We start from the raw sequence: 72,089 nt of genomic DNA on the forward strand, positions 1-72,089 counted from the left end.
ATGGATTCTAGGAAGTTGAGTAAAGAGGTCGTAGCCTTTTAGGATCGGACAAAGATAGAAAGAAAGAGAAGTCAGATTACGAAAAAATATTCATAAAAAATATTGGCAACACAATGAAATTAAAGGATATTTCCATAAATTAGCAGTTTGTTAAAAATATACAACCATATCATGTCTGCGGCCGACATGCGGAAGGCTTAGGGGACAACGTCATGTACAGTCGCACTTCCAGCGCTGATGGAAATTCTTGGCCATGAAATTGTATCAGCCTCATGCCGGAAAATTGTGCTCCTCTCCACCAAGACATAAAATCTGCAGCTATTGGCTCAATGGTGGAGCAAAAGTTAATGAAAACGTCCACTGAGAAGAAACGGTCCTAACAATGTGCTCCAATTGCAGGTCTACGACTAGATCTGAAGGTTTGACTTCATAGGGGACATCAATTTTCCGAGGTTCAGAGAAGAACTGTGAAGAGCACTGCAGAAAAATTCATTTCATGTATGTGATGTATGTCATGTATGTATTTCATATGCCATAACGTAACTTCATGTCCCCACCCAAAAAAAAACAAAGCCTGAAATAAGAACAGTCCACGAAATACAGACCACATAATATCCCATAGTGCAACCTCAGGTACAAACTCAGACCATTCAATAAATACAAACCAGAGACCAGATTATTTCAATAAATACAGAGCCCAAACTAGATCCTCTCAATACATATGAACCCTGGAACAGAACTCCTCAATAAATACAGACCCTAGACCAGAACCCATCAATAAATACAGACCCTAGACCAGAACCCATCAATAAATACAGACCCTAGACCAGAACCCATCAATAAATACAGACCCTGGACCAGATCCCCCATCAATAAATACTGTACATATCCAAGACTAGATCCCGTCATGAAGTACTAAACCTCAGTTGAGACCCCATTAATAAACACAGACCCTCTAGATAAATATTCATATTAAACTTGCCTAAAATTCCCCAGATCACACACTAGAAAGTATCAATTATTAAAATACCATTGGACCAGAGAATAAAAAACTGAGAGTACAGAGCCAGATCCTTACAAAGAACAGCTCCCTCGCTCGTAATTTGCGGGTATATGCAGCTCTCCTCACTGGGCTTAGACTTCAGATCATCCACAGATTCTATGTTTTCCATGTTATAGGGAGCATCTGGCTGATTAGGGGTAGGGTTTTGGTTCCACCTATCAATCACAATGCAAGACCATTCACTGTCTATGGACCTCGGGTATCTCCATCACTGCCGTGGTGAATTATAGTAGGGTCTGGGCACCTTTCTACCCTAACCCCATTCTCTAGAAATTGGTTGTGCTACAGTTTCGGCACCACCCGGGGGGTTAGTTTTATGTGCTGACAGATAAAAGTAAAGACTATGACTACTGTGTACAAGATGGGCTGAGTAATCCTTGGTACAATGGTGGTCGTCTTCCACTCTGAGATCCTTTTTGTGCTTCACTCTTGTTGTAGACATGTTCCCCGATTCCCGACATGTAGAAGAACAGATGAATGTATAGAACAATTCAGCTCTAATACAATCATCAAAAAACCGTGACATTGTGTGCTGTAATCCCCTACACTTGTCACCATACACCCGTAATCCTACTTTCTACAAACAGGTCATTGATACGTTCTTACTCCAACCTGTAATCATCACAGGAACATCATTTTAGGATGAAGATAACAAAGCTCTAAGAGACCAGAGGAGGGGCTCCGGAGAGCGCTGAGGGTTCAGCATCCACCTATATATAGGTGCCAACATCGTGGACCTAAATCACTGCTGACGTATCCTCCATGAAGATGTATCTCTGCCTCTTGACCTTAGCCCTGCTCCATGGTGCCACCGGATTTGTGAGTATTTGGATTCTTTTCTTTTTATCAGAACCTTGAAGGGCAATGATGGGCACCAGTCAACCAGCAGGTCCCACCCCCAAGAGCATTAGTAGAGGAACAGAAAATTTCAGACTTTCAAAAACAGATGATTTAGATTTCGAGATTTTCGAGAGTCTTTGACCAGGTTTACGGAAAGTCCCATCTGTTCTGATGAAGTTAAAAAGTTCTAACATGTAGAAAGTGGCGACAGACGGGTCAACAGATTCGGGGCCATCAAACCCAGTGGTACAAGGACTTGTTGGTGGTTTGGGGGCTTCAAAGTCTGTTGATAAGTTCCCTCTATAGTTGACGTCTTGTATGTGGCCAGGTTGGTTGGTTCTTGGACCCACCACATGTCTGAGATGATCGGCTTCATAGAAGCTTCACCAAATTTTTCAAAAATTCCTATTAGAGTTTAAGGACAGAAGGAAGTATATATAAGTGGTTGGTCGCCCACTATTCCAAATAAGGTTCCAAATCCCGAAAACCTATGTCTATTTCTACTAACTACCTTGCTGAGATGATAGAAATTGAGTATTTATATACCGATGCATGGAGTCTCCACCAAACCTGTATAATATTACTGGGGGAGATTTATCAAAGTGTCTGCGAGCAGAAATGTTCTAGTTGCCCATTGCAACCAATCAGAGCTCAGCTTTCCCACAGTTGTTTATAAAATGTAAGCTGAGCTCTGATTGGTTTCCATGGGCAACTAGAACAGTTTTCCCTCTGATAACGTCTTATAAATCTCCCCCTCTGACTCTATCTGACGAATCTATGGGTTACCCACAAAAATATGTCGTTTTTAACTATGTTGGGTGTCCTGGAGTGTGCTGACATACTCAGTACTGCTGTATATTGTGCCATGTTCATGTATTGTGGGGGGAATTTACACACATGGGGATTTTGCATTGTCGGATGTAATTTGTGACCTATAAAATATTGTAAAAGTTATTGATTCTCTGTAGATGTTTTTGGTTGGAATAGATCATATTGTGTCATTGTAACTGTATGTAATATACACACTAAATTTATGAAAGCAAAGTGGCTGCTCATAATGGAAAAAGTCTTCCTTCTCCTCATGCCTGGCTGCTCTCCTGCTCCCCCTTCCTGACTTTCATACTGAAATCTCTGCTGAATTCTGTTTTGCTAGCAAGATGTACAAGATGCACAGAGATGTCAGTCTACAGATAAGTCTATGGAAAGGAAAGGGGCAGGAGCTGAGTCACAGCAGCTGGATCCAAAATTGTTAAAAATCCAATTTCTTCATCAGGTTAAAACATTACACAGCATATCTGTAGTCCACATATAGCAGTTACGTCTTTCGAGTATTTCTGTTCTTCGTCATGGCTACTGTTCACACTTAAACCCTCCCAATTTAAAACAAATTAGAAACCAATCAGAAAATGCTACTTTTGCACAATACGTCCCAAACACATTTATCCAAGGAGACTATAAAATGTATAAGCAAATACTGTAGATGCAGAATAAATGATAAAAAATTACTTCTTTTACTAGATGTCTCCCGTTTTTGTCAGTCCCCCAAGTAACATACTCAGGGCCAGCTCCAGGTGTAAGTGGCCCCCATTGTAGTGAACTCACTTGGCAGAACTAACTAAAAAAAGTCTCCTGTTACCTAAAATATTCTTAAACAGCCCCCCTCATGGGTATTTTATATACAGCTCCTCATGGGTATTTTATATACAGCCCCTCATGGGTATTTTATATACAGCCTCCTCATGGGTATTTTATATACAGCCTCCTCATGGGTATTTTATATACAGCCCCCTCATGGTTATTTTATATACAGCCCCTCATGGGTATTTTATATACAGCCCCTCATGGTTATTTTATATACAGCCCCTCATGGGTATTTTATGTACAGCCTCCTCATGGTTATTTTATATACAGCCCCTCATGGTTATTTTATATACAGCCCCCTCATGGTTATTTTATATACAGCCCCTCATGGTTATTTTATATACAGCCTCCTCATGGTTATTTTATATACAGCCCCCTCATGGTTATTTTATATACAGCCCCTCATGGTTATTTTATATACAGCCCCTCATGGGTATTTTATGTACAGCCTCCCTCATGAGTATTTTATATACAGCCCCCTCATGGTTATTTTATATACAGCCCTCTCATGTTTATATTATATACAGCCTCCTCATGGGTATTTTATATACAGCCCCCTCATGGTTATTTTATATACAGCCCCCTCATGGGTATTTTATGTACAGCCTCCCTCATGGTTATTTTATATACAGCCCCCTCATGGGTATTTTATGTACAGCCCCCTCATGGGTATTTTATATACAGCTCCTCATGGTTATTTTATATACAGCCTCCTCATGGGTATTTTATATACAGCCCCCCCCTCATGGGTATTTTATATACAGCCCCCTCATGGGTATTTTATATACAGCCCCCTCATGGGTATTTTATATACAGCTCCTCATGGTTATTTTATATACAGCCTCCTCATGGGTATTTTATATACAGCCTCCTCTTGGTTATTTTATATACAGCCCCCTCATGGGTATTTTATATACAGCCCCCCTCATGGGTATTTTATATACAGCCTCCTCATGGGTATTTTATATACAGCCTCCTCTTGGTTATTTTATATACAGCCCCCTCATGGGTATTTTATATACAGCCCCCTCATGGTTATTTTATATACAGCCTCCTCATGGGTATTTTATATACAGCCTCCTCTTGGTTATTTTATATACAGCCTCCTCATGGGTATTTTATATACAGCCCCCTCATGGTTATTTTATATACAGCCCCCTCATGGGTATTTTATGTACAGCCTCCCTCATGGTTATTTTATATACAGCCCCCTCATGGGTATTTTATGTACAGCCTCCCTCATGGTTATTTTATATACAGCCCCCTCATGGGTATTTTATATACAGCCCCCTCATGGGTATTTTATATACAGCCCCCTCATGGGTATTTTATGTACAGCCTCCCTCATGGTTATTTTATATACAGACCCTCATGGTTATTTTATATACAGCCCCCTCATGGGTATTTTATATACAGCCCCCTCATGGGTATTTTATATACAGCCCCCTCATGGGTATTTTATATACAGCTCCTCATGGGTATTTTATATACAGCCCCCCCCCTCATGGGTATTTTATATACAGCCCCCTCATGGGTATTTTATATACAGCCCCCTCATGGTTATTTTATATACAGCCTCCTCATGGGTATTTTATATACAGCCTCCTCTTGGTTATTTTATATACAGCCCCCTCATGGGTATTTTATATACAGCCTCCTCATGGGTATTTTATATACAGCCCCCTCATGGTTATTTTATATACAGCCCCCTCATGGTTATTTTATATACAGCCTCCCTCATGGTTATTTTATATACAGCCCCCTCATGGGTATTTTATATACAGCCCCCTCATGGGTATTTTATATACAGCCCCTTCATGGGTATTTTATATACAGCCCCCTCATGGGTATTTTATATACAGCCCCCTCATGGGTATTTTATATACAGCCCCCTCATGGTTATTTTATATACAGCCTCCTCATGGGTATTTTATATACAGCCTCCTCTTGGTTATTTTATATACAGCCCCCTCATGGGTATTTTATATACAGCCTCCTCATGGGTATTTTATATACAGCCCCCTCATGGTTATTTTATATACAGCCCCCTCATGGTTATTTTATATACAGCCTCCCGCATGGTTATTTTATATACAGCCTCCTTCATGGGTATTTTATATACAGCCCCCTCATGGTTATTTTATATACAGCCCCCTCATGGGTATTTTATATACAGTCCCTCATGGTTATTTTATATACAGCCCCCTCATGGGTATTTTATATACAGCCTCCTCTTGGTTATTTTATATACAGCCTCCTCTTGGTTATTTTATATACAGCCCCTCATGGGTATTTTATATACAGCCCCCGCATGGGTATTTTATATCCAGCCCCCCTCATGGCTTTTGTATGTACAGTCCCCTTATGGTTATATTATATACATCCCCCTCACACCCTATGAATTCATTATATAAAGTCCCATTTACCCCATATGGATTCCTCATGTGCAACCTTATAAGGACCCCAGCCCTGCAGCTCTGGGACTCGGCACTTGCCCAGGTATGCCCAGTGCTGGCACTGACTCTGAATATACGTATACATTGGGTATAATTCGCCCCATAACGACTTGCCTGACATACTTTGGGCTACATTTTTGAGTGTTTTGGATTTTTTAGATGCTTTCACAACTTGTGCAGGTAAGGGGGTGTGGCTATGCAGATAGTGGGAACGGCCTAAATTGTGACACCATACACCTTAAAATTGCACCAAAATCTATGAAAGCTTAACTGGTATGAGCTACAACATGTAGTGGTGGTGTCCAAATGTTAGGGCCACTCAGGTTACTTTTATGGGACCATTGAAGTCCCATTGAAGACTATTATAGGCACCATTATATTCGTGATCACTACAGGTCCCAGCTATCGAGTCCTCAACAATAATAAACTGATCACCTATTCTGTGGATAAGAGAAAAGTATTGGTGTAGGACAGGAGATGAGTAGTGGGTAAAAACATCTACATCTACCAGGACTGACTCAAAGTTGAACCAAATATGGGCAGAAGCCCAAATATCTTCTCTACATGGCTACATGGCTGGATTAGGACTACAATAAAATACACAGCAAGACATATTCCAAGACAAGGACCTTGTGATTCGTTTTTTTTACTGGAAGCATCAACTAACCCGAGAAGCAGGGAATCGCCACAAGCTCGTCTCCAAAAGTGACTACAACAAAATGGCGGCCTTCAAGAAGAAAAATTGGAAATTCTCTGGTACGTTCCTTTGTCTTCTTCTCTTCTTATGACATGTTGCAATGCACAGTGATACTGAGTATTTCTGCACACTTCCAGCCATGTGACGATATATAAAATCTTACTTTCATGAAAATGCTACATATAATGGATTCGGAAAAGTATAATCTAGGATAAGATTTAGCGAAAATAAAAAACTTCACCAACTTGGACGTGGTTGGAAGTGTCAGGAAATACTCAGAATGACTTCATTCATCGTCTTAAATGGGCAACACAGTGCAAAAACTTTCTTATTAATTGACAATGCTTAAAGGGAATGTGTCAGCGGTGTTGGCCAACAGTGTTAGGTAGGGGCAGCCCTTTAACCAAATCTGAGTGTATGTAGCTAAGCTCCTCATGACTGCAAAAACTGGACTTATGTCCCAGGATTTTAGCTTCTTTATGAGCACTGGGAGCATGTTGTCACACTGCTGTGCTCTTTTCACTGAGTCTCTACAAAGAACCTCCCCTCTGCTCTGAGTGACTGCTTTAAGACTGTGCACTGAGCTTCTACACAGAACCTCCCCTCTGCTCCGAGTGAAAGCTTTAAGACTGTGCACTAAGCTTCTACAAAGAACATCCCCTCTGCTCTGAGTGATGGCTGTAAGACTGTGCACTGAGCTTCTACATAGACCCTCCACTCTGCTCCGAGTGAAAGCTGTAAGACTGTGCACTAAGTTTCTACAAAGAACCTCCCCTCTGCTCTGAGTGATGGCTGTAAGACTGTGCGCTGAGCTTCTACATAGACCCTCCACTCTGCTCTGAGTGAAAGCTGTAAGACTGTGCACTAAGCTTCTACAAAGAACCTCCCCTCTGCTCCGAGTGACTGCTGTAATATTTAACGATAAGTCTGGTACAGCTTTTATTCAGATCATTGGGGAGTGTTGTGGAGCAGGCCAATGCAGAGATTTAAGAGCACAGAAGTGTGAGGACTCAAACTCACGTATTGGGTTAGAGCCTGGGCCCACCGAAGGATCCTCCGATTCTCTGTTGGGCCCCTCCTACATTGACTACACATAATACTACTTAGGTTAAACCACACCAAATTACTTTAGCATATGTTAATTTTAATAAATGAACTTATTTTACATGAGATAATCAAAACTTATTCTTTATCTCCTTCCCTTCTGTAGAGAGTCGGCCATCATGATGCCAACAACACGCAGCAGTCGGTGGCCTGGAATATACCTGTCGAGAAACTCCCAGAGAAAACAAGACAAAAGGCTTTAATGTGAACTGCAATGATAAGACTTGTATCCCTCTCACTTTCTAATCTCTTCCTGTAGAGAATGTAAATTCTATCAAATAAGGAGGCATCTAAGACATAATTACAGATGTAGTGGCGTAAAACAGGAAGTGCAGCCATAAAACAGGAAGTGCGGCCATAAAACAGGAAGTGCGGCCATAAAACAGGAAGTGCGGCCATAAAACAGGAAGTGTGGCCATATTAGGTGTCTTTTCCCTGAGATCAATGGTCAAGCTGTACATTTTGATTGATAAAGGTTCGGAAACAATATGGCTTAGCTTCCTGTGGTAGGTTTTGGAAAAATGGAAGCCACAACAAAACAAAAATAGTTTAACTTTGGCTGCTGTAATATATATATATATATGGATGTTTAGAAAGTCCATCCTGAAATATGGGCACTTTAGGTCTTTGGGACAGACTTGCCAAATCTTGCAACTTCTTTATTTATTTTCAGCCTATACATTAATGATGGATCCATTGGATAGGTCATCAGTATCGGATCAATGGTGGTCCAATCCCTTGGATCCCCCAATGATCAGCTGATTCCATCTGTCTCAGGCATAAAAACAATGGGGGAGATTTACCAGAAGTGTCTGAGGTAAAACTGTTCTGGTTACCCATGGAAACTAATCAGAGCTCAGCTTTGTTTTTATAAACAGCTAAGAGAAAATGAAAGCTGAGCGCTGATTGGTTACCATCTCCCCCAGTCATGGCCAGATAATTGCATCGAGTCAAAGGGAGCCGACCTACAACCAAACTACTTGGCTACTCCTGAGGTTATCCCATATCCACAGTATAGGGTATAATAATTGATTGATGGGGGGTCGACAGGGACCTCCACCGATCTTGAGAACCGACCACCACTGACCACCAGGTCAATTGCAAATCTTGCTACTCATTCATTACTATATTACTATAATTTCCACTCTAGTACAATTCCCACTATTTCACATTAACCCATTGGATCCCTGAATCCTATGTCCTCCATGTTACGTCCTTTCCTCTACAGACGTTACCTGATGAAAAGGTGGCATATGAGCCACCCCACTGCTCCGAGCGTAACGGAATCGGCACCGGACGGGGAGATCATCTCGGAACACACAGAACTAAAGATAAAGGAATGCTATTGGCTGGTGAGATGTGACAGATACAATATCAATCACATTCAATTAGATGGTGATATAGATATATACCCCTAGTTACAGACAGTCCCCTCTGCCCCCTGTGACCTCTGGTGACCTCTCTGGATGTTACTATAGTCCCAGGCTGCAATGATCAGCTGTAAGGTGTCTCTAATGAAGCTTTATTGATAATCCTTGTTACCATGGCAGCATAAAATGTTGAAAATTCAATGGTGACAGGGACCAAAAAAATTTAGTCTGGAGTTACAATTATAAAATATACAGTTTCGACTTACATACAAATTCAACTTAAGTACAAACCTATGGACCCTATCCTGTACGTAAGCAGGGAATTGTCTGTATATATTAATCCTGTGTTGCATTTTGCATTCTACATCATTCACAATTCTGCAGGATGTGCACTAAAATCTTTATCACTATGTAACATCTTGTGAATAAATAATGCAGAGAATTATATATATATCGTGTAGTAGTGTCATCCAGTGCCAGTGATGCAGTAACATCATTGTGTTGCCGGCGCATCTCGTATGTCCAGTGCGGTGCTGTGCATAGTAGCAGTATAGGGAGTCCAACAGGGCAACCTCAAAATTTGAGGCTATCCCCCACTTTAAGTTATGATAATAGCTGCCACAGAACCTCCTAATACACACCTGCTGCAGAACTTTTATAACGGGCTACATACGCATAGATACATGCAGATACACAGTACACATACATACAGCTATATGCATGCACAAACACATGCATGTGCAAGCAGAGACACATACACACACACATACGCTTACAGACACATACACACACACATATATATATATATGCAACCAAATGCGCACATGTATACATACGCATACATACATGCAGCCATATGCACACACATGTATATAAATATGCATATAAACATACATACATACATGCAGCTATATGCACACATATGCATCCCAGACTCACACAGGCACATACATTTAGACACCCACATGCACCAAAAGGAACCAATAAGGTGGGCAATAACTGTAGACAACCTCTTAGATACCCAGTCTCTATTGTTGGTGGCATCTAAGGGGTTAAGCACTTTGCTCACAGGTTTTGCAGCAGGGTATTAGCTGTACCTATACTAAGCACTTTCTTACTGTATGGCACAAAGAAACAACAGCTCTTGCTCTGGGGGACTCAAACCATCCAGTTTCCCCACTTCCCTACATGTCACTCCCCTTACACTAACATAGTTGGAAGTTTCTTTGTAGCCCCTACTGTTCCCCTACTGTTCCTGAGGAATGTCATTGAATTGGCTGAATTAAATGGCTGCATGTCATACTACATTCCTCCTGTAGTGGCCACTGCAGGGAAAAAAGCCGGCCACAGCAGCCTCTCTTGTTTGCTGGTGATTAGTGGTGGTCACTGCAGCAACTATCATTATCTATCATTAGACAACTCCTTTAGCAAGAGATGCTTCAGGGGTGCTGAAAAATTTAGAAATGTGTATATTTACAAAAGGAAGACAAAGAATAACATTAGTAGGTGTCCATTTTTTCCTCCTGGACAAATCCTTTAAGAATTTTTTTATTTTATAATTCTCTTGTGTTGTGATATTACAATATATTATTGACAGTTTTTCATACAAATTTTACATAACAAAGCCCGTTTTTATGTTTGGAATTTAGACTGTGTTATATATTACACCTATGTATAGTGTATGACGTGTTACTAAATATGAATAAAATGACAATGTGCAGTACAATGGGTGTGGTATCATGTATTTTCATCTACGTATCACGTGACCCCCTAACCAGTAGCGCTGATGAAGGAACGACCTCCACAGGGCTGGAACAAGGATGAAGCAGGGTAAGTATATCTTATTTTAGTTTATTTTTTGGTTCCAGGATTTTTAGGTTTTTCAGGATTCCTGGAAAACCCCTTTAAAGAGGAACTTTCCTCCCTTCCATCCACTCAAACTCGTTACATCCTTTAATAAGTGCTTCCCCCAACGTTCCACAGTAATGTCATTGTTTTTGGATATCAATTAGTTAGATGGGCGGGGCCAGCACAGATGACTCCAGCCCAGGGCCTCCCACATGACTGTAGACAGACGATATTGACAATGGATACTCTGGAACATTGGGGACTACAGAAATAACTCCAGTTCCTCCAGCCTCAGCGGAACAATAAAAGACACAAAAATTTGGGGAAGGTGATAAAAGGTATTTTTAACCTATTTCCTTCTGTGTCCAATGAAGATACTAGAAAACACTAAAACGGTAAAGTAGTCTTTATGACCGGTAGCCAATTATCTAGCACGGACGTGTAAATCAGAGATAACGTAAAGCAAATCTACAACAATGAGATACTGGAGATTGGCCCCATGGATGTCCAGTTGGGAGATAATTTGACGTTGTTGTAAATTATAATAATTTATCCATTTCAACCCCCCAGGTTAACCGAAGCTTTACAGGGAAGATGAATGAAGTGAACCACTGCGTTTGTGACGTCCTCTTACCAGATAGCTCCTTCCCGGCACAACGAGTAGGTGCCCTAGAGGATGAAACCGTACGCCTGACCAACCGCGTGGAGGATGAAATGCAGAAGGTAAGCAAAACCATTCACTGGGAACCTTCATCAGACCCAAGATCTCCTGTCATTTGTTAGTTATGAAGAGTAATAAAATGGGGTCATTTAGGGTCTAGTTGGGGTGGAAAGAGGTATTTGGCTTAGGATTAAGAGAGAGTTGTAGGTAAAGATTTGGCTTCTGGGACTGCAATACAGATGTTACCCTGGAGTAAGAATAGGAGGAGAACCTCAAGAGGAAGCCACCACCATTGGGCCACCACACTGAGATGACTTGGGATAAACTGTACCTCTGCGGAGAACCAACAAGTACCTCGTCTGTAAGTGAAGTCACTGCAACCCAACCTAGGCTACAAGTACAGTTCATCCCATTACCATAGACTAGACCACAAATAATCAAACTCAGATGGCCTACAAGAAGAAAAGACCTTCAAATTCACAGTCTCCCTATAATTATATTCCATTTCCACTCCATTTCATGTTTGTGTAGATAGAAGAGCAGGACATCAGACTAGACGCCTACGTGGAGAAACTCATTAACTTAACCAAGAGATTGGAAAAGCTGGAGAAGATGCGTCCTGAAGGTCTAGTCGAAATAAACTTTGACACCCTCAAGAAGGAGATCAAGGAGATGGAGATAATTATCATCCAAATAAGAGGCAAAGTCAACGGAAGCAACGCTCACGTGGAGAGTCTGTATAACGAGGTATTTGTTTTCCTCTTGCAGTAGACCTTATGGTGAAGACATCCCCTATCAGGACCTAAGTTCTGTAATATTGAGTAATAAGGACATCATGAACTTTTTATCTCTAGGTGAAGAATATTTCGAAGACTGTTGGCCAGCTGGAGAGCCTCGACAAGAATAATGTCCTCAAAGCAAAGAGAGATATGGAAATTCTCAAGAAACGTCTTGTAGATTGTGAGAAGAACATGAAGTTCAAAGGACCAGGAATTGTACCACTTGGTGAGTTGGCTACCTCATAATTGTGGGACATGTGCTCAAGGATCTGAAGGCACAAATTTCACTGCTGACAGATTGTAAGTGTAGCAAAATAGGACAACCAAACATGGGCCCCAGCTAGAATAACCCACTTCAGAGATAATAGGGCACAGGTACTAAGGGTCCGCGGACCGCATTTCCGTTGGGTTTCCCGACGATTTTGGCACAACCGCGCTGACTTTCATGCAACACAAATTGAGGAGACGTGGCCGTCGGACAACCCAACTGATTCAGACTGAGCGCAGGATTTAAAATTCAAATTGTGTCGCAAGACAATGCACTTACATGCACCGGGAAGAAGATGGTGAACTCCGGGGACCTGAGCGGGGAAGCGACACATGCAGGATATCGGGCGCACGATCTTGTTGAATTGCGGCAGACTTCATCCTCGTCGGACAACGCACCTCAGGGATTGCGCAGGGCCCGGGTAAGTAAATGTGCCCCAATATCTCACCGCTGATTGACTGATTGATATAGACACCAGCTGCACATTTCTTCTGCAGTGGCCACTGCAGGAGAAAAGTGGTATTACCGAAACCCATTCAAGCTCAGTGGGGCACATTTACTTACCCGGTCCCTGCGCGATCCCCGAGGTGCGTTGTCTGACGAGGATGGAGTCTGCCGTGATTCAACAAGATTGAGCACCCAATATCCTCCATGTGTTGCTTCCCCGCTCAGGTCCGCCGGAGTTCACCTTCTTCTTCCCGGTGCATGTGAGTGCATGTCTTGCAACACAATTTGAATTTTAAATCCCGCACTCAGTCTGAATCAGTCGGTTTGTCCGACGGCCATGGCCCCCAATTTGTGTTGCATGAAAGTCGGCAAAAATCCGATCACGTGCGCCAAAAGCCCCTGTTAAATGCGGAACAAAACGGAAATAGTCGGGAAACCCAGCGGAAATGCGGTCCGCGGACCCTTTGTAAAGATGCCCCAATATCTTGTAACCCTTCAAATAGTCCTCCAAACTGCTCTCAACCCTAGATAATAGGCAGGACTATGACCTGCATGATGTGTAAATGCCCTGGTAGGGTTTCCTAGTTTTCCTAATTTTTTTGGAATTCTAAAAACTTTTTCTTCCGAAGGATCGTGTCAGCACAACGGCTTATCTTCTATCAGCAAACCCAACTTTATGGAACTCAACTGGAAGGGTGTGGCATACAAGACTGGTGCATGGGGCAAGGATGCGGCTTGGAACACCACAAAGAAATCATTGTATTGGGTCGGCCCGCTCAATCCTGAAGGCCGACTTCTAGAATCCATACGTATCTACCCAACCTTGAATGACATACTGCTGTACAAGAACGCCATCGACCTGCCCCTCTCGGTGTTCAATAAGAACAAGTGGAACCACACTCTTGCCGGTCAGGGTGCAGGCGCCATCGTCTACAATAATAATCTGTACTACAACTGCTTCAACACTCCTGAAATCTGTAAAGTAAGCTTGACCAGTGGGGTCTACCAGAGGAAGCCTCTGCCCAATGCCGCATTCAACAACCGCTTCTCCTACTCCGGAGTGACCTTCCAAGACATGGACTTTGCGTCAGATGAGAAGGGTCTCTGGGTGATTTATTCCACCGAAGAAAGTGCCGGGAAAATGGTGGTCGGTAAAATCAACGTTGCCACCATGACAGTGGATAAGGTGTGGACCACCACCATGATGAAGACTGGTGTGACCAATGCCTTCATGATGTGCGGAGTGCTCTACGCCACCCGCTCTGTAAGCAAACAGAATGAGGAAATCTTCTACAAGTTCGACACCAAGACCGGGAAAGGAGGTCCAATCAGCTTCATGATGGAGAAGATGTCCGAGAAGATCCACAGTCTGAGCTATAACGCCAACGAGCGCAAACTTTACGTGTATAACGATGGATTCCTGGTGCATTATGATGTCCTCCTCAAGCCCTGAGCCCTCTGCTAGGTCCAGTATCTCTCCTCATAGATCGTATGTTACTATTCACTATATGTTACTTGTAATAAATATCCCTCAAAGATCAAGGATTACGATGGCGTCTGTGATACAACCTCTCATGTAATATACAGCAATATAGTATCATGTGTCCTATCACCATGATAATACCAGCATCATACACACTATCAGCATCATACATACTACCAGCATCATACATACCATCAGCATCATACATACTACCAGCATCACACATACTATCAGCATCATACATGATATCAGCATCATACATGATATCAGCATCATACATACTATCAGCATCACACATACTATCAGCATCACACATACTATCAGCATCATACACACTATCAGCATCACACATACTATCAGCATCACACATACTATCAGCATCATACATACTACCAGCATCATACACACTACCAGCATCATACATACTACCAGCATCATACACACTATCAGCATCATACATACTATCAGCATCATACATACTATCAGCATCACACATGATATCAGCATCATACATACTATCAGCATCACACATACTATCAGCATCATACATACTATCAGCATCATACATGATATCAGCATCACACATACTATCAGTATCATACATACTATCAGCATCATACACACTCAGCATCATACATACTATCAGCATCATACATACTATCAGCATCATACATACTATCAGCATCATACATGATATCAGCATCATACATGATATCAGCATCATACATACTATCAGCATCATACATACTATCAGCATCATACATGATATCAGCATCACACATACTATCAGTATCATACATACTATCAGCATCATACACACTCAGCATCATACATGCTATCAGCATCATACATGCTATCAGCATCATACATACTATCAGCATCATACATACTATCAGCATCACACATAATATCAGCATCATACATACTATCAGCATCATACATACTATCAGCATCACACATGATATCAGCATCATACATACTATCAGCATCATACATGATATCAGCATCATACATACTATCAGCATCACACATGATATCAGTATCATACATACTATCAGCATCACACATGATATCAGCATCATACATACTATCAGCATCATACACACTATCAGCATCATACATACTACCAGCATCATACATACTATCAGCATCATACACACTATCAGCATCATACATACTACCAGCATCATACATGATATCAGTATCATACATACTATCAGCATCATACACACTATCAGCATCATACATACTATCAGCATCATACATACTACCAGCATCATACATGATATCAGTATCATACATACTATCAGCATCATACACACTATCAGCATCATACATACTATCAGCATCATACATGATATCAGCATCATACACACTATCAGCATCATACATGATATCAGCATCATACACACTATCAGCATCATACATGATATCAGCATCATACATGATATCAGCATCATACATACTATCAGTATCATACATACCATCAGCATCATACATACTATCAGCATCATACATACTATCAGCATCATACATGATATCAGTATCATACATACTATCAGTATCATACATACCATCAGCATCATACATACTACCAGCATCATACACACTCAGCATCATACATGCTATCAGCATCATACATGCTATCAGCATCATACATACTATCAGCATCATACATGCTATCAGCATCATACATGATATCAGCATCATACATGATATCAGCATCATACATACTATCAGTATCATACATACTATCAGCATCATACACACTCAGCATCATACATGCTATCAGCATCATACATGCTATCAGCATCATACATACTATCAGCATCATACATGCTATCAGCATCATACATGATATCAGCATCATACATGATATCAGCATCATACATACTATCAGTATCATACATACTATCAGCATCATACATGATATCAGCATCATACATACTATCAGCATCACACATACTATCAGCATCATACATGATATCAGTATCATACATGATATCAGCATCATACATACTATCAGTATCATACATACCATCAGCATCATACATACTATCAGCATCATACATGATATCAGCATCATACACACTATCAGCATCACACATGATATCAGCATCATACATACTATCAGCATCATACATGATATCAGTATCATACATGATATCAGCATCATACATACTATCAGTATCATACATACCATCAGCATCATACATACTATCAGCATCATACATGATATCAGCATCATACACACTATCAGCATCACACATGATATCAGCATCATACATACTATCAGCATCATACATACCATCAGCATCATACATACTATCAGCATCATACATGATATCAGCATCATACACACTATCAGTATCATACATACCATCAGCATCATACATACTATCAGCATCATACATGATATCAGCATCATACATACTATCAGCATCATACATGATATCAGTATCATACATGATATCAGCATCATACATACTATCAGTATCATACATACCATCAGCATCATACATACTATCAGTATCATACATACCATCAGCATCATACATACTATCAGCATCACACATACTACCATATTCTTATTCTCGTTCTTGTCCTATGTCTCTCCACATTGTCTTACTATTAGGGGATCATATGGAATGAATGCAAAATAAATCTGTCACCTTGATATTTGTTCCAATGCAAATGATTTATAAGCGAATATGAAATCATAAACTGAGGATTTTCTCATGATTGTAAGTGAAAAATAAACAATATGAAAAGTGAGTTTGTACAATGTAACAGTCTATGAGCGCAACATGTAACCAGAACAACGCAGGGGACAGGGGATCATACACTCAGTGATGTCACAGTACAGGGATAGTACACTCAGTGATGTCACAGTACAGGGATAATACACTCAGTGATGTCACAGTACAGGGATAGTACACTCAGTGATGTCACAGTACAGGGATAATACACACAGTGATGTCACAGTACAGAGATAATACACACAGCGATGTCACAGTACAGAGATAATACACACAGTGATGTCACAGTACAGGGATAATACACACAGTGATGTCACAGTACAGGGGTAATACACACAGTGATGTCACAGTACAGGGATAATACACACAGTGATGTCACGGTACAGGGATAATACACACAGTGATGTCACAGTACAGAGATAATACACACAGTGATGTCACAGTACAGGGATAATATACACAGTGATGTCACAGTACAGGGATCATACACACAGCGATGTCACAGTACAGAGATAATACACACAGTGATGTCACAGTACAGGGATAATACGCACAGTGATGTCACAGTACAGAGATAATACACACAGTGATGTCACAGTACAGGGATAATACACACAGTGATGTCACAGTACAGGGATAATACACACAGTGATGTCACAGTACAGGGATAATACACACAGTGATGTCACAGTACAGGGATAGTACACTCAGTGATGTCACAGTACAGGGGACCATACACTCAGTGATGTCACAGTACAGGGGATCATACACTCAGTGATGTCACAGTACAGAGATAATACACACAGTGATGTCACAGTACAGGGGATCATACACTCAGTGATGTCACAGTACAGGGGATCATACACTCAGTGATGTCACAGTACAGGGATCATACACTCAGTGATGTCACAGTACAGGGGATCATACACTCAGTGATGTCACAGTACAGGGATCATACACTCAGTGATGTCACAGTACAGGGGATCATACACTCAGTGATGTCACAGTACAGAGATAATACACACAGCGATGTCACAGTACAGGGATAATACACACAGTGATGTCACAGTACAGGGATAATACACATAGTGATGTCACAGTACAGGGATAATACACACAGTGATGTCACAGTACAGGGATAATACACAGTGATGTCACAGTACAGGGATAATACACATAGTGATGTCACAGTACAGGGATAATACACAGTGATGTCACAGTACAGGGATAATACACACAGTGATGTCACAGTACAGGGATATTACACACAGTGATGTCACAGTACAGGGATATTACACACAGTGATGTCACAGTACAGGGATAATACACACAGTGATGTCACAGTACAGGGATAATACACACAGTGATGTCACAGTACAGGGATAATACACACAGTGATGTCACAGTACAGGGATATTACACACAGTGATGTCACAGTACAGGGGATCATACACTCAGTGATGTCACAGTACAGGGGATCATACACTCAGTGATGTCACAGTACAGGGATCATACACTCAGTAATGTCACAGTACAGGGGATCATACACTCAGTGATGTCACAGTACAGGGATCATACACTCAGTGATGTCACAGTACAGGGGATCATACACTCAGTGATGTCACAGTACAGGGGATCATACACACAGTGATGTCACAGTACAGAGATAATACACACAGCGATGTCACAGTACAGGGATAATACACACAGTGATGTCACAGTACAGGGATAATACACATAGTGATGTCACAGTACAGGGATAATACACACAGTGATGTCACAGTACAGGGATAATACACAGTGATGTCACAGTACAGGGATAATACACATAGTGATGTCACAGTACAGGGATAATACACAGTGATGTCACAGTACAGGGATAATACACACAGTGATGTCACAGTACAGGGATATTACACACAGTGATGTCACAGTACAGGGATATTACACACAGTGATGTCACAGTACAGGGATAATACACACAGTGATGTCACAGTACAGGGATAATACACACAGTGATGTCACAGTACAGGGATAATACACACAGTGATGTCACAGTACAGGGATATTACACACAGTGATGTCACAGTACAGGGATATTACACACAGTGATGTCACAGTACAGGGATAATACACACAGTGATGTCACAGTACAGGGATAATACACACAGTGATGTCACAGTACAGGGATAATACACACAGTGATGTCACAGTACAGGGATAATACACACAGCGATGTCACAGTACAGGGATAATACACACAGCGATGTCACAGTACAGGGATAATACACACAGTGATGTCACAGTACAGAGATAATACACACAGTGATGTCACAGTACAGGGATAATACACACAGCGATGTCACAGTACAGGGATAATACACACAGCGATGTCACAGTACAGAGATAATACACACAGCGATGTCACAGTACAGGGATAATACACACAGCGATGTCACAGTACAGGGATAATACACACAGTGATGTCACAGTACAGGGATAATACACACAGTGATGTCACAGTACAGGGATAATACACACAGTGATGTCACAGTACAGGGATAATACACACAGTGATGTCACAGTACAGGGATAATGCACACAGTGATGTCACAGTACAGAGATAATACACACAGTGATGTCACAGTACAGGGATAATACACACAGTGATGTCACAGTACAGGGATAATACACACAGTGATGTCACAGTACAGGGGTAATACACACAGTGATGTCACAGAACAGGGATAATACACACAGTGATGTCACAGTACAGGGATAATACACACAGTGATGTCACAGTACAGGGATAATACACACAGTGATGTCACAGTACAGGGATAATACACACAGTGATGTCACAGTACAGGGGTAATACACACAGTGATGTCACAGTACAGGGATAATACACACAGTGATGTCACAGTACAGGGATAATACACACAGTGATGTCACAGTACAGGGATAATACACACAGTGATGTCACAGTACAGAGATAATACACACAGTGATGTCACAGTACAGGGATAATACACACAGTGATGTCACAGTACAGGGATAATGCACACAGTGATGTCACAGTACAGAGATAATACACACAGTGATGTCACAGTACAGGGATAATACACACAGTGATGTCACAGTACAGGATAATACACACAGTGATGTCACTGCACAAGGACAATGATTTCTCTGTAATATCACAGTACAGGAGATCTCTACTTATTGATGAATTGCTTTAATATCTTTTTCCGATATAAATTTTTGGATCATTTTCAATACTTTCTCTTAAATTACTGTAACAACATAAAGACACCGCTAGAGGGCGCTCTTGTTCACTATTGCCAGTATCATTGCTGCTGCTGGAAGAGGATTGTGCAGGATGACAGGCTTTACTACATCTGTTTCTGTTACATTAATAAAAAGTCTTAATTTCTTTGCAAAAAAAGGCTTAGACCAAAATAAAGAGTTAAAATTGGAGCGTCTGACTGCCTCAAAACCTCTCCCTATCTAATTACATAGGGAGCTGCACAGGAGCCAGAAGAGCCGGCTCTTTATAGTGAGATGACCTGACTGTCTGTCACTAGTGTCATACATTACTCTGCAGCCCCCTCCCCACCTTCTACTCTTCAGACACTTTTTACAATACCTTTAACCCTTAAGGGAAACCTACCATTTGATTTGATGCTTTATGAAGCAAACATAGAATGCTGTAGCAATACTGATGCAGAAACATATCTTGTTTAATCTCTGAACCAAGTAGTTTTGCTCAAAAAAACTATTATAGAATTCAGGACCTTGGGAAAGCTGGATCCACATTACATACAAGCTTTCTGAACAGTCCAGACAGGACTAATCACCCTGAGCTGGATCACTCATACACTGCAGCTGGGGGGATGGTGCAGCAATTGATTATTCTGCCTTCTGGCACAACCCATGGATTGCATCATTCTCTGGAGCAGTGCATAACTAATGTGCTAGGAAAAGCGCTGAGCTCAGCCAAAGGAGCGAGAGAGCTTCATTATTTTCATTTTAGAATTGTTTTTTTAGCATCCGGCTCAGGGATTAAACAAGATATGTTTCTGCATCAGTGTAGCTACAGCATTCTCACGGTATGTTTGCTTCATAATGCATCAAATCAACTGGTAGGTTTCTTTGAATGCTCACACAGCACAAACTATACTCTTCATGTAACTATTTCACTGCTGGTTTCTACTAGTTATTGCATGTAATGTTAGCTGCCAGGCTACTCACTGCATACATCCTGTATGTACTCTTTGCAGTGTTCAGTGGATTTAAGGGTAAGAACCTGACTGGATTTACTGCTAAATTACCCAAAGGGCACCTACCACCCCGATTCTACCTATAAAGGTAGAAGGGGTGGTAGGTGGATGAATAGGATAGCCCTTTTTTGGGCTAATCCTCACGTCCCGGTTGTCTTTTAGAAAACTTTATTGCAGGCATATGTACATTTTTTTCTGCGGCTTCTTCGGCGCGCAGCTCCTCGTAGCTGTGCGCCCTCGTACGAGTCCCCAAGCATCTGCCGCCTTCTGCGCATGCGCAGTAGCTCCGGCCCCGGAGCCGCGGCCGTGCAGCCGAAGGCGCAGAACGCAGGGGACCAGGACCAGCTGTGAGGTGCTGCGCGCCAAAGAATACCTGGTAGGCGGAGTAACGTGGCTACTGGGGCGTGGAGTAGCTGCGACTAGTAGCCTCGTGTCCGGCTACTCCACGCCCCAGTAGCCGCATGAAAAAATTTACATATGCCTGCAATAAAGTTTTCTAAAAGACACCCGGGACGTGAGGATTAGCCCAAAAAAGGGCTATCCTCACGTCCCATTCATCCACCTACCACCCCTTCTACCTTTATAGGTAGAATCGGGGTGGTAGGTGCCCTTTAATGAGCAAATGAAAGGCATCATCAGAACTGTGGGCATCCTAAATATAACTCACATTCATGGCACATGCAGCTGTAGAGAAAGATTTTTGAGAAGAAATTTCATAACAGAAAAATTCCATAACACTGGAAAGAAAAGCAGCACAATATGGGCAATATAAGACAATTTGTTAAAAATCATTATGAAATCAGAGTTAGGGCGCATTTATACAAATGTATGCCCCCATGGCTACGACCGGATGGGCATACATCCAGCGCCATGGAGAGGAGGAGGGATGACCGCAAATTTGCGGCCATGAATACGTCCCCCATAGGGTAGTGGGAATGGGGCATTATACTTTAACCTGCCGGTTTGTAGATTATTCTGCCACAGATATACGCTGGAGAAGACCCTGATAGGTTGTGAGTGCAGTCTCCGTATAAACTGGATGGTAGATAGAAGAACTCACTGACATTCATTCCACAGCGTGGCCATGTGCATGAAGGGAGGTGCAATGGATGTGCTTTAGGTTCAGTGTAATAGCTTTACCTTAGAAATGACATGAGGTCACAACACATTGCTACTGCACAGTGAGGATGAACATGTCTGCTACAGTCACAAATGGAGGACAGCATGAAGAAGGAGGAAGTGATGTCACAGAAAGAGGAGGAGAAACTGGGCAACAGTGCATGATGGGATAGCTAGCTTAAAGAGAACCCGTCATGCAAAATAACCCCCCTAATCTAAATATATTTTCATATTCTGCCATTAGAGAGCATTGCCTCTATCCCTTCATTGTCCCTCTACATGCCTGTAAACCTAAGCAATGAGGTCCTAAAGCTGTATGCAAATGACCTGTGAAATGTCCAATGAAGCATTAGCATATTCAAGCTGTCCACTCTATTCATGAGTGGGAGGCACAGCCACACCCCCAGTGCTTGACTGACAACCTGTATAATGATGTGAGGCTGTATAATGATGTGCTCCCTGGTGCTGGCGCCCCCTGCAGCCTGTGTGTGTGTATAGGAGAGATACAACAGCTCCAGGCAGCCATGTTACAGCAGAACAGGTCAGGTACTTGTGTAGCTGATGTCTGTGTCTCTGTGTATTAGGAGGATGCAGCATGTCTGCAGATGCAGCACACACACTAGCAATGCTTTACTATACATCACACACAGACATGAGCAGGGGTAGGAGAGGGGAGGGGGAACAGGAGTGACATCACTGCCTCTGACCATGTGACCAGCCTCATTTACATGATAAAGAATAGATGATTTTACAGTGAATAATGTATGAAATAACTAGATAAAGGCTGGGATGGGATCATTGTGAGCTGCTCCAACAGGTAGAGGTGACAGGACTAGTGGCAGAGACCTGATGACAGGTGTCCTTTAAAGATACAGCAAGCAAATTATCAAACAATAAAAACTTTGACCACTAGGTGGCAGCATGCATAACATGAGCATGAACATATCATTGCAGACTGAATGTACAATTGACAACCAATAACAACATATGACAGGCTGTCACAGCATATAGATCACACCACAGGCCTGATAAGATCTAAAAGATAAGATATGACACCAAAAGTAGTTTTCCAGGTGCTATAGAACAAAGATAGAGCTGTAGTCTCTAAACTTGACTCACCCAAGGCAAAATATGACTCTTCTCTGCTCATTTTCACAAGACAGCGGAAGAGATTTTTGTAGGTACAGAGGGGAGATTTCACAGAAAAGAGGAAATTGTATAAAGGACATTTCATAACCTACAGGATGGGGCAGGTAATGGGGTAAAATGGCAGGTTCCCGTTAAAGATACAAATACAATTGATTATTTTCCGAGCAGCCAGTGACTTCTCCACCACCTTCCTCAGGGACCTGCTTCTGCTTCAGTCAAACTCTGGTCTGGCCCAAACCTTCTAGAGGGCCCATGGCCACCCAGACGACCCACCCTACTTTGAAGGATTTCCATCCAGCCACTGTTCAGCCTCGTGGGGGCTATGTGCCAGGAGAGCCACTGGACGTCAAGCCGGCAGCTCCCTGCACTATTCCTGTGCCTCTGCTTCTGCTGACGATGTGATGATATCTTCCGCTGGTACGCGGCGCAAGGAGAGAGGAGCTGCTGCAGGGGAATGGTGAGTATACAGCATGTGTTTATTATGTTACTATTAGAGGGGGAGCTGCTGGAGGTGCACTATATGAGGGTGAGGCGCTGGTGGGGAACAAAATAAGAAGGGGCTGCTGAAAGGGGCAAAATTAGAGGGGGGAGTGGCTGGGGCAAATAAGAAGGGAAGCTGCGTGGGAGGACACAATATGAGGGGGATCTGCTGGGGGTCACAGTAAGAGTAATGTACAATGCGAGGGAGAGGTGCTGGGGTAGGCAAAATAAGAGAGAAAGCTGTTGGGGTGTAGGGGCAAAATAAGAGGGAAAGATGCTGGGGGTGGGGCAAAATAATGGAGAAATCTTCTGGGGGGGTGGGGGCAAAATAAATGGGGAGCTGCTGGGAGTGACTATATCAGGAGGAGTTGCTAGAGGGAGGGGGCTTTAACACGAGGGGGAGCAGGGTGCACAATATTAGACGGGCAACAATGTGACAGAGCTGGGGGGACACAATGTGAGGGGGAAATCATACTGTGTGGGGTGTGGAGTAAGGCTGCACTGAGGACCAGAGGAGCCGACAAGGGGCCTAGCGCACCTCCATTACTGTTCCTTTGCTAAATACTGATTAATCAGGAAAATAATTGTGTTTATGAAATAAAATTGGACATTTCCAAGACTACCATTATCTGCTAAAAAATTTTTCCCCTCTTTCCACTATTTCAGACACAAATTTTCTTTTATGACCAATAAAATTACAATTTTTCTTTCTTAATGGAGGAAAAATGGCGCAATATGTTTATCCATGACAAAGATTGGTGCCTGTGATCTATACTTAACCAACTGAGTATAAGGACTAAAATGATCCTCGTAAACGCAGTGTGTGACAGTATTTTTTATTATGTTTTTATGTGCTGTATTCAATTACGCCTTCATTATATAATAGGACCGGGATGAGCAATACTGGGTGTACTAAGATGGCTGACATTCTTCATGACCTCCTCTTGGAGTGAAGCACGCACAGTCTTGGGTAGACAAACATGGCCGGCGCGCTAACCTATCCGTTCTCCCTGTTGTCATAGGAGACAGTTTCCGCTCATGTAATTGGTAGGTTCTACTACCGCCCATTTTGTTGCCTACCAATCACCGGATGAGAAGGCAAAGGATGAGGGATTCTATTGGTTAGGATTGCCGCGGTGGTGTGATTTGTCACTAGAGGGCGTGGCTGGTGAGCGGACGGCGAAGAGAGCGGAGGGGGAGGCAGGCGTCGCCATTTTGTCCGCCCTCCTGTGATACCCGCGCGGCTGAGCTGAGAGGATGGGGGATCACTTCCATCGCGGCGGATACGCTTCGGGGCCCCCTAGGGATTTCCGCAGGGACGGGGAAGGCCGATGTAAGCGCTGGGCACATCTGGTGCGATTGTTCATGTCTGTGCGCGGCTTCTATGGGGAGTGCGGAGACTGCAGGGGAGAACAATGCCCCGTGCACACTACTGCGGTTCCCTTTGCGGTTGTCTCACATGATCGGGGGTGGGGGTGTAACATCTTGCGTTTTCACTGAGATTTGCAGTGAGAATAAGTGAAGGAGAAGGAGTCGGGGAGGAATATGGCGCCTGGTCACTTCATACGGGGATTTTCTACTTAAAGGGGATGTACAGTGTGTGTATACCGTATATACAGATCTGATGTCATGATGCTCTAATCTATGGGGTCAGGGTGTCACAGAGATGAATGTGCACGACCCCTCCCTGCGCTGTGTGATCTGTCCCTTTCAATGGGAAATGCCTTTAAGACTCCTAAATTTGATGTTCAACCCCTTTAAATGGTTGTATCAAGTCTGATATTTATCCCTAGGGGATACCAGTCTGATCTGAGAGCTGGGACACCCACAGATCATGAGGATGGGGGTCACTAATGGGACTAATATGGAGATACCTGAGCGCTGTGCACAGCCTGAACCCATTACACAGAATGGGAATTCAGGATATCCTGTTCTGTGGAGACCCTCATCAATGAGATTGTTATTCCCTTTAAGACCCCCTGAGCAGTCCTGTCCAATACTCAGATTTTGTAAGGTCACCAGCATTGGATAAGTGGTAAGTGTCCAGTGGGGTCATAAGTCACCCCCCAATAGGCCAGGACTCCCCCCATTCTACCCAAACCTCCGGACCCTCTGCTGTGTATGAAGTATCTGCTAGAACCTATGGATCTCCGGCTGTTAGCCCTTCCCTGTGCTGCTTAAAGGGGATGGCCCAAGTTTTAAAGGGGTTGTACACAGGTAGGAAAAGATGGCTGCTTTCTTCTAAAAAAATAATATGGCATCTCAGCCGTATAGAGAGAGGGAGAGGGCTGCACCGGTAACGTACAGGATAACATTACAACTTGGATCTACCCCTTTAAATCGGAATCTGCTATTGGTGCACATAGACTCTGATCTGACGTCTTCCTTCTCTTCTTCCAGATTATGGGCACCACGAGCCGGATCACTACGGCCCCCCGGGCGGCGGCGGCGGCGGCTACCCACCTCCTCACAGGATGGATCCGATTAAACAAGAACGAGACCCGTATTTTGATAGACGATCCATGGAACCAGCGCCGCCTCCACATAACATCGGTAATGTGTGTGCAGGTCCTGGCACGGGGCAGCTCTCGGGGCATGCTGGGACTTGTAGTTATTTTTTTCCCATTTCGAAATATTGAGTGCCCCTCGCCCGTCATTCTAGTCAGGGGGGCTTTCTGCTTCGCATTTGGAGAGGCCTGATGTATCCTTGTGTAGTCACACCCCCTCCTGCATTACCAGCTGTAAAGGGGATGTCCAGCCACCCAAATGCAGACTTAGACTGCTGTAGTACGCCCGACCGTGCCCCCCTGCCCCTCTCTATACTGGACTGAGGCCATTGGCCGCCGCACTGAAGCTCCGGGAGTCATTGCTGCGGTTCAGGGCCCGGAGAGCAATGAGGGATCAGCTGAGGATCACCACTGCTAGCTGTAGTGTATTACGGCTCCCAAAGTCTGTTTTGTCTCGGGTGGCTGCCCGTTCCTTAAAGGGGTTCTCTGGAGGTGGAAAAACATGGCTGCAGTCTTCCAAAAACAGCGCCTCACCTGACCATGGGTAGTGTGTGGTATTGCAACTAAGCTCCATTCATTTCTATACAGCTGAGCTGCAGTACTGGCAGTAACCATGGTCGGGTGTGGCGCTGTTTTTGGAAGCCTGCAGCCATGTTTTTCCACCTCCTGAGAACCCCTTTAATATCAGGGCTGTCAATACATGGCCCATGTGTCTAATCCGGCCCACAGCCTCATTAAAGGGGGGGGGGGGGGGGGTAAAGATAAAGGGCTGATATAATGCCCCCTTTTCTGTGGCTGTGACACAATTGGCTACTGGTTATCACATTTCTTACCTTCTGGAGACCCTATTGCAGATGGTGACACCCAAACAGGGGCAGAAGGGCTATTTCACCGCATGACACTGGACCTTTGTGTCATCCTGTACGTATAACACGTTGGGTCGGGTCAGACCAAGTTTCACACTGTGGACTAGACCATAAGACTGAAGCCTGTGCCGCGCACTAGTTACAGGGGATCACTTACCTGTCTCCATTGTAATAATGTATATTGTTTTCTTCAAGGTCTAAAAACGGAATTTAAACAAGAGGAACCCGATCCGGGGCACAGAGGTCCCAGCGCTGGAGGACCCCCACAGCCTTTCCAGAATCGTAAAAGACCGTATGAAGAGCGCGGCCGAGGCTTCTACGAGCACCGAGATGACAGGAGGTACAGGGAGGGTGATTGTAGGGACCCCCTATAGCTGATCATTACACCCACGGACACAAGGTCTGATACACATCTCTGTTGTGCAGGGGGAAGTCCCCGCAGGGTCGCGGTGGTGACGATGAGGACGACGCGTTTGACGAGGATTATGTCGTCTTGGATAACTGTAAGTGCTTTCCGGATATGTAAAGTAACTATTAATAGATGTATAGAGGTAAGTTACCCAATACACACACTGTATAGCCCCTTTAGAGAAGCTCCTCACTCACATTGTTGGGGTCCCAGCACTCTGAATGACAGAGCATGGGTCAGGACGCAGACAGCGCTGGTCTATGTGTAGTTGTGAGACCCGGTTACTGTAGATTATCTCTCATTATATCAAAACCCATCCTGATAAACCAGGGATATTACTCATAGATCCAGGGACCGGGACTGTGGGATCTTCTTGTATTTGTTATCCATGGCCTCCCTCCTCCTAAAATCAACTTTTATTATTATGCTAATAAGTCTATTTGGGTGGTTCTCAGGGCCCCCTCTGTGATGTAACTATATACAAGGAATAGAGTTCTGTGAATTGTGACCGACTCGCGGCTGGGTACTTTAAGTACGTTTTGGTATAAAGCAGAATTATCGTCCAATTCGGACGTGTGTACCCAGTTGCCACTAAAATGTAACTTTTAATGATATTTATTTAAAACATAGAAGGTAGCACAATGAAGGAAAGATAGGGTACAATTCCAATAAACTAAGATTAAAATTACAGTCGATTAAGTTGAAAGAGCCTTTTTTCCTTTTTTCTCTTTAGACTAGATCGGGGGATAGGTCATCTGAGTGTTACTACAGTGTAATGATAGTATACTCCGGATTAGTTTCAGTATTTCACTGTGATCTATTTAGTGAAGGATACTTCAGTAGGTATATGTTCCCACTTTTTTATTTTTATTTATTTGGAAGCCTTTAGGGGGTATTTGTGGGGGTGTGTAGGTCCTCCCTACCCCAGGGCGAGTATCGCCCCTCTAGTGACCTTAGGCTCTGGGGGTTTGTGCGGTCCTCCTTCCCTAGATCCTTTTGCTAGATTCCGGTATATACTTCGTAGATTCTACATTTGGGTAGATAAATTAAACACTGTATTCAGTAGTTTATGCTTCGCTGACATCCCTCTTTTGCTCTACAACTATCGTGCTGCTCTAAAATCCTAACAATATAGCCCCCCCCGACATGTGTCGCTGCACAAGGCAGCGTCCTCAGGGGTGCCGGGACTATAATGCGGCACACCGCGTGAGTCACTGTTTTTTATAACTTCTCATTATGACGTAATAAGAGGGGGCCCGTTCCTCATACCCAATCGGTGGGCTCTATTCCAGAGGCTAAAGGTGGCCGAGGGTTGTGATAGCCGATAGCCAATGGCAATCGGGGGCTGTTTCCCCTGTTATCCAATCAGCATGAAGCCGCAATGTGACATCACTAAGGCTGGCCATTTACCGCGCATGTCAGTTTTTCTTAGTGTTAATCACTTTTAGCTTAGTGCGCATGCGCGTGGGCTCCATAACTGGAGTCCTGCGCATGTCTGCCTGTCTTAGTCCGCATTTCCACTGCGCATGCGCATCAACTTAGAGCTCCGTGCGCTCAGTTCCCTCTCCCCGCGCGTGCGTGTGGACTTAGGGTTTCGTGAGCTCAATTCTCTATGCGCATGTCTGCGGACTTAGGTGATTTTTCACTCTATCTCCCATGTTTCTTATTTCCCACAAAGGTTGAAGGTGGACCCAGGTAAGTATGCAATTTCTACTGGTTAGGGGTTATCTGTTGGTCATAAGGAACATAGGAGTATTGAAATGGGCATGCTGTTTCTGCTGGCTCGTGATTGTCTATTGGTATTAGGGGATATAAGGATATTAGATAGTGACATATCTGTAATTAGTTTGCGGTCCTAATCTCTCTAGGGGGCCTCCATTTATAGGTCTATATTTACAGTGGTGTGTCTAATTTTACATATTTAAAATTTTGAGTGGTGTGCCTCTTAAATTGGAATGTACTTAGTCTTAAAAATTCATGTTTATTATGATTTATTCAGAGAAAATTCCTTTACTAATGAGATTTATTCACAAGAAAGCTGCATAGGTGAATCCCTCATTTAGGCCTTTCGGACTCAGAGTCGATTGCCTGAACACTAACCTAATAGGAATGCACTTTACCTCAGAAATACACCAGGACCATATCTGCTTTCTAGACCTTAACATCAGAATAGACGAACAGGGCTCCTTACAGACCTCAATATATAGAAAAGAGACCTCAACCAATAACCTGCTGAGCTGGAAAAGCTGGCACCCAATTCCCCTCAGAAGAGGTATCCCGGTGGGACAGTACCTCCGGGCGAGGAGGAATTGTTCAACAGACGTAGAATTTGAAAAGGAGTGTGGAGAATTGTACACACGCTTTTTAGCTAGAGGGTACCCCAAGAAGGCTCTGCATAGAGCCTACCAAAAAGCGAGAGGGACAGCCCGTGAAACCCTACTAAAAAGCGAAAAAAAGCAAGAACAGCAGGGACCATTAAGATGTATAGGCACCTTCGACGGCTACTCACAGGAAGTAATAGATATCTTCCAAAAATACTGGCCGCTTCTGATGGCCGATAATGACATCCAACCCGCCCTAACAAAACACCCATCGATAACGTATCGAAGAGGGAAGAACCTGAAAGATCTTCTGGTACATAGCCACTTTGCAGAGAAAGGCCCGTCCCCACGGACATGGCTGCCACCCCGAACAACCGGGTCCTTCCCATGTGGGGATTGTTCCCTCTGCAAATATATGTCTCGGAAAAAAGAATTCTCCAATCCAGATAACACCCGAATCTACCAGATTAGACATTTCATTAATTGTAAAACAGGGGTGATATATGTGGCACAATGTAGATGTCCAAAGATGTACATAGGGAAAACAATACAGGAGCTAAGAAAAAGAGTCTCCTCCCACCTCAGCACAGTAAGAACAAAGAAAGATACAACCCTCTCTAAACACATGAAGTCCACACACAATGGGGACCTCGAGCAACTTCGATTTTGGGGTATTGACCACCTAAGAACAGGCATAAGAGGGGGCGACCTTGATCGAGACCTCCTCCAGCTAGAAGCAAAATGGATTTACAGGCTGGGAACTCTGAGTCCGAAAGGCCTAAATGAGGGATTCACCTATGCAGCTTTCTTGTGAATAAATCTCATTAGTAAAGGAATTTTCTCTGAATAAATCATAATAAACATGAATTTTTAAGACTAAGTACATTCCAATTTAAGAGGCACACCACTCAAAATTTTAAATATGTAAAATTAGACACACCACTGTAAATATAGACCTATAAATGGAGGCCCCCTAGAGAGATTAGGACCGCAAACTAATTACAGATATGTCACTATCTAATATCCTTATATCCCCTAATACCAATAGACAATCACGAGCCAGCAGAAACAGCATGCCCATTTCAATACTCCTATGTTCCTTATGACCAACAGATAACCCCTAACCAGTAGAAATTGCATACTTACCTGGGTCCACCTTCAACCTTTGTGGGAAATAAGAAACATGGGAGATAGAGTGAAAAATCACCTAAGTCCGCAGACATGCGCATAGAGAATTGAGCTCACGAAACCCTAAGTCCACACGCACGCGCGGGGAGAGGGAACTGAGCGCACGGAGCTCTAAGTTGATGCGCATGCGCAGTGGAAATGCGGACTAAGACAGGCAGACATGCGCAGGACTCCAGTTATGGAGCCCACGCGCATGCGCACTAAGCTAAAAGTGATTAACACTAAGAAAAACTGACATGCGCGGTAAATGGCCAGCCTTAGTGATGTCACATTGCGGCTTCATGCTGATTGGATAACAGGGGAAACAGCCCCCGATTGCCATTGGCTATCGGCTATCACAACCCTCGGCCACCTTTAGCCTCTGGAATAGAGCCCACCGATTGGGTATGAGGAACGGGCCCCCTCTTATTACGTCATAATGAGAAGTTATAAAAAACAGTGACTCACGCGGTGTGCCGCATTATAGTCCCGGCACCCCTGAGGACGCTGCCTTGTGCAGCGACACATGTCGGGGGGGCTATATTGTTAGGATTTTAGAGCAGCACGATAGTTGTAGAGCAAAAGAGGGATGTCAGCGAAGCATAAACTACTGAATACAGTGTTTAATTTATCTACCCAAATGTAGAATCTACGAAGTATATACCGGAATCTAGCAAAAGGATCTAGGGAAGGAGGACCGCACAAACCCCCAGAGCCTAAGGTCACTAGAGGGGCGATACTCGCCCTGGGGTAGGGAGGACCTACACACCCCCACAAATACCCCCTAAAGGCTTCCAAATAAATAAAAATAAAAAAGTGGGAACATATACCTACTGAAGTATCCTTCACTAAATAGATCACAGTGAAATACTGAAACTAATCCGGAGTATACTATCATTACACTGTAGTAACACTCAGATGACCTATCCCCCGATCTAGTCTAAAGAGAAAAAAGGAAAAAAGGCTCTTTCAACTTAATCGACTGTAATTTTAATCTTAGTTTATTGGAATTGTACCCTATCTTTCCTTCATTGTGCTACCTTCTATGTTTTAAATAAATATCATTAAAAGTTACATTTTAGTGGCAACTGGGTACACACGTCCGAATTGGACGATAATTCTGCTTTATACCCTCTGTGATGTAGCTTCACAGGCTGTTATGCTGTGCAGGAGCATTCCCCCTCCCCCCTTGTGTGAGGGAACAGTGTAACAGCCTGTGAACATGCAGCACAGAGGGGCTCTGGAAATACCTTTAAGAACCCCTCTGCTCATTAGCATAATTATAATAGTTGAAAGAAGGAGGCCATGGATAAGAAATATAAGAAGATTACCAGAGTCCCGGTGCCTGGGTCTATGAGAAATGTCCCTGGTTTATCAGGCTTGGGGATGATGGATGGTAGATTTGGTTCAGCCACTATACAGTTAATGGAGCTGTCTCTGTCCTGCCCCGTTCTATGTGTATCTCCTGCTAAGAACAGGATCTGTGTGGGGGGGGCTGGATGTCGGACCCCTCCACCAATTTGAACATAAGGACCTATTCATAGGATAGGATGGCCATAAAAATGTGAGTGTGACGCCCCTCAGAGTATTATTGATTGGTTGTCCTGGCCTCATGGATCAGAATGTCTTCTGTATTGATGGTAAAAGTCGTCTCCATCTTTATCTCTCCAGATAACAGCGACCTTCACTTCAAGCTCAGCAAGGACCGCACTGTAGGTTTCCCCCTCACCATGGAGGGGTTCGCTTATCTGTGGTCCGGAGCCCGCGCTACACACGGGGTGAACAAGGGTCGGGTCTGCTTTGAGATAAAGGTGAGACTAGTTGATAAATCCCCCCCGGGGGTCTCCACATGTCTCAGACTGAGCTATAACATTCATCGTAATAGTGTCCTATGTCATCTACAGATCAAGGAAGAAATCGCTGTCGGACATCTCCCAGCCAGCGAGCCGGACCCCCATGTGGTCCGCGTTGGGTGGTCCCTGGATTCTTGCAGTACACAGTTAGGTGAGTGAACACCTCGATGGAGTCTTGTTTACCTCCTCTTAAAGGAAAACTACCATCAAATTCCATCCTGATAAACTAGGGACATTACTCATAGATGCAGGCACCGGGACTGTGGTATCTGCCTATATGTCTTATCCATGGCCTCCTTCCTTCTAAAATCAACTTTTAAAATTATGCTTATGAGCCTGAAGAGCTCTGGGGGTGTCAACTGTTGCGTGACAGCCTCTTGCACTCTGCCACTGTGTAAGATTACAGCAGACAGAGCGAGGTGCTCGTGCACAGTGTAACAACCTGTGAATCTGCAACACCGATGGACTCTGGTGACACCCCCAGAGTCTTTCTGACTCATTAGCATAATGAGTGACTGCAGTAATATTTTTATATTTGTTATCCATAGCCTCCTTCTTTCTAAAATCAACTTTTAAAATCATGCTAGTGAACCAGAAGGACTCTGGAGGTATTAACAGAGACCTTGCATGCTGCAGCTTCACAGGCTGTTACACTATGCAGGTGGACTTTCCCCTTCCCACTATGAGGGAGGGGGGACAGTTTAATAGCCTGCAGCACTGTGCACAGTGTAACAGCCTATGAAGCTACAACAAGTAATGGCTCCAGAGCTTTTCAGGCTCATTACCCTCATTTTAAAAGTTGATATTAGAAGGAAAGACTCCGTGCATATCAGAAATAAGATTCCCACAGTCCCGGTGCCTGGATCTGAGTAAGTGTCCCTGATTTTTCAGGATGGATTCTGATGGTAGATTTTCTTCAATCAATACTGTTGCTATTATTAATGCAGGATACAAGACTTGTATAGGTTAGATCATTTTTGTCGCACTCCGCTCCACAGACACAACGCACTGAACAATTTGAAGCGACTATAATAATAAAAATTCCTTTATTTATAAAGCACCAACATATTCTGTAGCGCTGTACAGAGCATAATATTCTGACCGATCTTCATCATCTTATATCTAAACCGATTTCTCTTGTCAATTTACAGGAGAGGAAATGTATTCTTATGGCTACGGGGGGACGGCAAAGAAATCCACCAACAGCAAGTTTGAGAACTACGGGGAGACGTTTGCGGAGAATGACGTCATCGGCTGCTTTATTGTACGTCTGATGGGGAATGTCGCACGTTATACATTGTACATCACATAATCTGCATAGAGTGTAGTGGAGAATATCCAGCTCAGGCCTAATGCACACACACATGTATAGCGCAAACATCCGCGTGCACAAGGCCTAAAGGTGATTGTGTTTATTCGCCCCTGTTCACATCTCCGTTAGGTCTTCAGTTATTTTGAGCCAAAACCCGGAAATGTTGAGCGGACAGAACAGGTACAAGTCTTTCCAGTGAGTGCACAGAGGTAAGGAAAGACTTGTACGAGTTCTGTACATTCAACCTCTCCTGGTTTTAGCTCGGGAAATAGACTGAAATCCACAGAGATTTGAACTGGGGCCTTAGATCATCTGCAGCTTTTTATAGGAGATATGAAAAAACGCCCCCAGGGTGAAAAACCTCAATGAACACGCACTGACCCTGCCGTGGCGCCGTGTTGTAGACATGGGCCTCAGAGTAGAGGGGGGTGGGGGAGGAATCGCTTTGGACCAGGGTACAACACAGGAGCTGACGGAGGCCGCTCATTGGGTAAAGCTGGGTCTTTGACCCATTGGATGAAGGGGGGGTCCTTGACCCTTCTGCATTGTACAGTCGGTCCCCTACTTAAGGACACCCGACTTACAGACTTCCCCCTGTGACCTCTGGTGACCTCTCTGGATGTTACTATAGTCCCAGGCTGCAATGATCAGCTGTAAGGTGTCTGTAATGAAGCTTTATTCATAATCCTGAATTTTGAAACTCCAATAGTCACTGGGACAAAAAAATTTTGATAAAATATACAGTTTCCACTTAAATACAGATTCGACTTGAGAACAAACTGCCTGTAATGGAGCGACACCCGGATCATGCGCTTTTCTTTCCAGCCTCGGCTTCCCAGGGGTTTTCCATAGTCCTGGAGCAGACCAGCATCTAATGTGGATGTTTCACTGGTTCTTCCCGAATGCGGGCGGGGTGAGAGAGGACAGAGCCCCCCTCAATTACAAATACATTGTGAAACTTGGGACGGGAAGGGAGAATCCAGAGAAATATTTTGGGGCTTATGCCTCCGCGATATTTGCTGCATGATGGACTGGGAGGTGTCTCCTGTTGGTCGCTCTTTTTGGTATCCGTCTTTTAGGATCACTAGGCCATAATTTTTGATAATACCAATTGTTTATTTCCAATCTTTCAGGACTTTGAAGCTCGGGGCGACATCGAAATCTCCTTCTCCAAGAACGGCCGCTATCTGGGAACGGCTTTCCGCGTCAGCCGGGGCTCTGTAGGGAACCAGGGCTTATTCCCTCACATTTTGGTAAAGAACTGCTGCGTGGAATTTAATTTTGGCCAAAGAGCGGAGCCGTTCTGCAGCTGCCCACCAGGGTACACGTTCATCCAGCATGTACCCCACTACGAGAAAATACGGGGGACAGAACCCCCCAAGAACAAAGGCGAGTGTGAGGTGAGTGCCGATTGTCAGAGGATGTTCTGGTCTGTAATCGCCCATCAAACATTATGGATCTATAAGTGTCCGTCTTATTCTATCTCAGATATTAATGATGGTGGGGCTGCCCGGAGCCGGCAAGACCACGTGGGCGATGAAGCACTCAGCAGCAAACCCAGGGAAGAAATATAACATCCTGGGAACCAACGCCATCATGGAGAAGATGAGGGTAAGGGAGCAGAAGCCTCCAGGCGCCGGAATATAAGACGGAAAGGCTCTACCTTAGAAATCTACCATCAAACTCTATGATAATAAACCAGGGACATTACTCATAGATCCAGGCACCGGGACTGTGGCATCTTATTATATTTGTTACCAGAGCCCCTCCATGCTGCAGGCTATTAAACTGTACCCCCACTCCCTCACAGTGGGAAGGGGGAAGTCCTCCTGCACAGTGTAACAGCCTGTGAAGCTGCAACATGCAAGGTCTCTGGTAATACCCCCAGAGTGCTTCTGGTTCACTATCATAATTTTAAAAGTTGATTTTAGAAAAAAGGAGGCCATGGATAACCAATATAAAAATATTGCTGCAGTCACTCATTATGCTAACGAGGCAGAAGGACTCTGGGAGTGTCACCAGAGCCCATTGTTGTTGCAGTTTCTCAGGCTGTTACCCTGCTGGAGCACCTCGCTCTGCTTGCTGTAATCTTACACAGTGGCAGAGTGTAACAGCCTGTGAAGCTGGAACAGTTGACACCGCCAGAGCTCTTCAGGCTCATTAGTATAATTTTGAAAGCTGATTTTAGAAGGAAGGACAACATGTATAACAAATATAAGAAGATACCACAGTCCCGGTGCCTGGATCTATGATGGGTTTAGATGGAAGATTCCTTTAAGGAAGATGGTAGCTGCATTGTGTCACAGTGAGAGGCTCCACATGTCATATTCTTGTAGGAAATAATGACTTTCACCGAAAATAGTTGGATACAAAGAGACTTCCTAATATTTACTTTGTGTCTTCCAGGTCATGGGTCTCCGGAGACAACGTAACTACGCCGGCCGCTGGGATGTCCTCATCCAACAAGCCACAAAGTGTTTGAACCAACTGATCCAGATCGCGGCCCGTAGGAAACGCAACTACATCCTGGACCAGGTGCGAGCGGGCGACGGGGCGCGGGGATTACACTAAGACCCTGGGAACGTTTATCCGGAATATTCACTTCTCGTTTCTCTTCCACAGACAAACGTCTACGGCACAGCCCAGCGCAGGAAGATGCGGCCATTCGAGGGGTTTAATCGCAAGGCCGTAATAATCTGCCCCACGGATGACGACCTCAAGGATCGTATTGTAAAGCGCACGGATGAGGAGGGGAAGGACGTCCCTGACCACGCAGTGCTTGAGATGAAAGGTAATAATCCTGCCGCATCATGTGGTCACGAAAAACTGATATAATGTGAAAAACTGGGTAGCGAATAGCCATATGGAACACTAGGCGTGAGGGGACACAAGTTTCCAGTCTGAGGATGAGGGGGTGACACAAGAGCTTACAGTCTATGAGGATGAGGGGGTGACACGAGCTTACAGTCTATGAGGATGAGGGGGGACACAAGAGCTTACAGTCTATGAGGATGAGGGGGTGACACAGGAGCTTACAGTCTATGAGGATGAGGGGAGGACACAAGAGATTACAGTCTATGAGGATGAGGAGGTGATACAAGAGCTTACAGTCTGAGGATGAGGGGGGACACAAGAGCTTACAGTATATGAGGATGAGGGGGGACACAAGAGCTTACAGTCTGAGGATGAGGGGGTGACACAAGAGCTTACAGTCTATGAGAATGAGGGGGTGACACAAGAGCTTACAGTCTATGAGGATGAGGGGGTGACACAAGAGCTTACAGTCTATGAGGATGAGGGGGTGACACAAGAGCTTACAGTCTATGAGGATGAGGGGGTGACACAAGAGCTTACAGTCTATGAGGATGAGGGGGTGACACAAGAGCTTACAGTCTATGAGGATGAGGGGGGACACAAGAGCTTACAGTCTATGAGGATGAGGGGGTGACACAAGAGCTTACAGTCTATGAGGATGAGGGGGTGACACAAGAGCTTACAGTCTATGAGGATGAGGGGGTGACACAAGAGCTTACAGTCTATGAGGATGAGGGGGTGACACAAGAGCTTACAGTCTATGAGGATGAGGGGAGGACACAAGAGCTTACAGTCTATGAGGATGAGGGGGTGACACAAGAGCTTACAGTCTATGAGGATGAGGGGGTGACACAAGAGCTTACAGTCTATGAGGATGAGGGGGTGACACAAGAGCTTACAGTCTATGAGGATGAGGGGGTGACACAAGAGCTTACAGTCTATGAGGATGAGGGGGTGACACAAGAGCTTACAGTCTATGAGGATGAGGGGGTGACACAGAGGTATTAGAGCTTGTTTAATGGTCCAGCCATTCTTTATAAGGGAACAGAATAAAATAATTTTATAAATAAAAATTCTGCTACTGGAACCAGTCATCAGCCGCATCTTATATACAAAGTCCAAGGTGAAAGTGACTGCAGAGAAGCCGGGAGCTTGTATATATCTGGTGTTTGCCGGATAACAGATGGGAGGAGGACACAGGACGGGTTAGTAAAGGGAGAGTTGACATTTCATGCAGTTAGTGATGTGATAAATCTGCTTAGAGAGATGGGTTTTATCAGCATCTCTGAGATGAGAGAGTAGAGGTAGGGAGGTGCAGCATCATGCAGAGCTTTATAGGGTGAGCGCGAAAGGTGATGGCCCAAATACCCCTAACAACAGGATAGATGAGTGTAACAGCTGGATTGCCAGGGATGCTTTGTACTTGTTCTAGAGGCCCCGATGTGTGTTTTTGAGAACAGGAATCTCACACGTTGTGGGGAAAAACATTTATTTTCTAGGTGTCACTTGTTGGAGCTGCCTCCTTTTAAACCTTATGTAAAATAATAAGATCAATTACAGAAATGGAGATGCTGAGACCCTGATTTGAATGTTATGGGGGCTGCACGTGCTGGATGTCTCGCTCTTGTACTGAGTGGATAACGTACGTGTGACTTAAGTCCCACATTATAACGATTGGTTGACTTCCTATCGGTCAGGACCGACCAATTTAGCAATGTCCGTGTATTAGCTGGTTCTGAAAGGGTTTTTCCATAAAGCTCATGTACTGCATTAACCCTTCATAGGATCGGGGGAAATAGAAATGTGATCCTTTAGATCCACGTTAAGACCATTGTTATAATTGAGCTCTGGAAAATCTTGTGGGGTCAGACGTACCAAAAGAACAAAGTGGACTTAGAATTATTTATCTTCCGCTTTTGTTTTCGGCACCTACTCTCAGCCAAAACTGCCCAGGGATCACGGGTTCAGCCAAAGGACAATGGAGGGTCACATCCTTTTACATCTCATGGTCTGAGGAGGCCACTAATTGGCCTGTGACCCACTTGGAGCAACTTGGAGCTGGGGAGCTTCAATTTGTTTTATTTTACCCCTAGAATAGGAGCGTAATGTCTATGGCGCAGCCCTTTGAGGTAACATATCCGTATAGCAATGTTTTTCCCTGTGTTTCCACAGCAAATTTTAGTCTCCCAGAACCTGGAGACTTTCTTGAAGAGGTCATCTACATTGAGCTGCAGAAGGAGGAGGCGGAGAAGCTGATCCAACAGTATAACGAGGAAGGGAAGAAGGCAGGACAACCCCCCGAAAAGAAGTTCAGAGGTCGGGGTGGAGGGCCCCCTGGTGGTGGAGGAGTTGGCAGAGGTGAAGCCCAGTCCGGTGACTTCCAGCGGTTCGATAACCGGGGACCTGGTGGACCGGGCGGAAATAGAGGAGGGTTTCAAGGTCGTGGTGGAAACTCTGGTGGTGGATACGGCAGAGGAGGAGGCTCTCGTGGTTGTGAGTATTGCTAGTCATGTGGGGCATCTGAAAGGAACACTCCAGTCACGGGCAATTCACTGAATCACACATGGTGCAGGGCCTGAAGGTAGGAGCAGGACTCATTGTCATTGTATTCCTAGAGCCTGGAGTCCTGCTCCACCTTCAGGCCCTGCATAAGGTGTAATTCACTGAAGCCACTGTGACTGGAGTGTTCCTTGAAGAAATATTCTTCTATTGCAATGCATACAATTTGGTGACGTTGTTGTCCATAAATGCAGCATTTGGCCGTGGAGGGAACTCGCAAAGCCGGTGGTCTGGGGGCTCACAAGATAATGGATCAGAACATCGAGGCGGCTTTGGTCCGGATAGTCAATCGCACAACTACAGTCCTGTTGGCAGTCGAGGTGGTTATGGGGGTTCAGCAGCGAATCCCCCTCCTCCCAGCGCACCCAGCAGCTATGGCCAGGGAGCGGTAGGTGTAATTCTGTCTCCCCTGTACGTCTCCATGTATCTGTGGCCGTGCAGCCGATATTTCATCTTCCATCTTCTGTTTCTCAACAGTCAAACTTCGGACAAGGAGGTTACAGCGGCTCCGGAGGATATGGCCAGGGCGGAAGTTATGGCTCCGGAAGTGGAGGACAGTATGGACAAGGCGGAGGGAGCGGCGGAGGCTACAGCCAGGGAGGAGGCAGCGGCAGTAGTTATAGCCAGGGAGGAGGCAGCGGTGGTAGCTACAGCCAGGGAGGCTCAGGGGGCTATAACCAGGGTGGTAGTAGCGGGGGTGGCTATAGCCAGGGTCCGGGAAGCAGCAGCAGTTACAGCCAAGGTAGTGGCGGGTACAACCAGGGGGCTACTGGAGGGGGATACAGCAGCGGCAGCAGCAATCAGAGCTACAGCAGTGGCGGAGCACAGAGCTACACCCCGGGATACAACCAGCCGCCACCACAGAGCTCCTCCTCCTCATCTCAGTCCTCGTACGGTCAGGGCGGCTACGGGCAGCAGTACCAGCAACCGGTAAGTGCACGGATCACACCCGGGTAACAGTACAAAGAGCTGAATTTATGTAAATGGTTTTTACCTAATAATAGACGCCATCCGGGGGCAATGCCTGACCATTTCCTCGAGGTTTTGCACAAAATCCTACAAATAAAATTCAAGGGGTTCGCCCAAATTATCATTTTAATGGATAAGCTGTGGATGATGACAGTAATTGCCTCTTACATGGGACTGCTGGAGTCATAGCTGAGCAGAGCTTATACCACGCTGCTCTCTTCAGATGGGGGAACTGATTTGGACTTATGGTGGGGGGATCGCACCATAAGAACACAATCTACGTCTTGATCTGTATAGATAGGTGGGCAACCACTAAAAACAACAGGCACTCATAGATCCCGGCACCGTGACTGTGGTAACTTCTCATATGTGTTATCCATGGCCTCCTTCCTTGTGATATCAACTTTTAAAATTGTGCTAATTAGCCGGGAGGGCTTTATCAGAGCCCCTCCATGCTGTAGCTTCACAGGCTGTTACACGTGCAAGAGCACTTCCTCCTCCTCCCGCTGTGTGCGATTATAGCAAGCAGAGGGAGACAGCCTGTGAAGCTGCAGCACAGAGGGGCTCTGGTAACACCGCCCTTCAGGCTCATTAGCATAAATTAATAGTTGATACTAGAAGGAAGGAGGCCACAGATAACAAATAAAGATGATTACCACAGTCCCGCTGCCTGGATCTATGAGTAATGTCCCTGGTTTATCTTGATAAATTTTGATGGTCGATTTCCTTTAAGTTAAAGACCTGAAGGAAAGCTTCCAAATTATTATCTAACGTTGGATCCGATTTTTCTGGAATGGAGGAATTGCGTATAAATGAATAATTCTCGTTTGTTCCCTTTCCCCAGTATGGAAATCAGCAATGGAACCAGTATCAAGGCCACGGACAGGCGCCGCCCAACCCCCCTCCCGGCCAACCCCAGGGTCAGGGTCAGTGGAGCCAGTGGAGCTACGGATCAGGCAGCGGCGGTGGCTACGAGCAGCCGCCCGGCAGATACGGAGGAGCGCCATGAGACTCTACGCGGGAGAAAGTGACATTTGTTTTGGTTTCACACCAGGACTGAGATCCTCAACCACATTGGATTAAACTTCCTACTTTTTCTGATTTCCGAATCCAATATTCAGACTCCTGTCGTCTGGTCCGGGGCACCGAGTACTTCATCCATGTATATTATTTTACCATGTCCGAAGAAGAAGGCGACATACAGTGAATATCCCTCCTCTTAGCTAGTATCTGTCCATCCCAAAGTCGCTTATCTGGAAATTTAGGCCGAACCCTTCTCTGTCCCGCTCCAGCTCGCATTCCATGCCTCGTGAACCAAGCAGCTGCCCAAATACTTCTGACCCCGCCCCCATAATCTAGCTCCTCCCCTTTTATGTTTTTAACGTTTGACTTTTTTTCTTTTTACCCTTCTGTCTGCATGGGGGGCTCTACCAGAGGCTGCAACTAAAGTTTTTTTTTTTGTTTGTTTTTGTTTTTCTGTTGTTGGATAAAAAACTTATTTTATTGTAGAATATTAACGTTTTATGCATTTCGTTGAGGGAAATTCATTGGCTGATGCTGCCGCCTCCCTTTATGTCTCAGTTACTTTGCACATTTTACTGTGTTGAAGACATTTGTAATTTTTTTTTTATTTGTTTTGGATGGGAGTGAGTATTGAATTTTGAAGAAAAACAAATTGTGTTTTGTGTTTTATTCATGCAGCAAAGATGGGGGAGGGGTCGACAAATCTAGCTGCAAAATTTGGGGGCACACATATCACAGTTAGCTTGAACTGGTTTCAAGCCCTTTCCTTATGTAAATCCCATAGCTAAAGAGCTGAGCAGATTGTACATAGTGTCCTATCTGCAGGCAGCATGTTGTAGAGCAAGAGGAGCTGAGCAGATTGTATATAGTGTCCTATCTGCAGGCAGCATGTTGTAGAGCAAGAGGAGCTGAGCAGATTGTACACAGGGAACCCGTCACCAGAGACCTCCATTATAAACCTCACACACAGGTGTGAAATGCAGCGCATTGGGGACATCATGCCAGTCGCTGGCCACTGGTTTTGGTTTTACAAGAAATTTAGAGATCAGAAAGAAGCCTGAAAATGCAGAATCCTAGTGTTATGTTACAAGCTCAAGCTGTACAAGAAGAATATTTCACTCCTGAAAATGACATGTATCCAAACATTTCTAAACACCCCCCCCCCCCCTCCAAGCTCTGAGGAAATAGCCTAAAATGTCTGGTGTGTGGGAGAGCTGCGTCAGGGCCCGATCATCCTCAGCAAATGGCTCAGGTCCCAGAGGGGGCGCCCAGGTCATCACCCCAGCACAGAGTTCACCAGACAAGACGCCAGGCCGCCTCCTGCAGTCCACGGAAGCCCAGGCCAGGCTGGGAACACGCATTGGCGTCCTGAGGGTGCGTTCGCACATGGCGTTTTACATGTTACTGGGTGTTTAGCTGCTTTGAAAGCATTTTCTTCATTGTTGGAAGTGTAAGCAGCAGTGTTAACATTTTCACAGCTGCTTACACACATAAAAGAAAACACATTCAAAGCCGCTACACACCTGCCCAAAAACGTGTGAATGCACCTTGAGACAACTGAATGAGTAAGGTCAGTGTGGACATGGCTTGCACCGGGTGTTAACCTTTTCAATGCCTGCAGGGAGATTCTCTGCTCAGTTGGTGCTGTGGCAACCATGGCATCTGAGCTAAGACCCCCAAGAGCTGTCCATACTAGATGCTTGTAAGGTCCTGTCTGTGACAGGATCCTACAGGCAGTGTGTCAGCCATTGCATCAACATAGACTGACAGGTCTTATAACTGCAATACATCAGTATAATGAACAAGCAATACAACTATTGAGATTTCGGAATAAAAAAAGCAACTTACACAATCCGGAACACAAGATGTAAGTGGAAATATTCAGTAACGTTACCCTAGAAAACTGTGATATATGTCACTCACGGTATGTTATGGGGCATGATACTATAATCCACTCATTAATAGTCTAAGACAATGCACAATCTTTGGTTTGCATTAGATACGAATTAAATAGATATCCCTATAGTATAAAGATATCCCTGTATACACTATAATGGACATCTCATTTACTCCAATGAATATCAGCAGTGATTAAGGGGCTGGGGATAATGTTATACATGTTCTAATATAAAATGACACTGTGACATTATAAAACATGAAGAAATACATCTCTGTGACTGCATAGCTCCCAACCGTCCCGATTTTGACGGGACTTTCCCGTTTTTCGTACCCCTGCCCCGCGTCACGGGCAGCTATGATATTGTCACGGATTTCCCCCCCAGGTCCCGCTGTGTCCCGGCGCTGTGTCCGCATAGTAAATACTTTGAAAGTCTGAACTCACAGTACAGAATGGCTTCTACAGACATCGGGAGGGAATCCTTTTCAGAGAAGTGTCGGGCTTAGCGCAGAGCAGGGACCACGTCATCAGCTTCAGATCTGTCCATATATGGTCACTGCATCTCCTAGGGTTCCCCAGAGCAGACATCGGGCAGGGAATCCTTTTCAGAGAAGTGTCGGCTTAGTGGAGAGAGCAGGGACCACGTCATCAGCTCAGATCTCTATCTGTCCATATATGGTCTCCAGGTATTCCCCAGACACAAGCTCTTTATATAATTAAATTAAATAAAGTTTTGCCCAGGCTGAGATTCGAACCTGGGACCCTCTGCACCATAGACAGAAGCTTAACTAACTGAGCTATAAGCCCAGTGATACAGAGCTGGGGATTTCTGGTAAGTAAGACATGTTATCTGCCATTTACACTGTGACACAGACTAATGCACTGATATATAGAGAGGGATCTTCTCAGAGGTTATTATTGTAATTATTGAGACTATTATTATTATTATTATAAATTTTATTATTATGGAGATGATTATTAATAATGGTAAAAATAATAATAATCATCTCAATAATAATAATAATAATAATAATAGTCTCAATAATTACAATAATCTGAGAAGATCCCTCCCTATATACCAAGGCAGTATATAGTTCTTAGTTACCAAAATTCTCTACTTGTTAATCACTGAGGTTATAGCTCAGTGGGTTGAGGCGCTGTGTTATTATTGTACATGGACACTGCAGGTTCTGGGTTCAAATCCCAATGAGGATAATTTTTTTTTTTTTTTAAATTATGATTTTTATTATTTTTAATATGGCTAAAATTTGGGGCGTGGCCAGGGAGTGATTGGGGGTGTGGTTTAGGGGGATCGCCATTTTGTCCCTCTTTCCTTTTCCCAAATGTTGGGAGGTATGGTGACTGTCCCCGGTTCAGGAAATGTTTCAGAAAAAAAAGGAGTAGAAAGATGGCGGCGCATTTTGTAAAGCGCGCCAGGGGTGTAGCAAGATGGCTACTATCGAGCTTCCTGTTGGGAAAAGACGACTTCCGGGAGGAGCAAAATGGCGGCGTCCAGCCAGGTTTCTCCGGAGTTATCGGGGATATCAGTAGCGGTGGATGATAAGAAAGAGGAGGACGGTAAGTTATGAGCTCTGCTCTACTTCTCAGAATGGAATTGGTGGGTGTTCAGTAGAAGCTGAAGCTCAAGGATGTGACAGGAGGTGTAACTGCAGTATTTATAACCTTTAATGTTGTGCATCAGTGATTTATCACCTTTGCTTTTCCACCGTTTGCAAAACTACAACAGTTAAAATTCCCCGGTAGCCAAAGGCTGCTAGGAGTATGATGGGAGTTGTAGTTTTACAGCCAGTGGATAGAAAACGTCATGGAGGCAAATTATTAATCGAGGAATAATTATTATTATCAGTATTATTATATACCCCATTGCTTCTACCCTTCCTGAGACACTAGTAATACCGCAGATAATAGTGAAAAACTGCCCCCTCCATTTGTACTGTGACTGCCACAGGACTACAACAACATGGCTGACAGGCTGGCCATGCCCCCATGATGCACTGCAGAGGGTCCAACTACAATCACCAAAAAATGTATGGACACTGCCCCAGTCACCTCTACGGACCTGCAATGAGAGGGCTGAGTGTGGTCCTAGCGATGAGACCACCACTAATCCGACCTGTATCTTCTATTCTGGGGCCATCCTGACCCTTCACCCCTTTAAGGTGTCACAGATGAGAAATCCTAATGACCCTTTTTCAGGTCTATTGGATCTGCACCCTGTCATAGTCAGGATCTACGCTCCAACCTCAGGGCTCACCCAAAAGAAGGATGTGTATAGAATATCCTAATTAATAATGTTCATAAATTATCTGTCTCTTTTCTTAATGAGATGTCGGATCAGGACCCCCTGAAAAGGTCCAGAACGAGAGAACGGAAGATGGCGGATGTAATGACGAGATGGACACAAGTATAGATGACGGCAAGGTACTGGCCAAGGCCCTGAAAGTGGCCAGAAATTTAAGTAGTCGTGAAGACCCCATAAGTGAGGAGCGGGCAGTGGTCAGCGGACCCCTCCTGGATATGTTCACCGAGATCAGCGCCAGCCCAGTGCCCATCCGCAGCCAGCAGAAGGGAGAGCCCGAGTTCAGTCCCGAGCAGAAGATGTCCATGCTCCTGGACCTCTACCACACCAAACCTCTGGTCTTCCTGGAGCGCTTCCGCAAGGTCCTCAAAGAAGAGCATCTCCAGTGCTTCAGACACTTATCCGGAGACTACACGGCTGATTTCTACTTCAAGGAGATCCGGAAAGACTCCCTCAAGAAAGTCCATCACACCAAAGTCCGGAACAAGAGGTACGCCGCCCTCCAGCAGCTGATCTCAGGTACGGGAATGTCATGTTATGGCTTCTGCTTCCTCACCATCTCACCATAGACATTCTTAGGACCTATGACAGGGGGTTATTCAGGTGAGGGAACCTGTCAGCAGGTTTTACACCATTAAACTACGAGCCCCTCAGGTCAGGGATGAAACGTCCTTTGTGGAATTCCCTCTTTTTTATGTGACATCTCCCCCGTTTACCTTTATCAGTCACAAAACACCGACCAGCTAAAGGGCTCTGCTCAAAAGTACAAGTCACAAGTGATTAATTTCCTTTAGGCCTCTCCTCAGCTGTTGTAATGCGTTTCCAACGCAAGGAAAACGCAGGCCAAAGCGCGACGTGTGAATGCGGCCTTAAAGATAAGGATCTCATCTTTCAGACCACATCAGGATTATGACTTTGGGAGCTACAGAACTAGATACACAGGCAGCTAAAGACATAGTTGGAGATACAAGCTGCAGCTAAAGATCCATTTCCCACCGATATTTAGCTTCCTGTGTGTCCAGTTCTGTAGATCACAGAACCATAAGCTTGAATGGACCTGAACGATGAGATTTTTATCTTTAACATGACACAAAAACATGACTCATCTCATGTAAAACTGGGGTGAGAAGAGTCTTATTTACCTGACTTTGGGGGAGATTTTTTTTTTTATAGGTTACCGGTTTGGGATTTCACATAGAAGAGGGAATTCTAGAAAGGACATTTCATCCCCTACCTATGGGGCTGATAGTTTAGTGGAATAAAACCTGGTGACAAGGGATTGTCCCAAGATGCTCTCTCCTCTCTACATCAATGGGGATAACCTGCTAACCTTTGGAGGTCGGACCTGGGAAACTCCATTTATTTTTAGGGAAGTGCTGTAAGTGGTAGCCCACGGGTACTTGGAATAGGAGGGCGGTGCCTGCGCCATTTACAGCTCCATTTGTTTATTGGACCAGGAACCCCATTCTTATTAGTGGTCAGACCCCACTAACATGTGATCCCTTTTTCTCAGGATACATGATAATATAATTATGAACAACCCCTTTAAGGGACCTATATTTTCAATGTAGCAAGAATCAGCCCGTGTGTCCTAGTGTTTTCCACCTCATTTGTGGACTTGGTCTCTGAAACATGTTGGTCGGACCAGGGGCCTCATGGAAGAACCTAAAATTGTATGTCCTTCCGTCACCAGGTGGGGAGTATTTCAGTGACGAGCAGATGCGAGCGCGGGACCCCCTGATGTATGAGCACTATGTGGGGCAGTACCAGAGCGAGGAGGAGATCATGTCACAGAACAGCCGGGACATGGCCCAGGCCACATCTCTGTCTGATGTTCTCCTGAACTCGTGCGAGGAGCAGGCCCTGCAGAGGAGGCTGGAGGCGCAGAGGGAGATGGAGCACAACTGCGAGGAGGAGGAGGAGGAATCCGATGATGATGATGACGAAGAGGAAGGTGGGTAAAGTTCACGCGCATTGAAAAAATTATTTTAGGGGCTGGGTTGGTAATGCCCCATGTCAGCAGAGCAGCGGCGCACTCCTGCACCTCCCCTTTAACAGCACTCCCCCACACATGGCTTTGTTCACATGGACATGACTTGTGGAGCTCTGGTTTGGGGAAAACGGGCAGATGGACCCCAACAATCAGACCTTCATCCCTGTGGATAGTGATTGTTGAGTGATGAGCAGAACCGGACTGCAGGTCCATTAGAATTTCAGAACCAGGTGTGTGTGGCTCCAACCCCTCCCGCCGTCAATGTCTGCAATCGGTGCTGTTTCACTCTTTATATGCCGCTGCCAAAGTCATAGGTGACATATAAACTGCGCCGCTGCCCCAATTTTGGGGAGGATTGTTGTTCCTTGATGTCATTGGGAATGACAATCCTCTCCAAAATGGCTTAATTAAGTTCTGCTAAATTCTGCCTTTGACAGCGGTTTTTAAACTGTGTAAACCAGCACCGATTGCTGGTGTCACTGGTCGGGGGGTGTGAGGTTTTGGTACAAAGGACAAGGTTTTAGTATTCTGAGTGGTCCACTCATTACTTGGCAATCTTTCCAAATTTTGTGAACCAATATAACCGCTACAGGTACAACACGGTGTTGTACCTCTGCTGCCACGATGTGACCTCACCTGACCCCTTCTGACTTTGGCACTGGATTTCTTTAATTACATTCTGGGTCATTTGCTCCCTCCAGAGTCTGAACTACAGTCTGAGGAGGAGCGAGAGGTGGACAATGAGGAGAAGGCCCTCATGAGGGAGGAGTTCATCAGCCGCATGCACCAGAGGTTTCTGGATGGAAAAGATCGAGATTTTGACTACAGGTAAGGCCCAGTTCACACTTGCTGTTCTGATATTCTCTCCGTTTAGCCTTCCGTTCCACCTAGAGGCAGGTGTGAACATAGACTTGGTAAGTAAGATTTTGCATCCTGCATATTACTCCTCTGCACTGAGGACTATGAGCTTCTATATGAACATCCATAGGGGGGGGTGTCAGTCATTTGCTTTAATGGCCTGTATCATCCTGGTGCTGATGGTTTTGGGCTGTGAAGGGGATACCCCTCTCCTTTCTGTGTGCAGTGTATGGGAGACATCATAGCAGCTGGTCTCCATACTCCATCACGGAGACGCCAGCGAATAAACCGCTAAAACATGAAAAACACAAGACACATAATGGTCAGTTGCTGTTCATGTTCACAAAATGGACAACCGCTTTATATAAAGTTTATTGAAAGGTGATGTAAGATTGGATCCGTATCCCTCCCCCGGGTAGCCGGTCAGTATTCCCATTTTTTTCTTTTCCGTTATAATCATTCTGTATTTGTGTTATGTTTCTTGATTAGTGAAGTCGACGACAACCCGGACTTTGATAATTTGGACATTGTCAATCGGGACGAAGAAGAGCGTTACTTTGACGACGACAAGGATGAAGGCATCGATGAGATGGAAGCTGAAGAGGATGAAAGGGTGAAGGGACAGGTGAAGGACGGCAGTGAGTGACTGTAGTGTACGTGGGGGCGGCGAGCACCACCTTATCTATCCGAGGCTCTGCAGAGCATCGCGCCTATGCACTGTGGCGGCCTCTAGATGGCAGCACAACGTCAGTCTTTGCTTTCTGGCGTCTCCATAGGGGGGGGGGGGGGTGAATCTTCTCAGCGTTGGACTTTCCACTATAAACATGTTTTTGTTACATCAACAAAAGTTTGGAGACCATTTATGAGCTACATGTGAACATTTTGTTGAAAGAAATGATTTGTTGTACAAAAGACTCTTCTTGTGTTTGTTGAAGCGTTTCTCTTATGTCCATGGATTTTCTGAGCTATAAATGTGTCCTAAGCCATTTCACGTCCCTGACAAATCTATCCGGCAAAGCCGAGTGACAACCGACATGGTCTCCATCCGGCGAGGCAGATTATAGCAAGTTTCCAGGTTATTTCTAGGAATGACCTCGGCATCAGTATCCGACACTCGGGACCCCACAGATCTGCTGATTCCTTCTCATTTTCCTACATATCGGGGTCGATTAGTGTCAGTCTTCGTATGACTTGTGCTACGGTGACATATGTGCAGGTAGGTGTTCCTGGCATTGGCTTTAATGGCTTTGTGACGTATCCTTCCCTCCTGCTCATTTATGACCACAAGTGATTGTATTCATTTCACTATAGCGCCTTTACAATACTTAAAGGGACTTAGTCACCAGATTCTACCCTATTAAACCACCACCATTGCCTCAAGTCCTATGAAAATGAGCAGAGAGGAGTCATATTTTACATGAGATGAGTCATCTTTAGAGGTTAAAGAGGAAGTGTCACTCCAGAGGCCCATATCTGGGACTGTATAGCACCTTGTAATATTAGTTTTCTATCAAAGATGAGAATCATCTCTTTTTAGATGACATCAGGCTTGTTCTGTGACAGGTTCCCTTAGAGCCCTATTAACTGACACCCTACAATTAGCTAAAAATTGTTTCCCTCACATCCCCATAAAATCATCTTTTATCTTACCTGGCATATAGGCCGTGCAGTGGGCATCAGAGGGGGTCTCCCCATGCCTACTCACCATTCAGTACTTCATGTCATGTGACCAGGGTGATGTCATCTAAGATCCTTTGTTCAATGGGAAGCAGGGACTCCTTGCATCTTGTATAACTTTGATACTTGGAGTCCTGTTCTTGGAGCAGTGTTCACATGATGAAATGCGGCTTCCCATGGTCTGTTTCCTGGACCAAACACATTTCTGTGAATAAGCACTAAAAGATGTCGGTGGCATGATTCTACAATCATATCACGTTTTACAGGATGAGATTCTCACATTTACACAAACACCGGAACCACGGTTCAAGGTACTGTCCAGCCCCAGATGGGGACATCTAAAATAACACTCTCCCTGCAGCCTCTAAAAGTGACTCCTCTCGACACAAAAAGTGCTGAGATTTAGCATAAGAGGGGATTCTAGAAAGGAAGTGTCGTGTCCTACCTGAGGGGCTGCTAGTTTAATAGAGTAAAATCTGCTGACAGGTTCCCTTTAACACTCCTCCAGCAGTGAAAGGCATCGGGGTGATCCATGGTGTATCCAGCACAGGGCGCTATCGGACCGGTGCCATTGAGCACATAAGTATAGGATCATGTATCCTCTCCTGTGACATAACCCGAATGTGTGCCCAGACATGAAGAACAGGTGGCAGCGAGCGCCATATCAAGACTAGTGAGTAATGATGACTCCTGGGCACAGAACCAGAACTTAATGGGTCAGACTGCTGAATGGAAATATCTGCGGGATTCCTGTCTCTGATATTACCTGATGTACAGTAACTGGGGATTAGATGTCTGGCCATCGAATGGCTCAGCCATGATGTTACTCTACTTTACGTAACACGGGTGAAGAGTCAGAGATAAGGCACCCAGTCCGGTGGTAAGTGAACCCATGTCACGAGTCATAAAGGTCCCATGAGGTGTCCACTACTAGATATTATACAGAAGTCCCAGGACTCACTATTATTTCACAAACAAAAGGGAAAATTCAATATTTATTACCTCAGCAAGTCATTGGTTAGGGCCTATCTTTTAGGCCTTGTGTGGAACATAGCCGCCATCTTGAAAGCTGCAATATTGGATCAAGTATTTCCAGCAGGAAGGTGGTTGTGTAACGCAATTGCCTCAGAAATTGATTTCCACAATTAGATTACAATATCTGTGGGTCAGCGCATTTCCAAAGCAATGCCTTAAAGGGGTTGGCCAGTTTACCTTTATTAGGTACCTCTATTAGGTAATTTACCTCATGTTTCATGTGTACGTGTGGGGATATTAGGTAATTTACCTCATGTTTCATGTGTACGTGTGGGGATATTAGGTAATTTACCTCATGTTTCTTGTATTTGAGTGTATATGTGTTCGTGTGGGGATATTAGGTAATTTACCTCATGTTTCTTGTATTTGAGTGTATATGTGGATGTCTGGAGATATTAGGTAATTTACCTCATGTTTCATGTGTACGTGTGGGGATATTAGGTAATTTACCTCATGTTTCATGTGTACGTGTGGGGATATTAGGTAATTTACCTCATGGGGGCACTGACCTCCTGCCACCTTGTTATACACAGACATGGGGGCACTGACCTCCTGCCACCTTGTTATACACAGACATGGGGGCACTGACCTCCTGCCACCTTGTTATACACAGACATGGGGACACTGACCTCCTGCCACCTTGTTATACACAGACATGGGGGCACTGACCTCCTGCCACCTTGTTATACACAGACATGGGGGCACTGACCTCCTGCCACCTTGTTATACACAGACATGGGGCACTGACCTCCTGCCACCTTGTTATATACAGACATGGGGGCACTGACCTCCTGCCACCTTGTTATATACAGACATGGGGGTACTGACCTCCTGCCACCTTGTTATACACAGACATGGGGCACTGACCTCCTGCCACCTTGTTATATACAGACATGGGGGCACTGACCTCCTGCCACCTTGTTAAACACAGCACACACTGCACACCTGTGCAGTCACTACACCAGGGCCCCTCTGTGCAGTCACTACACCAGGGCCCCTCTGTGCAGTCACTACACCAGGGCCCCTCTGTGCAGTCACTACACCAGGGCCCCTCTGTGCAGTCACTACACCAGGGCCCCTCTGTGCAGTCACTACACCAGGGCCCCTCTGTGCAGTCACTACACCTGGGCCCCTCTGTGCAGTCACTACACCAGGGCCGCTATCACCCGGGTACAGTAGCACAGGGGGAGCTGGAGACACATAGGAGAATATTTTCCTGGCATGACAAGCTGGCTTTGTGGTTTAGCTGTGTTATTACACTGGCATTTTACTCTAAATATAATCGTGACTAAGAGGCGGATTTTGTCTGTGCCCGTACGTGATGATTACACCCTGGCACCTTTACCCCATCCAGTCCTTCCTACTAGGCTCTCACATTATCAGCTCTGACTTTCCCCCATTGCAGTCTATAATTTTGGCTATATTAATAAACCCATAGACTCGGCTCACAGGGGTCTCCATCCATTGTCCCTAGAAGGCACAGTCCCTAATAAGTTCCCCGCACCTTTTATCCCTAGATGGTCTTCATCTCTAGGACTCTGCAGTATCCTCTCATCTGTGGTCAGTTTGGAGGCATCAGACTTGGCATCGCCCTCCTTCTCGCTGCCAGTAAGCGACCGGTGGGTATTAGTGGGAAGCTTCTGAGAAATGTGGGCACGGGATACACTAGGATTACTGGGCCAGACGTCTTACGGCCGTAGCTTGAATTAAACAGCGCCATCATTTGATATCCAGGACGAGCCTTGAGGTTTTTAGAGTCCCCTCTGATTTTCTACAGGCTGGTGGAATGGAGAGACTCCAGAACCACAGTGTAAAATCCCTGGTGTGTATATGTGCCGAGACATATGGCCACAGGAGGATCTGCAGACAAGATGGTGTTGTCTGTGCGGAGGAGGGGGATTGCTTATTTTTGGCTTCTTCCTCGCTGGTTTGTCTTATATTATAGTAGGATCACTCAATAATCTAATTTATGGGGAAGCCAGACAGGTCTGTCTGTAGGACGCCATGTTTGATTTGTGGTTCTTTGGTTTGTAAAAGAAAAGTCTGACAGAGATTAAGGAGACATCTCGGGGTCTTATGTCCACAACTGGATAAACATATGGCCAGGAATAAGGCCAGATCCGGAATAATATCTATGGCTCCAATGTTTGCTTCTTCAATAAGACCACTGACGGGACAACCAGACACGCTCTTGCTGACCTCATCGCTTTTTCTGCTTCACCGATGCTGCTCTTCCACCCTCCTCCATTTTATCATCTTCCTGTTCTTTTTCCTTATTGTCTTGTTATCTGCTTCCAATGTTCTCCATCTGCTTTGGTGCCCTTTACTCCCGGCTGCCAATTACATGTCCAACCGTGTCTCCCTCATATTTCTGTCACATTTTTGCCTTTTACTTTTGCTTCTTACCGCAATGCCATATTTATTGCATTTCAACTATTGCTTTCTCCTTGTCCTCCCTCTTTCTTGTCACCTCTCTGTCCCTCCTCTACTATGTTCTCCCTACCACTAATGTCCTCTCTTTCTTGTCACCTCTCTGTCCGTCCTCTACTATATTCTCCCTACCACTAATGTCCTCTCTCTTTCTTGTCACCTCTCTGTCCCTCCTCTACTATGTTCTCCCTACCACTCATGTCCTCCCTCTTTCTTGTCACCTCTGTCCCTCCTCTACTATGTTCTCCCTACCACTAATGTCCTCTCTCTTTCTTGTCACCTCTCTGTCCCTCCTCTACTATGTTCTCCCTACCACTCATGTCCTCCCTCTTTCTTGTCACCTCTCTGTCCCTCCTCTACTATGTTCTCCCTACCACTAATGTCCTCTCTCTTTCTTGTCACCTCTCTGTCTATCCTCTACTATATTCTCCCTACCACTAATGTCCTCTCTCTTTCTTGTCACCTCTCTGTCCCTCCTCTACTATGTTCTCCCTACCACTCATGTCCTCCCTCTTTCTTGTCACCTCTGTCCCTCCTCTACTATGTTCTCCCTACCACTAATGTCCTCTCTCTTTCTTGTCACCTCTCTGTCCCTCCTCTACTATGTTCTCCCTACCACTCATGTCCTCCCTCTTTCTTGTCACCTCTCTGTCTCTCCTTTACTGTGTTCTTCCTACCACTAATGTCCTCTCTCTTTCTTGTCACCTCTCTGTCCCTCCTCTACTATGTTCTCCCTACCACTAATGTCCTCTCTCTTTCTTGTCACCTCTCTGTCCCTCCTCTACTATGTTCTCCCTACCACTCATGTCCTCCCTCTTTCTTGTCACCTCTCTGTCTCTCCTTTACTGTGTTCTTCCTACCACTAATGTCCTCTCTCTTTCTTGTCACCTCTCTGTCCCTCCTCTACTATGTTCTCCCTACCACTCATGTCCTCCCTCTTTCTTGTCACCTCTCTGTCTCTCCTTTACTGTGTTCTTCCTACCACTAATGTCCTCTCTCTTTCTTGTCACCTCTCTGTCCCTCCTCTACTATGTTCTCCCTACCACTCATGTCCTTTCCATTTCTTGTCACCTCTCTGTCCCTCCTCTACTATACTCTCCCTACCACTCATGTCCTCTCTCTTTCTTGTCACCTCTCTGTCCCTCCTCTACTATGTTCTCCCTACCACTCATGTCCTCTCTCTTTCTTGTCACCTCTCTGTCTCTCCTTTACTGTGTTCTTCCTACCACTAATGTCCTCTCTCTTTCTTGTCACCTCTCTGTCCCTCTTCTGTGTTCCTCCCTGCTAACCCTGTCCACCCTCTGCTATCATACCCTTCTCCACCATGTCCCTTTTCATTCTATCTCTGTATTTTCACAGTTGGTTTTTGCTTTGCACCTCCTTGTCACCTCTCTGTCCCTCCTCTACTATGTTCTTCCCTACCACTCATGACCTCCCTCTTTCTTATCACCTTTCTGTCTCTCCTTTACTATGTTCTCCCTACCACTAATGTCCTCTCTCTTTCTTGTCACCTCTCTGTCCCTCCTCTACTATGTTCTCCCTACCACTAATGTCCTCCCTCTTTCTTGTCACCTCTATGTCCCTCCTCTACTATGTCCTCCGTACTGCTCATGTCCTCTCGGCTTTCATGCCCCTTTCTACCATCTCGCTTTGCATCTTACCCTTATACCAAATTAATTACATCTCCACTCTTGCTGTCTCTTTGCTTTGCACCTCGTTGTCACCTACCTGTCCCTCACTACTAGGACCCCTCTCCTTCTCCCCTTCTGATTGTTACTTACTCACACCCTTGGCCCCATACGTCCCTGTCTCTTCTGCCTCCTCCTGACCTCCATGATGAATGGACTGGGATTTGTGTGACACCTCGGATCAGGAGTTGGGATTATAACACGGGAAGCTATGAATACTTCCACCTCTCAGTCCTCTGTGATGAGGTGGCGAGTGTAACACCATCTTTCCTGTGTTTGATTTAATACTTTAGTTATGGATATCTCCTTTTTTGGGTTCTAAGGTTCCCGGGATTCTGCGGTCTTGTGCAGATACATTGCACAGCTCTCAGCAATGTTCCCCTGCACAGCCCTGACTCAATCCATGCACAACTCTCTCCTCGCTGAGTCACTGCTGGTGTCATGCACAGAGCAATGCGGTCCCAAGGGTCGCCTTGTCCATGACCACGCATGACCAAGCCAATGTGAATACGTCCTTACTAATGCTATGAACTGACGTTAGCAGGGCATGATAGCACTTGTAGTCCCACAGCTGTGGAGTCGTACTGCAGGCTGAATTGCCCTATTATCCACCCACACCCGACCAGCCACTAAATATGATATTACCCTGAGAATTCAGAACATATTCCCCCGCACCTCCATTACCCCCCTCCTCTGCCCCAGGGTGGGAATTAAGGAATTTTTGGAATCTGAGTTATTTCAAACACCAAGGAAGAATCACCAGGGGGACATAATTATATACTTATATCAATAGATATTTATAGATACAGTTTTCCAGCAGCTTATTAATTACCTTGTGGGCTGCTGACACATCTCAGAGGGGGGAAAGTTCTGTTATATCGTAAGACTGAAGTATGGAGATAAAATATGTTTCTGAAAGTTTGTTTTAGTTTTTATTTTATGTATATAAGTAGCACCACTCTAGTGTGCAGGCTGTGTCTGGTATTGCAGGGGTGCTCTATATACATCAAATCTCTCCACTTGCTGCCACCACTAGGGGGAGTGATTTGTATACAGCTTACATTTCAGTTATTTGGAGCTGTAAATCTTAGCCCAACTTTTACCAAGCTCTAAAAGGAGAAGATCATTATCTATAGGCACTTTTAAGCTTGTTTGAATCCTAAAGTCACCTGGAAATGTGTGACATCATTGTCCTCGCATTTACACATAGCATTAGGGCAGCATAGTGGCTCAGTGGTTAGCATTACAGCATTGTAGCACGGTGGCTCAGTGGTTAGCATTACAGCCTTGCAGCATGGTGGCTCAGTGGTTAGCATTACAGCCTTGTAGCACGGTGGCTCAGTGGTTAGCATTACAGCCTTGCAGCACGGTGGCTCAGTGGTTAGCATTACAGCCTTGCATCACAGTGGCTCAGTGGTTAGCCTTACAGCCTTGCAGAGCTGGGGACCTGGGTTCATGTCCCAAGGTCAACTTCTGCATGTATGTTTTCTCCGTGTTTGTGTGGGATCCCTCCGGGTCCTCCGGTTTCCTCCCACACTCTAAAACACACTAGTAAGTTGATTAGATTGTGAGCCCCATTGGGACAGGGACTGATTTGGAAAACTCATTATTATGAGAATTATTATTAGAATTATTATTAGAATTAGTCAATCGGATATTTATCCATACAAAGTCTCCATGAGGACAATGAATTTGCAAGTAATAAGAATATCTCAGTGTTGTAGCCTAAGGCTTTGTGCCTGTAATTTCAAGTCATCATATCTCAGTCTATAATAATGCAGGCTCATGTGGCCTACAGCTATTCCTACTGTCTTCCACATGTACATGCACACCTGGAAGCTTTATCCACTGTAGTTTGGCTCATATTCGCTTCAATAGAAGCTGACTTGCAGTACCTCAGAATGGCCACCATGTAGTCGATGGAGCTGTCTTCTCATGGTTTTTCCGTGTAGCACAATCTCAAAATGTCAATAGATCTCCACTATGTTACTCCTGGAGGACCCCTTTAATGTAATAGACTATACTTATTACCCATCCTGACTAAATACCCACCTCTCCTCCATAGTCCTGACACTAGGGCTGTAGTTTCGCCAAGAAGGTATAGAGGTGCACAAGTCCTCACACCGCTTTTCCGGACTCCTGAAAGGTAACATATGGTGGTTCCTCAGGAAATAATGTCAGATCCCTTTAAGGCGCAGACATGGCAGAATTTCCTGTCGCCGGGGGAATAGAAGAATCTCTTGGACGCAGAGTAAATGTAAAGTTCTTGAAACGTTTCCCACTTGTCACTTTCTCCTGAGACTTTTTGTTTTACCACAAAAGCCAGAATGTAATTGTGTTTGTGGGAAACTTCCTGTGATGAGGACTCGTCCGTCTCCCCCCTCCGCCTGTCTGATCTGTGACTGTATATACACATGGATGGAGACCCACCAGGGAGAGACCTGCCCGGCCTCCCACGTGTCTCTCCGGCCGCTCTGACACATTCCTATCCTCATCCAGATGCCAGGGGCATCCCACAAAGGCTTCCTCATCGAAATCCATATCCTCCATGCAGGACTGATTATATATAATGTATATGGAAGGTTTCCACATCTACTAGCCAGCGTGTCTACAGAGAACATCACCCACAACGTCTGCACATTTTAAGGGGTGGCACAATGTACTGAAGAACCTAACGTCCGCAAAAGTTTCTCAGCGTGTCCACCGGGGCTGAGAATCATATGTAGTGACTATCCATGACCGAGACACTACAGAAAAGCATCTCCTGAAGTAATGGCATCCCAGGAGCTTCACCAGAGGTCACAGTGGGCACAGAAGTCCGTCCGTAACCAGGGGTTGTATTGGTAAGCAGGTATGGGTCTGCTGTGCCTCCTCACAGTCTAGTATGTATTCCTCTTAGGATAAAGTGCCACCTCGAGGGCCACACAACAGTAGAAATAAAGTAAAAGATCATTTTTAAAGTAAGACGGGTCATCTTTACCTTTTCCACACGTCTCATAGGAAGAGGGAAAACTTCTGACACTTGGATAATCTTCCAAGAGTCCACCACTTTATTTCTGACAGGCCACTTCCTAGACCCCATGGAAGCGATATCCTGAGGAACAGGCCCCCCAGACTCAGCTATACTAAACCTTCAGATGTTTTGGCCTTCAGCTTGTCTAACGACTAGTTCCTCAGGCTCTTCACGTTCTTCTCTCGCCAAGACGCTATCAGTTCTGCTCTCCAGCTTATCTCATGGGTGATCTTTTAGGTCAGACACCTGGTTGATGGGTGACTTTGGTAAAAAGGCTACAACCAGCCTTGTATTCCAACTACAGGCATTACAAGATAGGTTCTTTAGGGTTGTTCTTAAGTTGAACTTGTATGTAAGTGGGAACTGTATATTTTATAATTGTAACTCCAGGCAAAAAGTTTTCTACATTTTTTGCTGTTATGAGAACAAGGATTATCAGTAAAGCTTCATTACAGACACCTTACAGCTGATCATTTCAGTCTGGGACTATAGTAAAGCATCCCAGGAGCTTCACCAGAGGTCACAGTGGGCAGAGAGGTCCGTCTGTAACTAGGGGTCTGTCACGGGTGCTCCCGCGACCCATATAAAGGGTCGCGGGCTCACCCGTGCCCCTCTGGCTGCCGCACGCCCACCATCCTTACCGGTCCTGGCTCCTGTCTGCACTACCTCGGCCGTGCGCGTGCGTCCCCGACTCTTATGGCACGTACCTGCTGGCTTCGGAAGATTTAAAGGGCCAGCTCATCGTTAATTGGCGCTGGCCATTTCCCAGAAGACCATTTAAGCTGGCCTCTCCCTGCATAACCTGCTGGATCTTTGTGCTTCATGCCTCTGATAAAGCTAGTACTGTTGCCTCGGACCACCGCGGACAAGGTCGCTCCTGTGGAACGACCTGGTGGTACCACGCCACAGCAAGTCCAACCTGCTTTGCAGCGGGCTCTGGTGAAAACCGGGGGCCACTTAGACTCCGGTCCCAGGTGTCGGCTTGTGTCATCGTCTGCGGTGGTCCTTGGGGTCGGGCGCCTGTAGTAGTAGACAAGCCCTTTTGTAAAGTAGACCTGTTAGGCTATATTCACACTGCCGTGAGCCTGCCGCTCCGTAGCACGGCGGGCACACGGCAGCGCGGGGAGAGGAGGAGGAGGTGAGTGCCGCTCACCCCCGCCCCTCTCCATAGGAAGTTATGGCGCACGGCGCCGTAATACGGGAAAAGATAGGACATGTCCTATCTTTTCCCGGGCTACGGAGCGGTACGGTGCCGCACGTGTGCGGCACAGTACCGCTCCTGTACAGGGCCGTGAGCCCATAGAAGTGTATGTGGGACGTCCCCCATACATGTGTGCGCATGTAGCCTTATACAAGGGTTTTAGGATTGTCTTATGGTGGGAAAGGATAACAGGTGACCCCCATCTGAGAAGGAACCCATGTGGGAAAAGTAGAGAATCTAGATTTCCTGTTTTAGGATATAATAGGGAGATGTGGGCGGATACATTAACATGTGGTCGGCCACAAAAACTCTCCAGCTGTTGTGAAGACTTCAAGATGAACCATATGTGAACCTGCCAAGTATTACCGATGGTCTACTACCATTGGGGGGTGTTACCGGAATTCCCAATCTTTTAATGGAATTTGGCAGTGTCCTGGTGGGAAAGAAAGCCGGGACAGTTGGTGGTCTTTACTCCAAATACCTGTAGGTTTGGGTGGTCTCCCACATGACGTCCGCATCATAGACGATAAAACAATTTCGATAATTAACTAATGAAAGTCTGATGTCTTCTGGCAGACCTCAGCTGTGACTACCTCACATCTCACCGCCCGGAGGGGCAGCGGCAGATTGTGTTCAGAAATGATATCTCTCGACAGCTCATCCTGAGGTCAGATAAGTTGAGAGCAAAGTTAACTCTTCAAGGGTTCTTGGTTGCGGGGATTAGAGATGTTGTGTTTCAAGAATCTTATAGGAACGAAGAAGACTTGTCGTAGAGGAGCCTAAGGTGATGAGCTCTCAGCTGGTGGTCTGGTGAGGAGGCTGGTGGGAGAAGCAGGAGGAGACATTCCTGTATCCAGACCTGATCTGTGACACTGACCATGGATGTGTCATCTTAAGGAGATCACACAAGTCTCAGAGGTTCTTCTACTGAGTCCAGAATTCTCCGGAGATCTTGTAGACGCCATCTTATCTGGCCTTTCTTTCGTCAGTCTTGTTTCTTGTCCGCCTCTGCCTCTTGTTAATGGCTTTTCGACAGACGCGTCTTGTGTAGTGTCGACGTGTTGTTGTATTTGCTCTCCATGGTCTCATAGATGTTCACTCCAGATTTTCATTGGTTCGATTGACAAGTATCAGTCCACAAAGAAGCAGAACCTACAGACTGAAAAAATCTCTAAAAGTATCGCTGCTTCTCATAGAGATTCTTATATTAAATTTATCTTTGCAAGAATATGGCTGAATTTATAGATTGTTTAAAGAGGACCTGACTGATAACACCTGTTACAAGTCCTCCCCATATCATCTAATATTAGCTACAAGTGAGGCCCTGTACCTTAATTACATCAATTTTTATTATATTCAAATTAGCTTTTCTGACTCATGTCTAGTGACTTTGAATCTTCTCTCTCCCAGGCTACCAGTAAACCACGCCCCTTATTCTGACTGACAGTTCTGTGTCTCCCCAATTCACTTCCCTGCCTCCTTGTACAGACATATAAAGCTCTATTTACTGATAGGAAATATTGGGGCACATTTACTTACCCGGTCCAGTCGTGATCCAGCGGCTCGTTCTCCGACGCTGATTCGGGTTCTGCCGGGATTAACTAAGGTCGTGCGCCCGATATATCTATCACTATCTATCTATCTATCTCATATCTATCTACCTCATATATATCTATCTATCTATCTATCTCATATCTATCTATCTACCTCATATATATCTATCTATCCATCTATCTATCTATCTATCTATCTATCTATATCTATCTATCTATCTATCTATCTATCTATCTATCTATCTATCTATCATCTATCTATCTATCTATCTATCTATCTATCTATCTATCTCATATCTATCTATCTATCTATCTTTCTATCTATCTCATATGTATGTATCTCGCTCTTGGTGTGGGGTCTGTACATGACTACAGGCGCTGCTGTTATTTGGGTTACCATGGAGACCTGTGAAGTTGTCCTGGGCCAGATAACTCCATACAGATGTGGGTAGAGCGTCCGGGGGTCCGGCTATGTGTCACAATCCTTTTTGAAGTCTTATTCTCTATAATCACACAGTGTGTAGGACCCCCGAGTCTCACAGGTGCCTCCTTTCTTGTGGGTTTATTTCTGTTTGTGTATATGGGGCAGCTGCGCTTTATGGGAACAGCTGAGAGCGTGTATGTGTGTCCCAGGGTATAGGGGGCCGGGCTCCCCAGAGAGCCCCTCACACTAAGGCATTTTTACGTCAAACTGAAGGCTTTGGAGTGAGTCTTAAAGTTATCCCCTACTATTCACAGGACAATAGTAGAGATAACACTAGAACCCCCCACCAGTGATGAGAGCAGAGGTCCCATGACACTGAAAAATTAGTGCAGTGGGTCAAGAAGGAGTATAATAGAGGAGGACCCTGCCCATAAGAGCTGACACTCTACAGGAGAGAGGACCCTGCCCATAAGAGCTTACACCCCCTAGGAGAGAGGACCCTGAACATAAGAGCTTACACTCTACAGGAGAGAGGACCATGGGCATAAGAGCTTACACTCTACAGGAGAGAGGCCCCTGCCCATAAGAGCTTACACTCTACAGGAGAGAGGCCCCTACCCTTAAGAGCTTACACTCTACAGGAGAGAGGACCCTGCCCATAAGAGCTTACACTCTACAGGAGAGAGGACCCTGCCCATAAGAGCTTACACTCTACAGGAAAGAGGACCCTAGCCATAAGAGCTTACACTCTACAGGAGAGAGGACCCTGCCCATAAGAGCTTACACTCTACAGGAGAGAGGACCCTGAACATAAGAGCTTACACTCTACAGGAGAGAGGTCCCTGCCCATAAGAGCTTACACTCTACAGGAGAGAGGACCCTGAACATAAGAGCTTACACTCTACAGGAGAGAGGACCCTGCCCATAAGAGCTTACACTCTACAGGAGAGAGGACCCTGCCCATAAGAGCTTACACTCTACAGGAGAGAGGACCCTGCCCATAAGAGCTTACACTCTACAGGAGAGAAAACCGTGCCCATAAGAGCTTACACTCTACAGGACAGAGGACCCTGCCCATAAGAGCTTACACTCTACAGGACAGAGGACCCTGCCCATAAGAGCTTACACTCTACAGGAGAGAGGACCCTGCCCATAAGAGCTTACACTGTACAGGAGAGAGGCCCCTGCCCATAAGAGCTTACACTCTACAGGAGAGAGGCCCCTGCCCATAAGAGCTTACACTCTACAGGAAAGAAGACCCTGCCCATAAGAGCTTACACTCTACAGGAGAGAGGACCGTGCCCATAAGAGCTTACACTCTACAGGAGAGAGGACCCTAGCCATAAGAGCTTACACTCTACAGGAGAGAGGACCCTGCCCATAAGAGCTTACACTCTACAGGAGAGAGGACCCTGCTCATAAGAGCTTACACTCTACAGGAGAGAGGTCCCTGCCCATAAGAGCTTACACTCTACAGGAGAGAGGACCCTGCCCATAAGAGCTTACACTCTACAGGAGAGAGGACCCTGTTCATAAGAGCTTACACTCTACAGGAGAGAGGACCCTGAACATAAGAGCTTACACTCTACAGGAGAGAGGACCCTGAACATAAGAGCTTACACTCTACAGGAGAGAGGACCCTGCCCATAAGAGCTTACACTCTACAGGAGAGAGGACCCTGACCATAAGAGCTTACACTCTACAGGAGAGAGGACCCTGTCCATAAGAGTTTACACTCCACAGGAGAGAGAGGACCCTGCCCATAAGAGCTTACACTCTACAGGAGAGAGGACCCTGCCCATAAGAGCTTACACTCTACAGGAGAGAGGACCCTGCCCATAAGAGCTTATACTCTAGAGGAGAGAGGACCATGCCCATAAGAGCTTACACTCTACAGGAGAGAGGACCCTGCCCATAAGAGCTTATACTCTACAGGAGAGAGGACCTGCCCATAAGAGCTTACACTCTACAGGAGAAAGGACCCTGCCCATAAGAGCTTACACTCTACAGGTGAGAGGACCCTGAACATAAGAGCTTACACTCTACAGGAGAGAGGACCCTGCCCATAAGAGCTTACACTCTACAGGAGAGAGGACCCTGACCATAAGAGCTTACACTCTACAGGAGAGAGGACCCTGCCCATAAGAGCTTACACTGTACAGGAGAGAGGCCCCTGCCCATAAGAGCTTACACTCTACAGGAGAGAGGCCCCTGCCCATAAGAGCTTACACTCTACAGGAAAGAAGACCCTGCCCATAAGAGCTTACACTCTACAGGAGAGAGGACCGTGCCCATAAGAGCTTACACTCTACAGGAGAGAGGTCCCTGACCATAAGAGCTTACACTCTACAGGAGAGAGGTCCCTGCCCATAAGAGCTTACACTCTAAAGGAGAGAGGACCCTGCTCATAAGAGCTTACACTCTACAGGAGAGAGGACCCTGCCCATAAGAGCTTACACTCTACAGGAGATAGGACCCTGCCCATAAGAGCTTACACTCTACAGGAGAGAGGTCCCTGCCCATAAGAGCTTACACTCTACAGGAGAGAGGACCCTGCCCATAAGAGCTTATACTCTACAGGAGAGAGGACCCTGCCCATAAGAGCTTACACTCTACAGGAGAGAGGACCCTGCCCATAAGAGCTTATACTCTACAGGAGAGAGGACCTGCCCATAAGAGCTTACACTCTACAGGAGAAAGGACCCTGCCCATAAGAGCTTACACTCTACAGGTGAGAGGACCCTGAACATAAGAGCTTACACTCTACAGGAGAGAGGACCCTGCCCATAAGAGCTTACACTCTACAGGAGAGAAGACCCTGCCCATAAGAGCTTACACTCTACAGGAGAGAGGACCCTGACCATAAGAGCTTACACTCTACAGGAGAGAGGACCCTGCCCATAAGAGCTTACACTCCACAGGAGAGAGAGGTCCCTGCCCATAAGAGCTTACACTCTACAGGAGAGAGGACCCTGCCCATAAGAGCTTACACTCTACAGGATAGAGGACCCTGCACATAAGAGCTTACACTCTACAGGAGAGAGGTCCCTGCCCATAAGAGCTTACACTCTACAGGAGAGAGGACCCTGCCCATAAGAGCTTACACTCTACAGGAGAGAGGACCCTGCCCATAAGAGCTTACACTCTACAGTAAAGGTTCACATGGGCAGTCAGACACTTGATGACTGGGTGCAGCATGAGAGAAGTCCTGTAGATAGGAATAGGAGCAGGTTAGAGATGTAGGTCATTGGCTGAGGTGTGAGTATGAGTGTAGTATGATGGTGATGTATGGCTGAGGTGTGAGTATGAGTGTAGTATGAGGGTGATGTATGGCTGAGGTGTGAGTATGAGTGTAGAGGGTGATGTATGGCTGAGGTGTGAGTATGAGTGTAGTATGAGGGTGATGTATGGCTGAGGTGTGAGTATGAGTGTAGTATGAGGGTGATGTATGGCTGAGGTGTGAGTATGAGTGTAGTATGAGGGTGATGTATGGCTGAGGTGTGAGTATGAGTGTAGTATGAGGGTGATGTATGGCTGAGGTGTGAGTATGAGTGTAGTATGAGGGTGATGTATGGCTGAGGTGTGAGTATGAGTGTAGTATGATGGTGATGTATGGCTGAGGTGTGAGTATGAGGCTGATGTATGAGCAGTCGGAGAGCCTGGTGATGGGGTGTAGTCATGTCTTGCTGGTTGTGTGGGTGGGATGATACGTGATGAGGGTCTGGAGATGTTTGGGGCAGTGAGCGATGGCTGAGGACCTCCTCCTCTCCTGGAGACTAGTAACACTTCTCCGGGGAGTTCCTGGGGGGTCGCTGACTCATATTTTTGGAGCTGGTGACTGGCTCCTGTGTGATAGCACCGCGTGGTACAAGGGCCGGAGCCCGGGAGCGTGCGGCTGATCCTCCTCCGTGGTACAGCCTAGATCTGTGTTTAGGAAATGCGGCAGATAAGACCCTTCCTCTACCCCCCCCCCCATCCCACCGCCTGTGCTCCAGCTACTCCCAGCATCCTCCTGTCCTCTCATACGTCCGATGTAGTCTGCTAATCATCTTCATATAATGGACCCCCCCCTACCGGTCCTGTAATGTGTCCGCCCCCCCCCCCCCCTCACTGTGAGGCCATTACTATCTGCCTCCCCCACCCCCGGTCACAGCGCCCCCACCCCCGGTCACAGCGCTCCCCCACCCTCGGTCACAGCGCTCCCCACCCCCGGTCACAGCCTCCCCCACCCCCGGTCACAGCGCTCCCTCACCCTCGGTCACAGCGCTCCCCACCCCCGGTCACAGCCTCCCCCACCCCCGGTCACAGCCTCCCCCACCCATGGTCACAGCGCTCCCCCACCCCCGGTCACAGCGCTCCCTCACCCCCGGTCACAGCGCTCCCCCACCCTCGGTCACAGCGCTCCCCACCCCCGGTCACAGCCTCCCCCACCCCCGGTCACAGCGCTCCCCCACCCCCGGGTCACAGCGCTCCCCCACCCCCGGTCACAGCGCTCCCCCACCCCCGGTCACAGCGCTCCCCCACCCCCGGTCACAGCGCTCCCCCACCCCCGGTCACAGCGCTCCCCCACCCCCGGTCACAGCGATCCCCCACCCCCGGTCACAGCCTCCCCCACCCCCGGTCACAGCCTCCCCCACCCCCGGTCACAGCCTCCCCCACCCCCGGTCACAGTGCTCCCCCACCCCCGGTCACTGCGCTCCCCCACCCCGGTCACTGCGCTCCCCCACCCCCGGTCATAGCCTCCCCCACCCCCGGTCACAGCGCTCCCCCACCCCCGGGTCACAGCCTCCCCCACCCCCGGTCACAGCGCTCCCCCACCCCCGGTCACAGCCTCCCCCCCCCCGGTCACAGCGCTCCCCCACCCCCGGTCACAGCGCTCCCCCACCCCCGGTCACAGCGATCCCCCACCCCCGGTCACAGCCTCCCCCACCCCCGGTCACAGCCTCCCCCACCCCCGGTCACAGCCTCCCCCACCCCCGGTCACAGTGCTCCCCCACCCCCGGTCACAGCGATCCCCCACCCCCGGTCACAGCCTCCCCCACCCCCGGTCACAGCGCTCCCCCACCCCCGGTCACTGCGCTCCCCCACCCCCGGTCACAGCGCTCCCCCACCCCCGGTCACAGCGCTCCCTCACCCCCGGTCACTGCGCTCCCCCACCCCCGGTCACAGCCTCCCCCACCCCCGGTCACAGCCTCCCCCACCCCCGGTCACAGTGCTCCCCCACCCCCGGTCACTGCGCTCCCCCACCCCGGTCACTGCGCTCCCCCACCCCCGGTCACAGTGCTCCCCCACCCCCGGTCACAGCGCTCCCCCACCCCGGTCACAGCGCTCCCCCACCCCCGGTCACAGCGCTCCCCCACCCCCGGTCACAGCCTCCCCCACCCCCGGTCACAGCGCTCCCCCACCCCCGGTCACAGCCTCCCCCACCCCCGGTCACAGCGCTCCCCCACCCATGGTCACAGCGCTCCCCCACCCCCGGTCACAGCCTCCCCCACCCCCGGTCACAGCTCACGGCTTCACCTGATACAAAACAGATGTTCAAGGAAAATTTCTACACATTATGGAAAGTGCCGAGTCATGAATGATGGCATTTACCAGTGCGGACCCCCACCCCCACCCAACATGACAACCCGAGAAGAGGACACAGCACCGTACAAAGACGTCTGCACACCCTGCCCAATACTACTACACTACATACACCCTGCCCAATACTACTTCATACATACACCCTGCCCGATACTACTACATACATACACCCTGCCCAATACTACTACATACATACACCCTGCCCGATACTACTACATACATACACCCTGCCCGATACTACTACATACATACACCCTTCCCAATACTACTACACTACATACACCCTGCCCAATACTACTACATACATACACCCTGCCCAATACTACTACATACATACACCCTTCCCCATACTACTACACTACATACACCCTGCCCGATACTACTACATACATACACCCTGCCCGATACTACTACATACATACACCCTGCCCAATACTACTACATTACATACACCCTGCCCGATACTACTACACTACATACACCCTGCCCGATACTACTACATACATACACCCTGCCCGATACTACTACATACATACACCCTGCCCGATACTACTACATACATACACCCTGCCCGATACTACTACATACATACACCCTGCCCGATACTACTACATACATACACCCTGCCCAATACTACTACATACATACACCCTGCCCGATTATACTACACTACATACACCCTGCCCAATACTACTACACTACATACACCCTGCCCGATACTACTACATACATACACCCTGCCCGATACTACTACATACATACACCCTGCCCAATACTACTACATACATACACCCTGCCCGATACTACTACATACATACACCCTGCCCAATACTACTACACTACATACACCCTGCCCGATACTACTACATACATACACCCTGCCCGATACTACTACATACATACACCCTGCCCGATACTACTACATTACATACACCCTGCCCGATACTACTACATACATACACCCTGCCCGATACTACTACATACATACACCCTGCCCGATACTACTACATACATACACCCTGCCCGATACTACTACATACATACACCCTGCCCGATACTACTACACTACATACACCATGCCCGATACTACTACACTACATACACCCTGCCCGATACTACTACATACATACACCCTGCCCGATACTACTACATACATACACCCTGCCCGATACTACTACATACATACACCCTGCCCGATACTACTACACTACATACACCCTGCCCGATACTACTACATACATACACCCTGCCCGATACTACTACATACATACACCCTGCCCAATACTACTACATACATACACCCTGCCCGATACTACTACATACATACACCCTGCCCGATACTACTACATACATACACCCTGCCCGATACTACTACATACATACACCCTTCCCAATACTACTACATACATACACCCTGCCCAATACTACTACATACATACACCCTGCCCGATACTACTACATACATACACCCTGCCCGATACTACTACATACATACACCCTTCCCAATACTACTACACTACATACACCCTGCCCGATACTAATACATACATACACCCTTCCCAATACTACTACATTACATACACCCTGCCCGATACTACTACACTACATACACCCTGCCCGATACTACTACATACATACACCCTGCCCGATACTACTACACTACATACACCCTGCCTGATACTACTACATACATACGCCCTGCCCGATACTACTACATTACATACACCCTGCCCAATACTACTACATACATACACCCTGCCCGATACTACTACATACATACACCCTGCCCGATACTACTACACTACATACACCCTGCCCGATACTACTACACTACATACACCCTGCCCGATACTACTACATACATACACCCTGCCCAATACTACTACACTACATACACCCTGCCCGATACTACTACATTACATACACCCTGCCCAATACTACTACATTACATACACCCTGCCCGATACTACTACATACATACACCGTGCCCAATACCACTACATTACATACACCCTGCCCAATACTACTACATACATACACCCTGCCCGATACTACTACATACATACACCCTGCCCAATACTACTACATTACATACACCCTGCCCGATACTACTACATACATACACCCAGCCCAATACCACTACATTACATACACCCTGCCCGATACTAATACATACATACACCCTGCCCGATACTAATACATACATACACCCTGCCCAATACTACTACATACATACACCCTGCCCGATACTAATACATACATACACCCTGCCCGTTACTAATACATACATACACCCTGCCCGATACTAATACATACATACACCCTGCCCGATACTAATACATACATACACCCTGCCCAATACTACTGCATTACATACACATTTCTTGCATCCAACACATATATAACTACTATTACATTATGTACATACTTATTATTATTATTATTATTATTATTATATGTCTGTTTTGTTACGTGTCTACACTGGGAGGGACCGACGTCCAGTTACCGGCTACTATTTAGGATGGACCCAGTAAGTAGGCAGGGAGCGTCATTGTCCATGTCCTGCCCCTTTCCACCAGCTCTGGAATCTACAGAACCTATAACCACAACCTGTCTACTCAATGACCAACCATATATCATCTTGTACCCAAGCTGAAGGTGCCAACAGGGTCCTAGAGCCCCGTTATTATTGTACAGTTTTCCCTGATAGTTTGCTGTGATATGTAAGGACAATTAAGTTTTCCTGAAACTTCTGGTCGGCTGAAGTGAAGCTTCTCGCTTTGGTCCCACTAGTAACATCAGATGTCTCCTCCTCTCTGCGGTTTGTAGCCAGAGGCAGGAAGTCCGGCACGTGACGCCAGTGTTATTGTAGCTAAAAACAGCTGGTTCTTCTCTGTAGACCCCGAGGGCCCGACCTCTCCCAGCACCCATCAGATAATGTATAGGCAGATACAAGGCTGAGGTGTAAGTGCTACACACATTGTTCCTACAGGAGTGGAGGGGGTTTGTATATGGAAAGTCTGATATCACCCCAGGAGGTAACGTGGAGACAAGCGAGTATACAGACCCCAGGCGGGACCCACATCTGCAACTGTATCGCTCTATGTCTTATGTATCCATTAGTAGCCTTATAGAGCGAGACAAAGGGGCCCCATAGCAGATGGACCCTACAACAGAGCCCAAATAACAGATCCACCCATATCAGTGTCCCCATAACAGATGGACCCTACAACAGAGCCCAAATAACAGATCCACCCATATCAGTGTCCCCATAACAGATGCACCCTACAACAGAGCCCAAATAACAGATCCACCCATATCAGTGTCCCCATAACAGATGGACCCTACAACAGAGCCCAAATAACATCCACCCATATCAGTGTCCCCATAACAGATGGACCCTACAACAGAGCCCAAATAACAGATCCACCCATATCAGTGCCCCATAACAGATGGACCCTACAACAGAGCCCATATAACAGATCCACCCATATCAGTGCCCCCATAACAGATGGACCCTACAACAGAGCCCAAATAACAGATCCACCCATATCAGTGTCCCCATAACAGATGCACCCTACAACAGAGCCCAAATAACAGATCCACCCATATCAGTGTCCCCATAACAGATGGACCCTACAACAGAGCCCAAATAACAGATCCACCCATATCAGTGTCCCCATAACAGATGCACCCTACAACAGAGCCCAAATAACAGATCCACCCATATCAGGGCCCCCATAACAGATGGACCCTACAACAGAGCCCAAATAACAGATCCACCCATATCAGGGCCCCCATAACAGATGGACCCTACAACAGAGCCCATATAACAGATCCACCCATATCAGTGCCCCCATAACAGATGGACCCTACAACAGAGCCCAAATAACAGATCCACCCATATCAGTGCCCCCATAACAGATGGACCCTACAACAGAGCCCAAATAACAGATTCACCCATATCAGTGCCCCCATAACAGATGGACCCTACAACAGAGCCCAAATAACAGATCCACCCATATCAGTGCCCCCATAACAGATGGACCCTACAACAGAGCCCACATAACAGATCCACCCATATCAGTGCCCCCATAACAGATGGACCCTACAACAGAGCCCATATAACAGATCCACCCATATCAGTGCCCCCATAACAGATGGACC

The 72,089-nt window shown here is 45.9% G+C and overlaps 3 protein-coding genes across 5 annotated transcripts; all 3 read left to right on the top strand.

Moving 5' to 3' along the window:
* Positions 1-1,765: 1,765 nt before the first annotated feature.
* LOC140077010 (olfactomedin-like) lies at positions 1,766-14,697 on the top strand. Of its 3 annotated transcripts, XM_072123849.1 has the most exons (6): positions 8,211-8,307; positions 9,030-9,153; positions 11,590-11,742; positions 12,212-12,427; positions 12,535-12,685; positions 13,804-14,697. In XM_072123849.1, exons 2-6 carry the CDS (start codon positions 9,040-9,042, stop codon positions 14,625-14,627), a joined length of 1,458 nt encoding a protein of 485 aa, XP_071979950.1. In that variant the 5' UTR covers positions 8,211-8,307; positions 9,030-9,039; the 3' UTR covers positions 14,628-14,697. The 3 variants fall into 3 exon arrangements, with proteins under 3 accessions (XP_071979951.1, XP_071979950.1, XP_071979952.1); XM_072123850.1 differs by lacking the exons at positions 8,211-8,307; positions 9,030-9,153 and adding an exon at positions 1,766-1,882; XM_072123851.1 differs by lacking the exon at positions 9,030-9,153.
* Positions 14,698-25,604: 10,907 nt separating this feature from the next.
* Positions 25,605-42,891, top strand: HNRNPUL1 (heterogeneous nuclear ribonucleoprotein U like 1). The gene is made up of 15 exons (XM_072125960.1): positions 25,605-25,780; positions 26,848-27,000; positions 28,016-28,160; positions 28,247-28,323; positions 33,389-33,528; positions 33,622-33,721; positions 34,722-34,834; positions 36,016-36,282; positions 36,371-36,493; positions 37,289-37,417; positions 37,505-37,673; positions 39,869-40,189; positions 40,450-40,643; positions 40,733-41,185; positions 42,069-42,891. The coding sequence occupies exons 1-15, from the start codon at positions 25,705-25,707 to the stop codon at positions 42,231-42,233; spliced, it is 2,625 nt and encodes an 874-aa protein (XP_071982061.1). The 5' UTR covers positions 25,605-25,704; the 3' UTR covers positions 42,234-42,891.
* A 3,591-nt stretch (positions 42,892-46,482) lies between these two features.
* CCDC97 (coiled-coil domain containing 97) lies at positions 46,483-50,301 on the top strand. Its single transcript, XM_072123890.1, has 4 exons — positions 46,483-46,983; positions 48,158-48,418; positions 49,159-49,285; positions 49,805-50,301. The coding sequence occupies exons 1-4, from the start codon at positions 46,560-46,562 to the stop codon at positions 49,959-49,961; spliced, it is 969 nt and encodes a 322-aa protein (XP_071979991.1). The 5' UTR covers positions 46,483-46,559; the 3' UTR covers positions 49,962-50,301.
* Positions 50,302-72,089: the final 21,788 nt, after the last annotated feature.

Source organism: Engystomops pustulosus, chromosome 9 (genome assembly GCF_040894005.1).
Source record: "Engystomops pustulosus chromosome 9, aEngPut4.maternal, whole genome shotgun sequence".
Lineage (NCBI taxonomy): Eukaryota > Metazoa > Chordata > Amphibia > Anura > Leptodactylidae > Engystomops > Engystomops pustulosus.

Excerpts from the sequence above, each read along its gene's own strand:
- LOC140077010 (XM_072123849.1), top strand. The coding sequence starts at position 9,040 with ATGAAAAGGTGGCATATGAGCCACCCCACTGCTCCGAGCGTAACGGAA. Across the intron at positions 9,154-11,589 it reads TAAAGGAATGCTATTGGCTG|GTTAACCGAAGCTTTACAGG; the intron begins GTGAGATGTGAC and ends TCAACCCCCCAG. Across the intron at positions 11,743-12,211 it reads TGGAGGATGAAATGCAGAAG|ATAGAAGAGCAGGACATCAG; the intron begins GTAAGCAAAACC and ends ATGTTTGTGTAG.
- CCDC97 (XM_072123890.1), top strand. The coding sequence starts at position 46,560 with ATGGACACAAGTATAGATGACGGCAAGGTACTGGCCAAGGCCCTGAAA. Across the intron at positions 46,984-48,157 it reads CCTCCAGCAGCTGATCTCAG|GTGGGGAGTATTTCAGTGAC; the intron begins GTACGGGAATGT and ends TTCCGTCACCAG. Across the intron at positions 49,286-49,804 it reads GATCGAGATTTTGACTACAG|TGAAGTCGACGACAACCCGG; the intron begins GTAAGGCCCAGT and ends TTTCTTGATTAG.
- HNRNPUL1 (XM_072125960.1), top strand. The coding sequence starts at position 25,705 with ATGGGGGATCACTTCCATCGCGGCGGATACGCTTCGGGGCCCCCTAGG. Across the intron at positions 28,161-28,246 it reads GAGCACCGAGATGACAGGAG|GGGGAAGTCCCCGCAGGGTC; the intron begins GTACAGGGAGGG and ends TCTGTTGTGCAG. Across the intron at positions 37,418-37,504 it reads GCAACTACATCCTGGACCAG|ACAAACGTCTACGGCACAGC; the intron begins GTGCGAGCGGGC and ends TCTCTTCCACAG.